The sequence below is a fragment of the Triticum urartu genome, chromosome 3A, assembly GCF_056163025.1.
Source record: "Triticum urartu cultivar PI428250 chromosome 3A, HENAU_Tu73, whole genome shotgun sequence".
Taxonomy (NCBI): domain Eukaryota; kingdom Viridiplantae; phylum Streptophyta; class Magnoliopsida; order Poales; family Poaceae; genus Triticum; species Triticum urartu.
In genome coordinates this window covers 432,175,210-432,247,298 of record NC_141875.1, presented here as the reverse complement: position 1 = coordinate 432,247,298, position 72,089 = coordinate 432,175,210, and the positions used below count along the sequence as shown (strand labels likewise).

General features: G+C 46.0%; 1 protein-coding gene and 2 pseudogenes across 1 annotated transcript; 2 read left to right on the top strand and 1 right to left on the bottom strand.

Annotated features, from left to right (window-relative positions):
* The first annotated feature begins 27,154 nt into the window (after positions 1-27,154).
* Positions 27,155-28,182, top strand: LOC147979968 (uncharacterized; annotated as a pseudogene).
* Positions 28,183-30,467: 2,285 nt separating this feature from the next.
* Positions 30,468-34,609, bottom strand: LOC147979967 (uncharacterized; annotated as a pseudogene).
* Positions 34,610-42,769: 8,160 nt separating this feature from the next.
* Positions 42,770-46,477, top strand: LOC125548441 (homeobox-leucine zipper protein HOX3-like). Its single transcript, XM_048712030.1, has 4 exons — positions 42,770-42,941; positions 43,266-43,501; positions 44,344-44,423; positions 45,914-46,477. The coding sequence occupies exons 1-4, from the start codon at positions 42,869-42,871 to the stop codon at positions 46,191-46,193; spliced, it is 669 nt and encodes a 222-aa protein (XP_048567987.1). The 5' UTR covers positions 42,770-42,868; the 3' UTR covers positions 46,194-46,477.
* The last annotated feature ends 25,612 nt before the right edge of the window (positions 46,478-72,089 follow it).

The following is a 72,089-nucleotide window of genomic DNA, read 5'->3' as shown; positions in this document are numbered from 1 at the left end:
CGAAGAAAGTTATGGTCAGCGCAAGACACGAATCCAATGGATTCGAAGATATTGGGCCGAGCAATAGTTCAAGTACAGATTCGTCACCGAGGAGTATGCTGAGAAGAATGCTATCAAGCGTCCTTGGGGAGATATTCTCTATAAAAATCTTCAACCCAAGACCAGAACTGAAGCCATTGCTCAAGGATTCTACCCTTGCATGGTCTGAGGGCCACAGCCTACTGATGCCGACCCATCGTCATTGCTATGGTGTCGAGATGACAATCTGTTCAAGCGCAACTTTTAGTTTTCCAAGAACTTGGCCAAGGAAAACAAGAAGTCTTGGGGATTAGACTTCAACCCAGGCCCCTCTGCGCCACGTGCCGATGGCACACGCGAAGCTGAACCCAATCTTGTTGGTCCCTTCTACAACTTAGAAGGTCTCATCACTCATATAATGGTTCAAGGGGTAGATGTGGATCAACCTACAGACGACGCTGACTCTGACGAAGCGCCTGCACCACCAAAGCCGAAGAAGCGGAAGAAACCTAAGGCTTCGAAGCTTTCCACTCCACCAAAAGTGTCGCACGTGAAGCCCTTGGCCACTGCTCCTCCTGCACCAAGTGTGCAGTCTGAAGATCTCTCTCGCATCTCCAAGACTGAGAAGAAAAAGAAGAAGCCCGTGCACTCCTCTAGTCATGTTCTGACTCCTCCTGCTGTTTTGAGAAACGAGAATGACGCCATTGATCTGTCGAGTGACGACGATCTTGCTGATGACGCTCTTGAGCAATTGATAAAGAGCAAGCAAGAGGCAGAAATCTTCAACGACTTGCCTCTCTTTGACGTGGCAGTATTAAACAACTTCATTGATGAGTGGTTTGACACCCCCAATCTCAGCTTTGATGATCTGCAACTTCCAATTGGCCTAAGCGTCTCCTTCCACGGCGCCATTGCTCCTGAGCTAGCTCTTGCTCAGAAAATTGTTGAGGTAAAGAACAAGATTGATTTTGAAAAGGCTCAGTTCAAGAAGCACATGGCCAGGCTCAGCGTGGCAGATGTCCGGAACTTCAAGGTCATGCTGCATGAGCTCAAGGAAGCGTTTCACAAGAAACGTGTGAAGCCAAAGGTTCTCGTGAGCGCATGAAGACTCTTGCTGCCAAGTGCGTTCAAGCTTACAATGAAGCTGAGAAGCACAAGGCTCTTGGGCGTCCTGGCATCGACCCTAGGAGGGCTGCGAAGAAGAAGAAGCCATCTGTGGACCACATTGAACCATCCAGGCGGGAAGAACCTCGCATTGTCTTCCCAGCCAGCATGACAGGCGTGAAGCCTAAGGTCCCCAAAGTGGCTTCAGAGCTTCAGAAGACCAGGGCAGCTGAAGCCAAGGCCAGAAAGCGCAAAACCAAGATCACCACTGATGAAGCTCCACCCACCAAGAAGTGCAAGACCAAGAAAAGCAATCGGGCTACTTCCACAAAGCCCCTTGTAGTCGAGTCAATCTCAGTGGCTCGTCCTGCGTCTGAACATCGTGAGCGCCAGTTGATAGTTCATGAGCCTGCTTCCACAAAGGCTCCTGAAGTTGAAGACATTCTAGCTGTTGACCCCACCGCAGCTGAAGACATTGGTCATCAAGACAATGTTGAAGATGATGAAGTCCTTCCTCAGATCGAGCACAATGTGGTATCATCGCCTGTTCTCACGAACAGCGAACTCATCAGCATTGGTCGTCCATTGACGCCAATTGCTCAGCATGACTCATGGGCTGATCACCCTCAAGAATCCCCTTGTGATGAAGAAACACCAGTTACTCCCCCAACACAGGTCACCACTCCGGTGATTGAGGATGAAGACTTTGAGGCCCAACCAACTCCATCTCCACAGGCGTCGCCAGCATTTCGCAGGCTTCGCAAAGGACCAAGGCCACAAGTCAATCTGTCCAGTGTTCCAGAAGGAGATGAGCGCCAATCTGTTTCACGCCAAGTGTTTCCTGAAGCCTCTCCAACTGTGAACAACCCTGAGTATGAAGCCAAAGCGGTTGAAGATATTCCGGCTACATCAACCGATGACCAAGAAGAAGAAACAAGAGAAGAAGAAGCACGTGTTGCCACACCCCCCCACTAACCAAGTTGTTCTCGAGGAGAACGTGTCCGACCCTCCAGGTCCTAAAGTGGAGGTTACCAATACTGAGGCGGCCACCAACATCAACACTGAAGCCAATGACGTTGTCATGGCTGAAGCTAATATGGCACCTGAAGTCAATGTGGTGCCTGAAGTGATAGCACCTGAAGCCAATGCTGCACCTGGTGCAAATCTGCAGCCTGAAGTCGCTGCGACTGCTCCTGTACCGCCTCCAAGGCCACATACCATTGAGCAAGATACAACTATGGTCAGCTGGTCACTGTCAGATGGCCCATTCTGGTTCCTCCTCCTGCTGCTGGACCCCAATTTGATTACCATATCGAGCACAGGCCTCAGGTCCAGAAGCCGAAGCCAAGACTGCCCAGGTTTCCAGGTACTGCCACTTCACCAGGGTCCTTCAATGCTAATGGCTTCAAAGCACACAACACCTTCTTCGATAGCGCCAAGAACCCCTACTCAAGGGCAAGGATCTCCTCAGATCGGTTCTGGAGCTATCAGCAGCGCAGCTATTATTCATGTGTTCTTTATGATCAAGGGCGCATCTTCCCTTATATGCGTCCTGACTATGAAGCCATTGTTGGATTGCCTTGCCTTGAAGAAGCCCTTGACTGCTTCCGTGATGCGGGTTTGCTCAACTTTGTGACTGACAAGGAGCCTTGGAATGAAGAACTTCTGCTTCAATTTTATGCTACCCTCCACATTCACGGATACAACAGGGATCCGAAGACTTGGATCCTTGAGTGGATGACGGGTGACGTACATCATGAAGCTAAAGCCCAAGACATCATTGAGCTTACAGCCCTGCCCACTCCTGGCGAAGATTATGAACCAGGTTGTCAACTACACCAGAATGCTTTGGAGAGCATATTCCGGAAGCCATAGCCTAATTTGAGCCAAATGTTGAGCATGATGAAGCCTCTGCCACGCGACGCTGAATACCCAACGGAATTCTTTGTTGAAGACCTAGAGTATCTGCCCCGCAGCATTTATCACATCATCAGGCGAACTCTATGGCCTATCAAAGGACATTCATCTGCAGCGAAGCTTGAAGGAGCAATGAAGACTTTGGTTTTCTATATCTTCAATGGCATCAGCTTCAATGCTCAAGACTTTTTCATCAGGCAGTTGGCTGCATCTGGCTCCGACATCTTTGGTCTGAAATTCTATGCTCCATGGGTAATGCGCCTTATAAAGCTTCACTCTGCAATCAACTATCATCCTTCTGCACGCAATCATCTCATATTCTTCCCAGAGGTTGATCTGTCTGTTAAAGCCATCTACCCAGAGCCTGCCAAAGAGCCTGTTACTCTTCACAATGCTGATCACCAAAGCTTCTCATAGCCCATTGAAGGAGTTCAGGCCGTTTCTCGTGTTTATCCCTTGGCTGGCAATACACGTGCCCCTCGCACCCAAACTAAAGCCACTGAAAGCACCATTGCCCAAAGGCCTTGGAAGCGATCTCGTGTTATCAATGACCAAGAGCTTCTCGTCGCTCTACATCAGGAACAGGATAAGCATCATGACTGGCTTAAGCGTCAGATGCAAAGCCTCTTGGTGGACGTCAATCGCATTTGAAATCTTGCCACCAAGAATGCCTTTGTTACACATGAAACCTGTCAGAGGTCTTGGAAGAGTTTGATGTTACTCAATGCTGAAGCTGATCTTCAAGATGATGGCTTCACAGAGAGATTCAAGTTTGACTCAACTCCTCCGAGGAATGCTCACTTGCGTCGGACTCCCTCACTTGAAGACTCTGACTACTCTTCCTCAGCTGCAACAGTAAATGCCAGAGTCATAGATGATCAAGATGATGCTACCTCTCCACCTCCAACTTCGGCGCGTATCGACACTGCACCAAGTTCGTCTGCACCACCAAACCTCAATGACGACCCTGCTTCATCGCCTACTCCACATGGGAACGAGTAGCAAGCTCTATGTCTTCGAACCTTTTTGGTCATTACTGACAAAAGGGGGAGAAGCATATGAGTTTATAGTCTTCAAGCGGGTCCATATGGGTGGTTGCTATACTTTTGCTACATTTGCCAAGTGCTTACAACTCTCGCTTTTGATACATTTGGTTCGTTTTGAGTTGTAACACTTAAACTTGATGGTCGTCCGCTACCTTTTCGACACTATGTGATGCGAAGATAAATTCCACATGTGTGATGATAAATTCCGCACGAAGTCATTTTGCAGACGTCCATTTTTTCATTATGCATGTCATTATGTTTGTTATATCCTTTCATGCATGATAAATTGTCTTCATAAGTAGAAGAGGAGCTCCGCAAGTACAACCTGCCATGTGCATTTGCATTCAAAAGCAAAATACTTATATGCACATCTTCAGGGGGGGCCTTTCTGCTACTTACGAAGACAATACCTAAATCCTTTGCAATTTCACATACTTTTATCCCCGTTGAAAACTTCAACTAGTTTGTCATCAATCACCAAAAAGGGGGAGACTGTAAGTGCATCTAGTGCCACCCCTAGTTGGTTTTGGAGTATTGACGACAAACCTGGTTGAGGGACTAATTTGTTTGTGAGAATTGTAGGATAACACAGGTAGTAGTCCCTCATTGATTCGGTTTACCTACCGGAGATGACCCCTAAAAATGTATGAAGACATTGACGACAAAGGTGGTATGTGAAGATATTCACATTAAAGACTATGACAAGAAAAGACATCGCGTGAAGATTATGGAGCGCGAAGACTTAGTTGTTTTGTTGTTTCCTTTTCTTCTGTGTTGAGTCATAGCAACCACCGCACTGTTAAGTGGGGTCCCAGTGAACAAAGTCAGAGTGACTGAAGTGATGCTTAACCAAAATCCTATGTCTTCGAGCGAAGACAATGAGAGCAAATCTTATCCAGAGCTGGATGAGTCAGCTTTACTTGTAGCCCAAGTAAAGTTGTCGCGTGTGTTTGAAATTTGACCGTTGGAACACATGTCAGTTCCTTAGTGACCCAGGGTCATTTCGGACAAATCAGGTCGGGTTGCCTAGTGGCTATAAATAGCCCACCCCCTACACCATAAATTGGTGGCTGCTCAGAGTTAGTGCACGGCTTTTGTCGTTTGAGAGCAACCCACCTCGAAGCCTTTGAGAGAGAAATCCTTGCGAGGACAAAGCCCTAAATACCCAGAGCCAAAGAGTGTTAGGCATCACTGAAGTCTTCTTGTCTGTGTAATCTGAAGACTTGTTACACTTGAGGACTGTGAATCCTCCAGCCGGTTAGGCGTCGCGTTCTGAGCATTCAAGAGTCATTGTGGATCGCCGGTGAACAAAGTCTGTGAAGGTTTGGAAGTCTACCTTGAAGAATTACCAGAGTGATTGGGAGAGGACTGGGTGTCCTTAGCTCAAGGGGAATAAGGTGAAGACACGGTCTTCTGAGTTAAATCTCAGCCTCCCTAACCAAACGTACAGTTGTCACAGCAACTGGAACTGGTCCAACAAATCATTGTCTTCTACAAGCCACTGGTTCTACCCTTCCCATCTCTTTATTTACAGTTGGTCCTTGTGAAGTCATTGCCTGTTTGCATTATCTATTTGTCTTCACTGCGTGACTGCTTGTTCTGATTGGCTTCATACTATCTTCCATCCTGATCCATACTGCCTAGTTGCTATTAGTCTTTGTGCTTTCACTTCATTGAATACTTGACTATAGCTTGCCTAGTGTAGTCTACCTTACGATGCATGTTAATAGGTTCATTTCTATCGTTTGTCTTCGAAACTTCCATGTTTTGAAGACTTTCATAAAAATCGCCTATTCACCCCCCCCCTCTAGTCCATAACTAGCACTTTCAATACCTGACTCTTTACCTTTGTCGAGTTCCCAATCTTCAGAGTTACATTTAATTCTTTCCAAAAGATCCCACCGGAATTCAATAGTCTTCTTCATAGAAGAACTAGCACAAGAAGTGTCAAGCATGGTTTGATCATTACGAGAAAGCCGAGCATAAAATTTCTGGATAATAATTTCTCTTGAGGGCTCATGAATGGGGCATCAATATAACATTGACTTAAGCCTCCCCCAAGCTAGAGCGATACTTTCTCCTTCACGAGGCCAAAAATTATATATATATATAATTCCGATCATGGTGAACTAGATGCATAGGATAATTTTTTTGGTGGAACTCCAATTTCAAACGATTCCAATTCCATGATCCGATATCATCGCATAGCCTATACCATGCTAATGTCTTTCCCTTCAAAGATAAAGGGAAAACCTTTTTCATAACTTCATCCCTGGGTAAACCTGCAACCTTGAACAATCCACAAATTTGTTCTACATATATCAAGTGCATATCATGATGTTCGGTTCCATCTCCTGCATAAGGATTAGCTAGCAGTCGTTCTATCATACCCAAAGGAATTTCATATTCAATATTTTCAGTAGGTTCAGTAGGTTGCGGGTAGCTAATTGTGGTTCCGGACGAGGTGAAGATACCACGAACAAACCCCTCAAAGGATTGTTTTCCATAGTAACAAGTGACAATAAATTTCAGCACACTATATAAATGTTTCCTTACCAAAGGCGCTTCACTCCCCGCCAACGGCGCCAGAAAATAGCCTTGATGACCCACAAGTATAGGGGATCAATTGTAGCTATTTTCTATAAGTAAGAGTGTCGAACCCAATGAGGAGCAGAAGGAAATGACAAGTAGTTTTTAGTAAGGTATTGTCTGCAAGTGCTGAAATTGTAAGTAGCGAGTAGTTTGATAGCAAGGTAATTTGTAACGGGCAAGTAATGATAAAAGTAACAAGTATGCAGCAAGGTAGACCAATCCTTTTGAGGTAAAGGACAGGCCAAAACGGTCGCTTATAATAAGCAAAGCGTTCTTGAGCATACACGGGAATTTCATCTAGTCACTTTCATCATGTTGGTTCGATTTGTGTTTGCTACTTTGATAATTTGGTATGTGGGTGGACCGGTGCTTAGGTGTTGTTCTTACTTGAACAAACCTCCTTCTTATGATTAACCCTCCCGCAAGCATCCGCAACTACGATAAAAGTATTAAGAATAAATTCTAACCATAGCATTAAACTTTTGGATCTAATCGGTCCCTTACGAAATAGCGCATAAATTGGGGTTTAAGCTTCTGTCACTCTCGCAAGCCACCATGTAATTGCTACTCCACAATGCATTCCCTTAGGCCAAAATATGGTGAAGTGTCATGTAGTCGACGTTCACATGACACCACTAAGGGAATAACAACATACATACTATCAAAATATCGAACACATATCAAGTTCACATGATTACTTGCAACATGATTTCTCCCGTGACCTCAAGAACAGAAGTAACTACTCACAAATAATGACCATGCTCAAGATCATAGGAGTATTAAATAGCATAATGGATTTGAACATATAATCTTCCACCAAATAAACCATATAGTAATCAACTACAAGATGTAATCAACACTACTAGTCACCCACAAGTACCAATCTATAGTTCCGGTAACAGGATTGAACACAAGAGAAGAACTAGGGTTTGAGAGGAGATGGTGTTGTTGAAGATGTTGATGGAGATTGCCCTCCCCAAAATGGGAGAGTTTTTGGTGATGATGATGACAATGATTTCCCCCTCCAGGAGGGAAGTTCCCCCGACGGAATCGCTCCGCCGGAGGGCAAAAGTGCTCCTGCCCAAGTTCCGCCTCGAGGCGACGGCGCTTCGTCCCGAAAGTCCTCCCCTTATTTTTACTAGGTCAAAATGACTTATAAACCAAAAGATGGGCATCGGAGGTGGGCCGAGGAGGCCACTACCCACCAGGGCGCGCCTGGGGGGCCTGGCGTCCACGTGGGTTGTGCCCACCTGGTGGCCCCCCTCTGGTGTTTATTGGCTCCAATATTTCTTAAATAATCCATAAAAATCTCCGTGAAGTTTCAGCTCATTTGGAGTTGTACAGAATAGGTGGCCTAACGTAGCTTTTCCAAGTCCAGATTTCCAGCTGCCGGAATTCTCCCTCTTAGTGTGTTCCTTGCAAATTATGAGAGAGAAGGCATCAGAATTACTCCAAAAAGCATTATTATGGATAAAAATATTATAAATAACAGCAAGAGAACATGATGCAAAATGGACGTATCAATGTACATACCTACGGAAATGTTTTTCTGGGATTCACCGTGCGGGATGTACATACCTACGAAAATGATTTGGTTTCGATGCCTTGCCCGATCGCACACGAGCTCATTTAGTGTCCCAGGAGGGCCTATCCCCGGCGATTTCTAGGTCATGTGGGAAGGACCCCCCTATCGCCCACACTCACTTGGTGATGGTTCCAAATGTCATCACGGAAAGGGGTTAAAAAATGTTTGTATGGCACCTACGCGTACTAGTGCCCCCTCACCTTGTCCCAGTTGCCCCCGCTTTATCTTCGGTGACTCGATCAATGTGATTGACATCCAGGGCCCGACACATCACATCACACCCTCCTTAGTTGTATGACACTGCAGGGTTACTATCAAGTGCTGACGATGATACCTCATATAGCACTTCTGATGAGATCTCTGTAGTGTAGTTAACCGCTCGTGGTCATCGAGGGTCATTCCTTCTTCACCACTACCCGATAACGACTCTTCCCTGCTGATACGTCTCCAACGTATCTATAATTTTTGATTGATCCATGCTATTATATTATCTATTTTGGATGTTAATGGGCTTTATTTTACACTTTTATATCATTTTTGGGACTAACCTTCTAACCGGAGGCCCGACCCAAATTGCTATTTTTGCCTATTTTAGGGTTTCGAAGAAAAGGAGTAACAAACGGAGTCCAAACGGAATGAAACCTTCAGGAACGTGATTTTCTCAACAAACGTGATCCAGGAGACTTGGAGTGGCTGTCAAGAAACAAGGGAGGAAGGCACGAGGCAGGGGGCGCGCCTAACCCCCCTCCCTGGGCACGCCCTCCACCCTCGTGGGCCGTCCATTGCTCCACCGACGTACTTCTTCCTCCTATATATATCCACGTACCCCCAAACATCCAGGAGCACCACGAAGACCTAATTCCACTACCGCAACCTTCTGTACTCGAGAGATCCCATCTTGGGGCCTTTTCCGGAGCTCCGCCGGAGGGGGCATTGATCATGGAGGGCCTCTACATCAACTCCATGGCCTCTCCGTTGATGTGTGAGTAGTTTACTTCAGACCTACGGGTCCATAGTTATTAGCTAGATGGCTTCTTCTCTCTCTCTTTGGATCTCAATACAAAGTTCTCCTCAATTTTCTTGGAGATCTATTCGATGTAATCTTCTTTTGCGATGTGTTTGTCGAGATCCGATGAATTGTGGGTTTATGATCCAGATTATCTATGAACAATATTTGATTCTCCTCTGAATTATTTTATGTATGATTGGTTTACTTTGCAAGTCTCTCGAATTATCAGTTTGGTTTGGCCTACTAGATTGATCTTTCTTGCAATGGGAGAAGTGCTTAGCTTTGGGTTCAATCTTGCGGTGTTCGAGCCCAGTGATAGAAAGGGTACCGATACGTGTTGTATTGTTGCCATCGAGGGTAAAAAGATGGGGTTTATATCATATTGCATGAGTTTATCCCTCTACATCATGTCATCTTCCTTAAAGCTTTACTCTGTTCTCTTGAACTTAATACTCTAGATGCATGCTGGATAGCAGTCGATGTGTGGAGTAATAGTAGTAGATGCAGAATCGTTTCGGTCTACTTGTCTCGGACGTGATGCCTATATACATGATCATACCTAGATATTCTCATAACTATGCTCAATTCTATCAATTGCTCGACAGTAATTCGTTTACCCACCGTAATACTTATGCTCTTGAGAGAAGCCACTAGTGAAACCTATGGCCCCCGGGTCTATCTTCTATCATATTAATCTCCCAATACTTAGTTATTTCCTTTTCCATTTATTTTACTTTGCATCTTTATTTTCTTTATCATAAAAATACCAAAAATATTATCTTATCATATCTATCAAATCTCACTCTCGTAAGTGACCGAGAAGGGCTTGACAACCCCTTTATCGCGTTGGTTGCGAGGTTCTTATTTGTTTGTGTAGGTGTGTGGGAATTGAGAGTGATCTCCTACTGGATTGATACCTTGGTTCTCAAAAACTGAGGGAAATACTTACGCTGCTTTACTGCATCACCCTTTCCTCTTAAAGGGAAAACCAACGCGGTGCTCAAGAGGTAGCACCTGCAACCCTTCAAGAGTGAACCATCGAGGGTGATTCCTCCTTAGTTCACCTTGACGGTTACATCAAATGGGAGCCCATCGAGGGTGATTCCTCGGGTTCCCCCCTTGTTTTTTTGGACACATGATTACTTTGACTTTACCCCAGAACCATGATGAAGTCGGGTCGGCCCCGAGGGGTACTCGCGAGAGAAATGTGAGGTCGGGTTGACCGCGAGTGTACCCGTGAGTTGATGTGTGGTTGGGTTGACCTGGAGGGTACCCACGAGATAATTACGTGGCACGGCCGGGCATTCCGGGCCTTTGCCGTAAGTCCACGAGATAGGGCGACGGGGTCACATGATCGTAAGTTTCTGCTCGTTACCACGCGCTCCAAGACACTAACGGTTTGGATATGTGATCCGAGTAGGCCTCCGGCCTTTTCGCACTAACCATCACGTGGAAATAAGTATGGGCACTCTACATCGTATGTATCAGCCGAAAGCTCTTCGGACATCAGCGACTGAGCGGCGCGCGCCCGGGTGGCCCATGTAAGCACCTTCCTTGTATAAGGAGGTAGCCTGGACTAACACCGGCCGCGTACACAACATGCAAGAGTACAAAGGGCGATGGGCCCAAGACCCCTGCGCGCTTAGGATGTAGACCGGCGTGCTGGCCTCTCTGTTGAGCCTAGGTAGGACTGTGGCATGTCGATCAGCCGAGGCCGGGTATGGTCTGATGGTGTGCCTGGCTAGAGTTAATCGAGTGTGTTGGGTAAGTTTGTGCACCCCTGCAGAGACGTTTAATCTATTTGAATAGTCGTGTCCACGGTAACGGACGCTCGGAGTTACATCCCGATCAATACAACTAGAACTGGATGTTGAGGCATGAAATGATTATGATGGCTCCGGGATTGCTTTCTCGCAAGGAGTCGAGAAAGGATCTTTGGGCATTAATGCTACAACATACTTTTTATAATAATATGCTATTCTGTACTCTTCTACATGTTGCAAGATGCTTGAAGATGCTAGTCTTTGATAGGCTAGGACTTTCCCTCTATTTTGGCGTTTTTGCAGTCTAGTCCACAGATACAGCCCCATTCCTTTGATATCGATGCATACTTAGCATAGTTATGATGTAAGTCTTGCGAGTACTTTGGATGAGTACTCACGATTGCTTTGCTACCCCCTTTTTCCCTGTACCCGATTGTTGCGATCAGATGACGGATCTCAGGAGCCAGACGCCACCACCAACGACTACTACTACCCTGAGGGTGCCTACTACTACGTGGAGACCGCCAATGACCAGGAGTAGTTAGGAGGCTCTTAGGTAGGAGGCCTTCCCTTTTCGATCTATGTTGCTTTTGTGCTAGCCTTATTAAGGCAAACTTGTTTAACTTATGTATGTCCTTAGATATTGTTGCTTCCGCTGACTCGTTTGTATTCAAGCCCTCGAGGCCCCTGGCTTGTAATATGAAGCTTATATGACTTTAATTTGTGTCTAGGGTTGTGTTGTGATATCTTCCCGTGAGTCCCTAATCTTGATCGTAGACATTTGCGTGTATGATTTGATGGTGTGCCCGACAATGGTTAATCGAGCGTGTTGCGTAAGTTTGTGCACCCTTGCAGAGAAGTTTAATCTATTCGAATAGTCGTGTCCACGATAACGGACGCTCGGAGTTGTATCCCGACCGATACAACTAGAACTGGATGCTGGGGCATGAAATGGATATGATGACTCCAGTATTGCTTTCCCGCATGGAGTCGAGAAAGGATCTCTGGGTGTTAATGCTACAACGTACTTTTTATAATAATATGTTATTTTGTACTCTTCTACATGCTGCAAGATGCTTGAAGATGCTAGTCTTTGAAACGCTAGGCCTTTCCCTCTATTCTGGCATTTCTGTAGTCTAGTCCACAGATACAACCCCATTCCTTTGATACTGATGCATACTTAGCATAGTTCTAATGTAAGTCTTGCGAGTACTTTGGATGAGTACTCACGGTTGCTTTGCTACCCCATTTTTCCCCATGCCCAATTGTTGCAATCAGATGATGGATCCTAGGAGCAGACGCCACCACGGACGACTACTACTACCTCGAGGGTGCCTACTACTACATGGAGACCGTGGACGACCAGGTGTACTTAGGAGGCTCCTAGGCAGGAGGCCTTGCTTTTTGATCTATGTTGCTTTTGTGCTAGCCTTCTTAAGGCAAACTTATTTAACTTATGTCTGTCCTCGGATATTGTTGCTTCCGCTGACTCGTTTGTATTCGATCCCTCGAGGCCATTGGCTTGTAATATGAAGCTTGTATGACTTTAATTTGTGTCTAGAGTTGTGTTGTGATATCTTCCCATGAGTCCCTGATCCTGATCATACACATTTGCGTGTATGATTAGTGTACGACTGAATCGGGGGCATCACACTACGGCCCCACTTGCGTGAGTTGTCCCATGCTTCACCGCCTGCACCCTGTTCCTCCACCTCTTGTCTGGTGCCCCACATCTGTCCATGTCCGGTTCCAGCAATCTGCCCATCACAGCACCACCAATTTGTCGTTTGCAGCAAAATCCATCATCGGTCGCAGCATTCTCTTCCTCTGGTTCCATGTTGGTCAAAATCCACGAGCCATGCTGCAACTGGCATTGATAAAAGCTGAAAAAAATCTGCAACCAGCATCAGCAAAAGTTGGGACATTTACGACCCCTTAGCGATCCCAGTGCTACGACCGACAATGGCATTTGCTACGGCTGAGGTCGACAAATCATGCAATTGGCGCTGACAAAAGCTGGGATCGGGCATGAGCATAATTGCATCCAGCATCGATGTGACGACAGCGACTGGGGAGAGCCCAGTGTACAATAACCAATGGCGGATGCTTGGCGACTCCGTCGGAAGAATACTAAGGCGCTCTGGATTGCCATTGAGCAGTTCAAGCACGAGGCAGCGGAGGCGGCTCTGTTGGCGAAGCTCAAGCGGCAGCTGGACAGGTCCGTCTGATGGCTCAAAGGGCTCATCATCCTCTCCGACACCTTCTCCTCCTACTCCGACGATGACGGCGGCGGCGACGACCACGGCGCCTCGTCCGACTACTCGGACGATCTTCCACCAGCCGCCAACGCCTACAGTTGTGCCGATGACCGGAATGGGAAAGGGTCAGTGGGGAAGTGGTGAAGATCGGCCTTCTCCACTTTAAATTCAAGTTTTTAGATATAGTTTAAACGTGTCCATCGTATTATGTGCATTATGTGAACTATCGCGATCTTTCGAAGATCCGATTGTTGGTGAATGGATTGTGCATTTGTATGTATGTTTCTATGTCCGCTCATGATCTCCGTAGTTTTACCGATGTTGCATGGTTTTGTATGGATATAGGGGATCGGATATTATATACGTGGATCTGGACGACACAATTTGAAGACTGACCGGACACTGTCTCCGGACGCGCCCGGGTGCGTCCATGGGCATTTAAGCTGCTAGATTTGCCATGTCTGGTTGTAGATGCTCTTAGAGCATCTCCAACGGCGACCTGCAAATTTCCTTCCGCGTCCGTCCATGGACAGGGGGGGCATTCTATAGACACTGATGCGGGAGACCACCATCCAACTGTAGCCACATACATTTCAAACTCTTTTTCAACAAACTGGACGAAATTCGAGCAAACAAGGCCGGATTTCATATAAACATGACGGATTTCATACAAACAAAGCGGATTTTCATTACATTTCTAACATTCAGAACAAAAAAATTACCCGACCCTAAACCTATCCTATGGCGGCGGCGCCTGGCGTCCAAGCCCGTGCCGTCCTCCATCTGCCATCTCCATGAGCACCAGTGATAAGACCGATGAAGTGAAGGTACAGTGTTCGGCGAGGAAGGGTAGAACACAGGAGACGGACTGTCCCACATGGGACACAGCCATGCCACCTCTAGTGCCCTACTCATCCTCAGAGGAGCCGACTGTAACGCCCTCGATGCGGCTATAGCTCCCACGTGTCCAGGCACGACTTAGAGACATAACCGCATTGAAAGCAATGTCGCAAGTTAGGCAATCTTCACAACATCCCATGTAATATAGATAATAAAAGGGGAGAAACATAGTTGGCTTACACTCGCCACATCAATCAAAGTACATAAATAGCATTACAACATTCAAACACTCATGGCCCGACTACGGCGCCAAAATAAAAGATAAACCCAACATGCGACACGGTCCCGATCACCCCAACTGGGCACCACTACTGATCATCAGGGAAAGACACATAGTATCGGCGTGAGTCCTCATCAAACTCCCACTTGAGCTCAAGCGCGTCATCTGGAACGGAATCATCAGGCCCTGCATCTGGTTTGGAAGTAATCTGTGAGCCACAGGGACTCAGCAATCTCGCACCCTCGCGATCAAGACTATTTAAGCTCATAGGTAAGGCAAGGTAAAATATGTGGAGCTGCAGCAAGCGACTAGCATATATGGTGGCTATCCTGTTCGCAAAAGAGAGCGGGAAGAGAGAGAGCAAAGCGCGAACGAGTAACTAGAGGCAACCTGCGGCAAGCATTACTCCAACACTGTGTTCACTTCCCGGACTATGCCGAGAAGAGACCATCACGGTAACTCACACAGTAGATTCATTTTAATTGATTTAAGGTTCAAGTTATCTACAACCGGACATTAACAAATTCACATCTGCCCATAACCGTGGGCACGGCTTTCGAAAGTTCAAATCCCTGCAGGGGAGTCCCAACTTAGCCCATGACAAGCTCTCACAGTTAACGAAGGAATAGACCTCCTCCCGAGACGTTCCGATCAGACTCGGTATCCCGGTTCTTCAAGACACTTCGACAAGCTAAAACAAATCTAGCAACACCGCCCGAATGTGCCGACAAATCCCGATAGGAGCTGCACATATCTCGTTCTCAGGGCACACTCAGATGAACACTACGTACAACTAAAACCAACCCTCGAGTTGTCCCGAGGTGGCGTTGCAAGTGGCTCTGTTTGGACCAACACTCAGAGGAGCACTAGCCCGGGGGGGGTATAAATAAAGATGACCCTCGGGCTCCAGAAACCCAAGGGAAAAAGAGGCTAGGTGGCAAATGGTAAAACCAAGGTTGGGCATTGCTGGAAAAGCTTTAATCAAGGTGAACTATCAAGGGGGTTCCCATTATAACCCAACCGCGTAAGGAACGCAAAATCCGGAAACATAACACCGATATGACGGAAACTAGGGCAGCAAGAGTGGAACAAAACACTAGGCGAGAGGCCGAGCCTTCCACCCTTTACCAAGTATATAGATGCATTAAGATAACAAGGCAATATAATGATATCCCAACAAGTAAATAATGTTCCAACAAGGAACGGTCTCCAATCTTCACCTGCAACTAGCAACGCTATAAGAGGGGCTGAGCAAAACGGTAACATAGCCAATCAACGGATTGCTAGGACATGGTGGGTTAGAGGTTTGACATGGCAATTTGGGAGGCATGATAAGCAAGTGGTAGGTATCGTAGCATAGGCATAGCAAAAGAGCGAGCATCTAGCAAAGCAAAGATAGTAGTGATTTCGAGGGTATGATCATCTTGCCTACAAAGTTGTCAGAGTTGAATGGATCCTCGAAAGCAAACTCAACGGGCTCCTCGTTAGCAAACTCGTCTCCCGGCTCTACCCAAATAAGACAAACAAGCAACAAGGACACAATCAACCACGTGCAAAGTCAAACAACATGATGCAAAGATGGTATGCTATGCGGGATGCGATATGTGATGCATATGCAAGATTTGACAAGGAATGAATGAGCCTGGCCTCAACTTGGTAATCCAAGTGTGCCACTGGAAAGGTGAGATTAAATCTCTTGAAAACGATATAAAGATCACCAGAATCGGAGTTACGGTTTGGAAATGGCAAGCAATTCAAATATGACCACGTTCTGCGATTTACAGCAAGTAGCCATCTAAATGCAATAAGATGAACATGCTAAAGCACTCAAACATGACAACAAAATACATGGCAGGGATCCATACATGATGCTTAACAAAAGATGAACACTGAGCTACGGCCAATTCATCCATTAACAGGTTCAAACAAGCATGGCAAAAATACATTTGGTAAACAGATCTCAGACTTAGTGAAATTAACACTTGTCTGGAATTTTAGATCAGATAGCACACTTTGGAGCATGAAAACTATATGCTACAGGACATTAACATGGCAAAGTAAAGCACGGCATGGAGCTACTCAAAGAGATTAACAAAAGTCCCTTAGTGACCTTGAGCCAAAAGGGATCAGAAAATACATTTGCAAGCATGTGAACATGGCAAAAACATAATCAGATCACAGACTTAGTGAAAAACTGGAGCATGCAAATCAGGTATCAAGTAGGCATGTTTACGAGCTCGATACACTCACTACAGAGCAAGTCATGACAATCTAAGCATACACCCATCAATAATACACATTATACAAGCTAGATATGGCAAGAACAATAACATAGCATGCACGGATCAACTACAACATCCTCGGCAAAATCGCTAACAAGTAGGCAATCTGCCCAGATTCACAAAATGGCAAAAGTGGAGCTCGATTGACTGAAGCTAGGGTGCTCCATAATTGCAAACAAAGACATGGATGGATAGAGCACTACAAGATTAACAAATCATCCTTACTGATCATCCTTAAAAGAGGCACGGATCACTAGGAAACAACATGAACATATGGCCTATTGAGGTAAACAGTTCAAGGACTTAGTGGAAATGCTAAGTCCCTGAAATCAGCATTAACGAATGCTCCACTTTGCAAGCTTGTGCTAGTCACCACACACAACACAAAAATACATGGGTTGCACCTCTAGATAGATGGCAAAACATATAACAAAACTCATGTAGAGCTCAGGGGCATATCATGCACACAATAATCATGGCAAAAATGACAAATATCTAATTGGAGCAGCAGATCTGACAAATATCTCAAATAGCACTCTTCCAATAGCATTTCGGGCATCAAGATGAACTCAAATGAAAATGATGCAATGAGATGAAATGATGTGCTCTTTGAGATGAACATTTTGATATGCTATATGCCCAAAACGGAGCTACGGATGCGGAGTTATGATGCGATGAACATAACCAAAATAATTAAGGTTAGGGATAAAAGTCAACCCGAGATCCAGATCTGGATCTGGGGGTATTGTAGCAGCATGGTTCCCGAGGATAGCCGGAATCAGCGCCGGAGTTGTCGGGCGGCCGGGGTGAGGTGGGTTCGGCGCCGGAGTTGGATCCGTGCCGGAGATGAACAGAGGCGGCGCCGGCGGTCGTCGGGCGGCGGAGAGGAAGGTCGCCGACGCGGTGCGGCGCGGCGAGGTTGCCGGCGAGCTCGCTGCGACGGCGGGGTAGCGCGGCGGCCGGCGAGGAAGGTCGGGCGGCGCTCGCCGGTGCGGCGAACGAAGGGCGGCGCGGCGAGGAGCTAGGTGGCGGCGGCTTCGGGCTCGCGGGGGCCCGATCCGGGCTTCCCGGGCCGCGGCGGAGACGGGCGCTGGGCGGGACATGTGGCGCCTTCTCAGTGGCTCCGACCGGCGGCGGCGGTTGTCCGGCCAGGGGCGGACATGTCCGGCACAACACAGGAGCGGGTTTGCTAGGGTTAGGGTAGAATGATCCGAAAATTTGGGGAAGGAGCTATATTTATAGGTAGGAGGGGCTAGGAGAGTCCAAATAAGGTGCGGTTTTCGGCCACGCGATCGTGATCGAACGCTCTATATGATGGAGAGGGTTTTGGTGGGTTTTGGGCCAAATTGGAGGGGTGTTGGGCTGCAACACACACGAGGCCTTTTCGGTCCCTTGGTTAACCGTTGGAGCATCAAACGAAGTCCAAATGGTACGAAACTTGACAGGCGGTCTACCGGTATTAAACCAAGGCCGCTTGGCAAGTCTCGGTCCAATCCGGAAATGTTTAATCCCCACACATGAATGAAAGGTAGAAATGACCACCGGAGGAGAACGAAGCGCCGGAATGCAAAACGGACAACGGGGAAAATGCTCGGATGCATGAGAAGAACACGTATGCAAATGCAATGCACATGATGACATGATATGAGATGCATGACAACGATAACAACACACGGAGACAAAAACCCAAACCCGAGAAAATAAAATAACTTAACGCCGGAAACGGCAAGAGTTGGATTACATATTGGGAAAAACATATCCGGGGTGTTACACCCACGACCTATCTATCGCCAGTGGACGTGAGGTCCATGCTAGAAATGGTGGTGCCGTCGCTGTCGTCGTCCCACCGGGCCGCCTGATGGTTCGCCAGCGAGGCGTAGGAACGCGCAGCTGGCGTCGTTCTCCTCCGCGATCGCGTGCAACTGTGCCCCCGCGACGGACGCTTCTTGGCAAGCGGCGGCTTGAGCACGGACGGCATCGTAGATGGCACGCTGCTCCGCGATGAAGTTGGGTTTCACCGCGACCATGGCCGCCACGGCCTCCTCACTCGCTCGGTCGTCGTAGATCTGGCCCTTCGCCAACCAGTGCTGCTCCAGGAGGAACATGTTGTACCGCTGTTCATCTTGCGCCTGCTATAACACCGACAAAGGCGCCGACCCAGACTGCACCTTCACCATGGCGACGTTGTAGTGCGCATGCGCCTCCTTAATGGTGAAGACGGCGTGCATAGGAGGCGTGGGGGCCGAGGCGGTGTCGTCGGATTCCGTCTCCATCATGGTGTCGTCCTCGTTGTCAAAGAACTCGGGCGAGCTGGCCGGCATGTCAGCCTCGATCCGCCTGGCACGGTGGCTCTACCAAGCGGCGGCAAGGGTGGCCACGACGTGCTTCATCTTCGTGGAAAGGCTCTCCCAAAGAACTTCGCCGCCTGTAGTCATGGCGGATGCAATGCAAGGAAGGAGGATTGGGAGCGGCTTGTGTTGTGGTGTGGAATTAGCCAGGTGCGGCCGCCTTTAAATAGCATATTCTGGTGAGGCGAGGTGTCCGGGTGCGTCAATGTGTGGCGCCAGAGTGTGTTTCTTGGCCGGCGGGTCTGCTTAATGGTGGCATATGGACGGACGGGCATTGAACGGACGTGCTAGATAACCGCCCCGCCCCGTCCAGTGATGCGTCTCCGGCACTGAATAGGTGCGGACACAGGATACGCGTTGCGGGCGGCGCCCTCGGCCGGCGCGCCACTTCAATGCGGAGCCAGTGAGAGGTTGCGTTTGCCATGAGCCGTCTTCAATGTTGAGCGGCGCGCTCTACAGCGGCATGAATGCGGGCAGCTGATGCTGGACGGGAACACGCGCGGGCAAGGCTGGAGGGGTTTTGGAGGGCCAGGGCGGTCAGAAACGAGTGTGGGGTCGGTCTAGACTCCCGCAAAGCCCTCCACATTTGTCTCCAGTTTGTGGAAGAAATCGCGCTGAACCATGTCGCGAACCCCATACAGACCCTTGTTGGATGACTTTCACTGTTCAGACATCACGGTCCAGACGCATGCGGGGAGTTTACAGGTCAGCTTGGAGACGTGGTTCAATTCATGCGCAAGCAAAAGTTCCACCAACATTTTGTCTCTTTTTTTAATGAACATTTCTTTTGTCTTTTTATTTTCGCGGGAACCGCCAACATTTTGTCTATCCAACTATATTTAGTAGCGTATATATACCTGGGCTAAAACCAAACATACCCTAATTACACGGACGAAAAAAATCCGTTGGGGGGGATACTGAGACGTCAGGCCAACTCCACCGCGTGACCCCAAACGGACGTCCGTTTTGTCCGGATTCTGTCCGTTTGGGTAGCGATTTGGGGTCGTGTCCGGGCGTGTCATGGGATGCGGTGGTCGTGCGCCCAGCGCGCGACCGCATCCATTTGCCCCATCCTGTCCGTCAGGGCCAAAAATTCCCATATTCTCATCAAAACTAGTTTGCACGTCCAAATATTTTTCTAAAAATTAAAATAGTTTTACAACCCAATTGAAATTGTCCTTAATAAAAAAGTTTTACAACCAAATCGAAATTGTCTTGACTGAACATAAAATGAACCAATACGTCTACTGGTTGCCAATGTGATCCCACACGTGCTCAACCAAGTCATTTTGAAGATTCAAATGGCTGTGACAATCACGCATCTCACGGTGGAATTGCACAAATTGTTCAAATGTGGCCGGGTCTTGGTGCAGGGGCTCAATATTTTCACCTTCATAATCAAATCCTTGGTCGAAGATACTCTCATCACGCTCGTCCTCGATGATCATATTGTGCATGATCACACAAGCAGTCATCACCTCCCAAAGCTTCCTTTCATCCCATGATAGTGCAGGGTTTCGAACGATACCCCACCGGGATTGAAGCACACCAAAAGCACGTTCCACATCCTTTCTAACACTCTCTTGCATTTGGGCAAATCTCTTTCTCTTCTCACCTTGGGGTTTCGAGATTGTCTTCACAAAAGTTGACCACTGAGGATATATACCATCAGCTAGATAGTATCCCTTGTTGTACCGGTGGCCGTTGATCTCAAAGTTGACAGGTGGAGAGTGGCCTTCTGCAAGCCTTGCGAAGACTGGAGAACGATGCAGCACGTTGATATCATTGTGAGAACCTGCCATGCCGAAGATAGAATGCCATATCCAAAGATCCTGCGAAGCCACCGCTTCTAATATGACAGTGCACGCGTTGACATGCCCCTTGTACTGGCCCTGCCAAGCAAATGAACAGTTCTTCCACTCCCAGTGCATACAATCTATGCTGCCAAGCATGCCTGCAAAGCCTCTAGCTGCATTGGTCGCCAACAATCTCTCTGTATCAGCTGCAGTTGGCTGCCTCAAGTACTCTGGGCCAAACACCTCGATCACAGCCTGGCAAAACTTGTACATTGACATCAGACATGTTGTCTCACTCATACGCACATACTCATCCACCAGATCGCCTGGAATTCCATATGCAAGCATGCGGATGGCCGCGGTGCATTTCTGGTAAGAGAAGAATCCAAGCTTGCCAAGGGCATCTGTCTTGCACTCGAAGTATGGGTCATGAGCAACCACTCCCTCTCGGATACGACTGAACACATGCCTTGCCATTCGAAAACGGCGACGGAATTTATCCGGCTTAAAGAGCGGGGTGTTGGAAAAGTAATCGGCATAGAGCAGGGCGTGGTCTCTCTCCCTGTTACGGTTCAGGTTGGGAGCACGGCCAGGGACCGACCCCCTGTACCGAGGAAGCTGCCGTTGAATATGGTCGTGAACGACCAGTGTAGCCACCACAAGATCGTCATCATCCGACGACGAATTGTCCGATGAACAAAGTAAGTGATGGAAGAAAAACTCGTCTCCATTGTCCATACCTTTGTTGGCAAAATGTCGAACACCTTGCGGTCGTGGTGGCGAAGAGGCCGCGATGATCACCTCGACGCAGCAGGGGTGGTTGCCGGTCGGCTACTGGCCGCTCTAGAGCTCTCGTCGGAATCTGCCGCGGCCGCCGTGGTACGTCGCCGACGTCGTGTCCCCTCTGCCACCGGCAAAGACGGCGATGGCCAAACCTCCTCCGATCGCCGGCCAAAACTACGGCGAAGACGTGGTTTGGTATAGACGGCCGGGGGCTGCGCGGTGAGGAGGCGGCCGGAGAATAGCGGCGGCACCGGCGGCGGGGCGGGACGGAGAGAGAGGGTGGAAGTGCTGGGAGCGGAGAGACTGCTGGTGTCCCCGACAGGCGGGCCACGGGGGGACAAGGGCGTGCGTCAAGGCCGTCCGCGCGCGTCCGTTTCACCCCAAACCGAGCGCAAGTTTGGGCCGGGGATGGATCGAAAACGGACGGAATTCGGACATTTGTCCGTTTAAGGTCGCGCGTTGGGCCGCGCTATTCGTCCATTTACCTCAAATGAACATACCCGGACAAGATAGGATCGGGTGGTGGAGTTGGACTCAGGGTTCTGCAGCGGCAAGAGGGCATGGTACAAGGAGGGAGGGACCGACGGATGTACCCGGCCAGTGATGTGATGCTGATGGCGTGCCGGGAAATCTCGGGACACAGGGGTCGATCGGACGGTACTGTACTGCCGTGGCCGAGATACGTACTACACACGCAATGGCGTCTGCCGCAGCGCAGTTGGCACTTTGGCACGGCAGCAATAGTAGTACTACCCCGGAGTATCGTTTGTCGAGCCGCTCCGTTCGTGCGTACGTACGTACTACGGTTAATGCGCGTACAGGGGCGTGACATTACGCATCACGAGTCAGAGCTGCATGGTTGGACATATGGTCGCTAGCTAGGGCACGTACACGCACAATTATTTCGTCGTCCTCCGACCTCTGGCCAATAATTAGATACCGGTGCACCTCTTTATCCGTTGTGTAAGGCGCTGCTGTCACTTTGGACACCATCATCCACGTGGTTCCCCCAACTTAACACATGACCAGTGAAGAAAGGTTGAGTAGACGGTCAATTCATCGACGTACGGTTCGTGCGCGTCACATCCTTCTCTGAAAGTTAGACATTGTGATTAATTTCTTGGAATGCAAGCATTCAGTAACAAGAAAGTTAACGAGACATGACTCCAACCACTCCATTTCAAATCGATGGCACATCTGCTGATTGGTCACTATTGCTTTGATAGGTAATTTTATTCGGACTAGGACTTGGGGTTGGCTAGGCACGAAGTAGTAGAAGCCTCCAGTGATGCATCGAAAGCGAGATGAGTACATATCCGATTACATGACTAGTTTTGCGTACTAGTATATTTGTTTGTTCGATCATCTTTATGCACCGTATTCTCTTTTTTTTGAGGAAATTATGCACCGTATTCTCAATTAAAGTATATGGAAAATGTATACCTAAAGATCCTGAATCCTCGAGTTGAAGATCCCTGAACAAAACCCTTTTTTGTCGGTAGTAGTAAGTTGCATGCGTGTCTTAGCATTTCCGGCGAAACGATGGCCAATCATGTGCGCATGATTTGGTTTCTTCGCCGGCAATTAATGCACCCTCCGCTAGATCCTCTCCGTCTCCGGGGAGCGATGCAGTTGATAAACTGGAGATGGAACGCGCGGGTCGAAATTAAGCCCGCGCGGGACCAAAAAATGAAAACTCCCGAGCGGTCCGCGAGGGTCGACGGAGGCGGGGCGTAGGTAGGGAGTGGCGCGCAATGATTACGGCGGCGATCTGCGGCCCGACAGGCCGACTCGTCTACCCCCGAACTGGGGGACCTGCCGGCTATTCTCCTGCACCCCGCCCATGCGCCGGGCCACGTGGTGGAGCGCCGGGCCCCGGCTCCTTTCCTGCTGCGTGGGCCACTCCACCCAGCAAGATACTACAACCGACGAAGTAGTTTTTGACATGACGAGTCGGGTCAAACACATTGCACTCTCTTCTCTCTGCACCTCTGGCCTCCGCTATGGCCACAACCAAGTGCGTACAGTACTGTACATCATATGGATGGATAGTTCAGTTTCACGCGGATAATCATGCTGGCACGGTGGCACCGTGAGAAGGATAAATCTCAACGAATGGATTATAAAAGAAAGATCGACAAAAGTTGGATTTTATGAACTCAAGATGAAGCATTAGGTGGATACAAACACAATAAACACGCACCGGCATCTGCATAATTAGGATGCACATAACCAACGCCCACCCACCCACATACATACACACAAAAACACACCGGCAATAGCAAAATCATATAAGACGAAAGTTATGTCTAAACGAGGAAAAAAATACCCAAAAGCGATATAATGTTGTATCGACAAACTATAACCGCGCCAGACAAGGACAACGGGGTTCTTCACCAACAACGCCTTCAGCAAGGGAGCGGTACTCAAGCATCGTCGTCACCGGATCCAACCACCAAAGGCGGATTCTACGTTTTCACCCTAAAGAACCATCTGACCATATCTGAGCATTGTCTTCAACAAGGTAACAACGCAAAACATTGCCATTGCCAGGTATGACCCACTTGGGTTAGACCTAAGTTTTCACCCCAAAACTCGTCGAAGTCAATCATGTGTTGCCGCTGCCATTTTTGGCGATCCAAGCGACCACATGCTGATTTAGAGAACCGATCGCCACTGTTGCACGACCATACCTTTGCGTCAAGTCGTGCGCGTAGATTGCATTTCACTGCCGAGGGCAACTACCAGATCTGGAGAGAGGAACCCTCGCGGAGATCTTTTGATGGCCACCGCAATCTGCAGCAAGGTTGCCGTCGAAGTCCAGAGCGGTCACATGTTGCCTCCATAGCCGCCGGGGATGAAGAAGTCGGACCGACAAATCAACCAGTCCGGGATGCCATCTGCACAAACACAACCACCGTAGCACAACCATGAAACCTACGAGCTTCACCACAGTGTTGTTTCGCCGGCCGCGACCAAAGCCCTAGCTACAAGTGTAGCCCCCGTCTGTGGGCGGCCACCCAAGTTTGGCAACACCCAACCATGCCGGAAGTAGGCACCACTTCCACACGACTGGACATCGAGGCCGGACTCTACTTAGCAAAGCTAAGAGCTGCATGGAGGCCTAACCAGGCTGCCCGTGGCTCGAGCAACACATGGGCAACGAGATCCAATCGAGGCAGACGACCACGAGGGAGAGATCCCGCTGTCGCCGACCACGGCGAGGAGCTTTGCCCAGCGGCATTGGCCGACGACAGAGGAGAAAGGAGGTAGAGAATGGACTAGGGCGGCGGTGCTGAATCTGCCGCCCGAGTCGCCCACAGGATGATGCATGGCCGTTACATTTCTGTTTCCGGTTCACTCTCCCCGAATCGTGAATGGATTATCAAATGGGCTTGGGTGTCAAAATGTTACTCTGACGGTTCTTCTCGTGGATGAATATAGGCGATTTGATTCTGTCATGGCTGTAGATAAATCTGTAGTCACAAATGAAAGAATGACAATCAACTAATAATAATACGGTGTAAGGGAAACTCCAACCGGGATCATCAGATCAACATTATCAAACGTCCGAACATGGACATCCAACCAGAGTTACCTGATGTCTAGCCCCATTCGTTTTTCTTTTGTACTCTGAACATTGAAAATAATCAAAGATAAAATACCACAATATGGTTTCTGGAAGCGAATTTTTTTTCTTAGAGACGGGTAAGTATCATTATGAGGTGTGTATCAACTATTAAATTCTCTGTTCGGTTTAACAATGGTGTTTCAGATATTTTCACCCCTTCTGGAGGTCTGAGGCAAGGAGACCCTCCATCGCCCTATTTATTTTTGTTATGTGTTGAGGGTTTCTCTACATTGCTCAGCAAGGCCCAACAGGACAAAAAAACAGAGTATAGTTTGGGAGGGACGACCCTCACATAACTCACTTGCTTTTCGCGGATGATAGTATTGTGTTTCTTGAAGCGGAAATGACTAGTATGGTGGAAACATATCCTCTCGGTTTATGAGGAAGCCTCGGGTCAAAAGGTTAATCTTTAGAAGTCATCTAGCGGAGCTAGGTTTGATCATTGACAAGGGTTGTGAGGACAATCATAAGAAGCTATGAAGGGTAGAGTGGTTATTCAGTCATAAGCCTTAACTAAAATGTATTTGGGCCTACCAACAGTGGGTGGATGATCAAAAGAGGGGTGCTTCAAATATGTCAGGGAAGGATCAACGCAAAATTGTTTGGATGAAAGTCTCATGGTTTGTCAAAGAAGGGAGAGAGGTGTTGGTCAAATCTGTTCTTCAGACCACATCGACATTTGTTATGAGTTGTTTCCGTTTCACCAAAATTTTGTGCCAGAACCTAAAAAAAATCTTGTCAAAGTTTTGGTGCGGAGCAGAAAACACTAAGCGCCAAGTTCATTGGATTTCTTGGGATAAGATGTGCAAATGCAAATGGCTGGGAGGTATGGAGTTCAAAGATTTAGAAGCCTTCAACAAAGCCCTTTTAGCAAAGTAGGTGTGGTGAATTCTTACAGTCCTGGATTCTTTGTGCACTAGAGTTTTGAAAGCTAGGTATTTTCATCAAGAAGAGTTCATGAATGCCACAAGACCCAAGAGTGTATCATGAACTTGGAAGAGCACCATACATGGGTGAAGCCTGCTGAAGGGACTTCAACTGAATTCCAAGAGATGTTGCAAATAAACCTATTAGGGCGAAACATAACAAAATATTCACATATCTGATGATCTGCTCAATTACTTGGGTAAGGAGTGGAACGTCGAAACCTTACAATGGGTTTCCGTGATAGTGATGTGCATGATGGTAGGCAAACTGCAATTAGGGGGGCCGGAAGATAGGTTACTTAACATGGAAGTATGCCAAAAATTGCACATTCTCAGTACGCTCAACTTATCACTTAGAGGTCAGCCTTAAGGATCATGAAAAAGCTACACTGCAAGGTTCATTATCGGCTGCGGACCAACAAGGGTGGAAAGAGTTGTGGAGTACGGGGCAAAGCCAAAATCCATGTTTGGAGACTGTGGAAGAATGGGTTTGTTGTAGAGGTGATGGAGTTGCATAGGCATAGAATTAATTGGGGGGGGGGGTTGTGTCGTGTGCGAAGAGACAACTTTTCACCGGTTTTTGGAGGTGTCCATATGTTGAACAATGTTGAAAGCTGATTCAATAGGACCCGATGTGGTTTAGGGTTAGGGTTTTTATTCATGTTTTCCGCTGCGAAATAAATAAAAGTGCTCTTTTTAAAAGGTCAATAGAACTAAAGTGAGAGTTAATTTTTAAGAGCATGTTAAAGTAATTATTGAAACAATTATGATTCTGTTACTTTATGACCAACGTTGTTAATAACATAATCGTGATTTATTGTTGTTATATGTGCATTTATTCCTATTTCCCGCCCAATGGTGATATAGTTTCAATTGCACAAACAGTTGTATGTTTTAATTTTGACCAACGTTGGATTAATGCATGCAATTGTTGTTATGATCTCACTTCATTGTGGTTTTCGGAGGGTACTACTTGATGATCTGCATCAAGAATGTTCCAACCCTCAGAAGTGACAACTACACTAAATGGAGAAAGAAGGTCGACTTGGCTTTTGATTGTGCTGAGGTGGACTGGGTTGTGGACACCCCACAACCGGTCAAAGCAATAGAGCCGGTCAGAGATGCAAATGATGATGATGCTACTTGGGACAAAAATAAGAGGGATCATGCTCTAGTGCAGATGTCATATACCCTCGACAACCAAAACCGGCTCACCGCCAATAAAAAGTGCATGGCTTTCATAAAGAACACAATTGAGAACACTATTGTGCGCTCAATTGCAGAGTGTACTTTCGTAGGGGGTTTATTGAAAAGATAAAGAGACAGTTCACTGGCTCTTCAAAGACATATGCTACCCAGTTGCTAAAGTAGCTGGTGACAGAAAAGTACACAGGCGGTGGACATGGCATAAGAGAGCACATCCTGAGGATGAGCAACATGGCAGCTAAGCTTATACCCATGGATTCGGATTTGGAGCTCAAGCCTGCACTCCTTGTTCACCTGGTTATGGCTTCACTGCCAAAAGAGTTCGACACTTTTGTTGTCAACTACAACATGTCGCCTGAAAAATGGGACATTGAAAAGACCATAGCCATGTGTGTGCAAGAAGAGGACAGACTTAGAACCTCACATGGTGGTTCTCTGAACTATGTGAAGGATAATAATAAAAAATAACTACAGTCAAAGTAGCAATGGTTCACCTTCAAAGTCACATGGAAAAACTCCCACACAATATCAGCATCGACAAAAGTCTCTTCCAGTGGACAAAGATACATGTCTCCATTGTAAGCAGACTAGGTATTACAAGAAAGATTGCCCTGTTTGGCTAAAGTCAATAATGGCAAAGAGAGGTAACAACATTGTTTCCTTTGTAGATGAATCCTTGTATACACAATTTTCGAAATCTACTTGATGGATTGACTCAGGTGCAACTGTTCATGTTGCAAATTCATCACGGGGATTCCATTCGACGCGGACTACACAAAGAAGCGAAAGAAGCATTGAAGTTGCAAATGGAGTTCAAGCAGAAGTTGAAGCTGCCAGTGACATCTCCCTGGAGTTAGCTGATGGATTCAAGCTTCGGCTTACAGATGTTTTATATGTTCCTTCATTACATAGAAAATTGATCAGTGTTTCATGTTTGGATAAAGATCATTATGAATGTCATTCTGGACATGGCAAGTGTGCCATATGGTTTCATAATACTCATGTGGGTGTTGCTTTCCTTCACAATGCGGTTTATTTATTATCACTACATGAAAAACTGTATTCAGTGTGTAATGGGAATGAGCATGTTTCCGCGTCGGATAAAGAACAAAAGAAAAGAAAGAGAACTCATGACTAATCGAAATTATGGCACTGTCGCTTGGGCCATATTTCGAAGGGGAGAATAGAAAGACTGGTTAAAACTGAAATTCTTCCTCCATTAGAGTTCTCAGACTTAGAACAATGCATAGATTGCATTAAAGGAAAGTATGTAAAACATATAAAAAAGGTGCAAACCGTAGCACAAGAACACTAGAAATCATTCACACTGACATTTGTGGACCATTTCTTGTGAAAAGTGTGGATGGCTATGACTCGTTCATAACATTCACAGATGATTACTCCCGATATGGTTATATTTATCCAATCAAAGAAAGATATGAAGCGTTGGATAAATTTAAGATATTCAAAGCTGAAGTTGAAAATCAGCATGATAAAGGAAAAAAGATAGTAAGATCTGACCGTGGGGGGAGTACTACGGTCGGCACACTCCATATGGCCAAGTCCCTGGACCCTTTGCAAGGTTCTTGCAGTAGACTGACATAGTGGCCCAGTATTCAATGTCAGGCGAGCCTCGGCAAAATGGAGTAGCTGAAAGGCGTAACCGTACACTAATGAATATGGTGCGCGACGTGATGAGTTACTCCACCTTGCCATTGGGATTATGGATGGAGGCGCTTAAAACCACCATTCACATTCTCAATAGAGTACCAAGCAAGTCGGTGCCCAAAACACCGTACGAGTTGTGGACAAGAAGAGTGCCCTCCCTACAACACTTCAGTGTGTGGGGGAGCCCAACTAAGGCCAAAGTGTTTAATCCAAATATTGTAAAGTTAGATCCCAAAACAGACAGTTGCCACTTCATTGGCTATCCTGATGGAGACATGTATCTCTCTGGGCAGTAGAAACGAAACCCTTTTGATCTATCAGGATAGCCAATTAGGTGGCAAGTGATTGTTTTGGGATCTAACTTTGCAATATTTGAATTAAACACTTTGGTCTCAGCTGGGCTCCCCCACACCTTGAAGTGTTGTAGGGAGGGCACTCTTCCTCTCCAAAACTCGTACAGTGTTTTGGGCACCGACTTGCTTTGTACTCTATTGAGAATGTGAATAGCAGTTTTAAGCGCATTCGTTCATAATCCCAATGGCAAGGTGGAGTGACTCATCTTGCTGCACACCATATCCATTAGTGTATGGTTACGCCTTTCAGCTACTCCACTTTGTTGAGGCTCGCCCGACATTGAATACTGGGCCACTATGTCAGTCTCCTGTAAGAACCTTGCAAAGGGTCCGGGGACTTGGCCATATGGAGTGTGCCGACCATAGTACCCACCCCCCCCCCCACACACACACACACGATCAGACCTTACTATCTTTTTTCTTTTATCATGCTGCTTTTCAACTTCGGCTTTGAATATCTTAAATTTATCCAACGCTTCAGATCTTTCCTTGATTGGATAAATATAACCATATCGGGAGTAATCATCTGTGAATGTTATGAAAGAGTCATAGCCATCCACACATTTCACAGGAAATGGTCCACAAATATCAGTGTGAATGATTTCTAGTGTTCCTGTGCTACGGCTTGCACCCTTTTTGATATGTTTTACATACTTTCTTTTAATGCAATCTATGCATTGTTCTAAGTCTGAGAACTCTAATGGAGGACGAATTTCATTTTGAATTGTCTTTCTATTCTCCCCTTCGAAATATGGCCCAAGCGACAATGCCATAATTTCGATGAGTCATGAGTTCTCTATCTTTTCTTTTGTTCTTTATCCGACGTGGAAACATGCTCATTTGCATTACTCACAGAATACACTTTTGCACGTAGTGATAATGAATAAAGCTCATTGCGAAGGAAAGCAACACCCACATGAGTATTATTAAACCATATGGCACATTTGCCATGTCAAAAATAACATTCATAATGATCTTTATCCGAACATGAAACACTAATCAAGTTTCTGTGTAATGAAGAAACATATAAAACATCTATAAGAAGAAGCTTGAATCCATGAGCTAACTCCAGGGGATGTAGCAGGCAGCTTCAACTTCTGCTTGAACTCGATTTGCAACTTCAATGCTTCTTTTGCTTCTTTGCGTAGTCCGCGTCGAATGGAATCCCTGTAATGAATTTGCAACAAGAACTGTTGCACCTGAGTCAAAGGAAACAATATTGTTATCTCTCTTTGCCATTATTGACTTTAGCGAAACAGGGCAATATTTCTTGTAATGCCCAGTCTGCTTACAATGGAGACATGTATCTTTGTGCACTGGAAGAGACTTTTGCTGATGTTGATATTGCATGGGAGCTTTTCCATGTGACTTTGAAGGGGAACCATTGCTACTTTGATTGTAGTTCTTTTTCTTATTATCCTTCACATAGTTCAGAGAACCACCATGTGAGGTTCTAAGTCTTTCCTCTTCTTGCACACACATGGCTATAGTCTTTTCAATGTCCCATTTTCTAGGTGACATGTTGTAGTTGACAACAAAAGTGTCAAACTCTTTTGGCAGTGAAGCCATAACCAGGTGAACAAGGATTGCGGGCTTGAGCTCCAAATCCGAATCCATGGGTTTAAGCTTAGCTGCCATGTTGCTCATCCTGAGGATGTGCTCTCTTATGCCATGTCCACCACCTGTGTACTTTTTTGTCACCGGCTACTTTAGCAACTGGGTAGCATATATATTTGAAGAACCAGTGAACTGGCTATTTATCTTTTCAAAAAACTCCCCTCCGAAAGTACACTCTGCAATCGAGCCCACAATAGCATTCTCAATTGTGTTCTTTATGAAAGCCATGCACTTTTTATTGGCGGTGAGCCACTTGTAGTTGTCGAGGGTATATGACATCTCCACTGGAGCATGAACAATCTTCTTTTTTGTCCCAATCATCATCATCATCATTTGCATCTCTGACTGGCTCTGTTGGTTTGACCGGCCGTGGGGTGTCCACAACCCAGTCCACCTCGGCACAAACAAAAGCCAAGTCGACCTTCTTTCTCCATTCAGTGTAGTTGTCACCTCTGAGGGTTGGAACATCCTTGATGCAGCTCATCAAGTAGTACCCTCGTGAAAACCACAATGAAGTGAGATCATAACAACAATTGCGTGCATTAATCCAACGTTGGTCAAAATTAAAACATACAACTGTTTGTGCAATTGAAACTATATCACCGTTGGGCAGGAAATAGAAATAAATGCACATATAACAACAATAAATCATGATTATGTTATTAACAATGTTGGTCATAAAATAACAGAATCATAATTGTTTCAATAATCACTTTAACATCCTCTTAAAAATTAACTCTCACTTTAGTTCTATTGACCTTTTAAAAAGAGCACTTTTATTTATTTTGCAGCGGAAAACATGAATAAAAAATCAATGAACTTTATGCTTTTCAGAAGCATTTTTTTACTTTTCTATTTTCTAAAACAAACACTTCGTTGGATTAGTTTGAATAGTAAAATTCTGAGCAATGTTCTCTAAAAACTTTACATAATTCAATCGAAAACATGCTTCTGAAGACAAAAATAACAGACAAAACGCTGACGGGCCACTTTGCTTGCGTGGCCGGTCCCATGGCATGCGACACGCGCACCGCTCGCAGCCCATGGCCCGCTGGGCGTGCGCCGCTCTGCAGACTAGACAACGCTACCCATGGCCCGCTGGGCGAGCGCCGCACGAGATCATGGGAATCCAACGGTCCAGTGCGCTCTTCGCTGGGTCAAAACCAGCCCCCGGTCATCCTCCCGAAAACCCTAACCAGTTCCTTTCTGCTCGCCTCTACGTCTCTGTCTGTAGCAGCGGGTTAGGGCAACGCGGGCCACCGGTGACTGCGTCGAACCACCGCGCCGCGCGAGCCCCCTTCCCTTTCCCCTTCTTCCTCCATCCTCACCCTCCACCTATGGCAGAGAGAGATGCGGTTGTGCCGCCTCTTCGACAGCGTTCTTTCCGATGGAGTGGTGGCGCGCCTGTTGTCACCTTGCCGGCGTCGCGAGCTCCCGAGGAGAGCGCGCTGCTGTCAAGCGGCGCAACGGCAGTGCCCTTTGCCCCCTCGGGGTACTGCTCCTTTCGAAATCCAATCGATCCGAACACGATAAAAGGGAAAAGGCTGTTCTTTTACTGTAATTAATCTAGAAGGTGTCGATCTCATTTGCTTTTCTTTCTACCTGAAAAATCTAAGCCTAGCACTGCTCTGACACCAATGTTAAGTTCTCTAGGAACATCTAAGCTAGAGATTATTGGTAGGACTATCTATATATCGAATATGTCTAATCATTTGAGAAGGGGGGACAGATGGATGGGGAAGAAGAGGAGTAATTTCTCCTTGGCTCGATGAGCCCGTGGTGTCGGACATGGTGAGGGCGACGGTGATGGCAGGGTGTGGTCAAGGCGGCGACGGCGGAGCTTCCCGTCGCTATTGTGCTAACCTAGATCAGTAGGTGTATCAGCGACGGTACGGTTTGCGATGAACCTCGTGTTGCGTGCCGCTGGCCCCCACCTCTTTATATCTAGCGCATGTGACAGGGGCCCGTCAACCATAGTGGGTTGAGCGCCCCCGAACAGGGCGCGGATCTAAGGGCCCGATGGGCCGTTGGGCCCACACGGGAGGAGATCAACCTAACATATTCTTTCACACCTCCGGAGTTTGTTGAGTCGCAACACATGTTATCATCTTGGTTACTTGATTGGATGGGCATGAAGAAAGAAGCAGAGAAGGCAATTATGATCATGATGCTTTGTCACATGTGGCTCATGTGGGAGAGAATTCCTTGTTTGGCCCTTTTTTTAAATTCGCTTCTCTTTTTGGCCCAATTTTTTTATTTTTCCTTTTTTGACACTCAAATTTCATTTTGTTCCCCATATGACACTTTCGTCAGTTTTGACATGTAACGATGTTAAGTTTAACCCGAAAGGACTATTTTACCCCTAGTGTTGTATGTGACCAAATTATTTACATGCACACATTTAAAAAAAGGAGGATGACCCTCGGCCTCTGCATCTGGGCGATGCATACGACCATTATTAATTATTCGCACAAGACCTTACAAAGTCATACAACAGTAAGACTAAAGCCGCCGTCTAAGCAACAAACTGACGCTACATCTATCCAGTTGATGAAGGGACGCAGACAGCCTGGGCCTAATACCAAACAGACATCGCAGCCAAACCTAAACATTTAAGACCTGAGGTCCCAACCAAGACGCCTGTCGGGTATGGGGAACCTACCAGTCCGGCGAACTCCTCAACTAGGACGCCTGCGGGGGGTGAGGTCGCCGCAGCCACCTGCCACCAATCCATCTTCAGAGCTGTACTGTTGCATCAACCGTGTCAGGTCTCTCTGCCATCAACGCCACCACGACGCTAGACAGTGTCTTCCTCCTACGCGAGACCATCCTCGCACATCGAACTCCGAATCTGCACTGCGCAATGCCGTCGAGATCCGTCGCCATCAATGGTAGGATGAAGCACCGCTCCACCAAAGATGCCGTCCGCTGGTCCCGCAAGCCGAGTGCACCTCCAAGAATGCCGCCCCAAGGGGTGACGACACATACTTGCCGCCAGCATCCGATCAGCCGATCTAGAGTTTCCCTCGGAGGTATTGAGTGGAGTTAGGAGCTTCACCTCGGTGATGCCTTCATGAAGGAAACGATGATAAGGACATCGTCATCACCGGTTCCCGCCATCGACCGAAAACCAGGTTTTCACCCGGATCCGTCCCAAGAAATCCACCCGACAACATGTGCACTGTCTCGACCGCCTTCAAAGCACTAGATCCAGCTGCCTAGATCCGGCGACCACCCGCAGCAACAGTGCCACCGTAGGAGCCCTGGCGCACCAGCCACAACCTGAGTGTGCCACCACTGGAGCCTAGGAGGAGGGCTCCCACCCCGCCTCACCAAGCAGCGAGAGCCGCCGAGATGAATCCTGCGAACTCGTCACCGTCTCTGATCTGAACAAATCCAAAGCAGATCGCCGTCACAGATCCGCCTTGGACAGGGACTGCACCACGCCATGCCGCTGCGGGAAGCCCTAGCTTCACGAGCCGCCACCCTCCAGGGCCGCCGCCCCGGGATCCAGGCAATACATCGCCGCTGCCATCGGCCATGTTCCACCGCCGCCGACTGGCCAAGCCGCCGGCCACTGCGACCATGCCGCCATGACCAAGCATGCCCGTCGAGCAGCCGACACCACCAGATCTTCCACAAAGCCCGCTGCTCCGCCGCCTCCTCCCATCACCACACCGCCAAAGCGCTGCCGGCGGTCAGATCGGCCGCACCGCCGCGACGACAGCTCAGATCGGGGAGGAGGGCCCCTACCCCCATCACCTGCCTCATCCAAAGGAAGGCGGGAGGGAAGGGAGCCTCCACCGCCGCTGTCCGCTGCCTGAGGCTTTGCCCGGTGGCCTCCGCCAACGGCGGCGGAGGGGAGGGGAGGGAGGGGTTGGGAGCCCGGCGGTGGAGGGGCTAGGGTTCCGCCCGAGCCGCCCTAGCGGGGGGCGACACAGGGGACGGGGTTCTGGACAGATTCTGTTTCCATTTACATGCACTAGATATAAAGAGGTGGGGGCCCGCTGCTTATGTGTGCTAGCTTGCACGTACGTATTGTTTTTGGAGGATACGAGCTACAGTTGTAATACGATGTACAAACACGACTGACAGCCTCGGAGCCGCCGTGCATGAGAGGTGCCAGCGGCCTCGGCGCACCCATGCACGGGAGGAGGATACAACGCCGGCCGCTTGTCGGGCACAGCTGCACGAGGAACCTCGGCCCCAACATGGATACATGGAAGAGCAAGAAACCTATACGCACAGGTACAGGAGGTTATGTTGTGTTTTAACTCCCAACACAGAGTGCTGGTTCGAAGTGTTCTCAGCGCCATGCCAACTTTTGCGCTCACCGTACTAAAAGTTCCAAAGAAGCTACTGAAAGAAATTGACAAGTGCAGACGCCGGTTCCTATGGAAACATGATGATGAGTTGATGGGGGCCAGCTGCAAAGTAAGCTGGCCCGTGGTGTGTGCGCCAACCTCCAGGGGAGGCCTGGGCATCCCGGACCTGGATCGCTTCAGCCGTGCCTTGCGGCTGCGATGGCTCTAAATCTCCTGGGCCGATCCGGACCACCCATGGGTGGGCACGACGCCACCATGCAACGAGGAAGACAAAGCTCTGTTTGCAGCTGCGACGACGGTATCAATTGGGGATGGTTCAACAGCCCTGTTCTGGCACTCCTCTTGGATTGGCCCAATCACGCTGGCCACTGCCTACCCAGCCCTCCTCAACCACTCCAAGCACAAAAATAGGACAGTTTGAGATGCTCTTAGAAACGACACTTGGATTGAAGACCTGAGACATGGAGACACGCAGCCGCTGCTGCAGCAGTTCGTCCAGCTCAACCGCTTGATCATCGCTGGTGCCCCGGACCTCCGGGAGGGAGAGAGGGACACAATTCGATGGAACCACGAGGCAACAGGCAAATACACATCAAAGTCATCCTATGCCATGCAGTTCCAGGGACGGATCCTCTCAGTTTTGGATGAGCTCATTTGGAAAACATGGGCACCTGGGAACATCAAATTCTTCGCTTGGCTGTTACTGAAAGATCGCCTCTAGACAAATGATCGTCTCCAGCGGCGCGGTTGGCCAAACAACTATTTCTGCCAGTTTTGTGTCTGCAACCTGGAATCGACCCACCACTTGCTCTGGACATGCCAAACAACGCTTGAGGTCTGGGGGTTGGTGGGTTCAAGAGAAGGATGCCGACAGCTAGCTCCACATCACTCATGGCAAAATTCCAACTCTCCGGTGATCATGCAACGGATGATCAACAAGACCCCGCCGTCCCAGCGGAAGGGCGCCAGCATGATCATGCTTTTGACATGCTGGGAGATATGGAAAGAGCGGAACAGCTGCACTTTCAGAGGCAAGCAGCCGGCAGCAAGGGACATTACAAAGGCCATCGAAAATTCAGTGCAACCTTGGCGGCAAGCGAGCGCAACATGCTTGGAGAGACCCTTCTGGGATCCGCCATGAGATATAGGCCATTGTATTTTTCCTTCGGTCAGCAAAGCCTAGGCCGAAGCTAAGTTGATGTAATCTTTTCCTGTACTGGTCTTAGGACCCTCCAACGCACCTTTGTATTTCCCACTGCTTTCTGCTAATGATATGAAAAGCCAGCGATTGCTGGATCTTTCAAAAAAAACTCCCAACACAGATTTTCCCTAAAAAATTAAGAAAACTCCCAACACAGATCCCTCCCTCTCCTCCCCTTTTTTCTGTCCGTTCATGCCCCCTCTCTTCTCTTTTCTGGTGACATACTACCATTAAGGACAAAATTATCATTGCATGTGCCAATTAACACCATTGGACGGAAAAATGGATGAAAGGGTCACATAGAGCACAAAATGAAGTTGTCAAAATGGGAAGAAAATAATTTAAAGGTCCAAAAAGGAAAGCAAATTTTAAGAAAAGGCCAAATAAGGAATTCTCTCCTCATGTGGAGTGACGCTAGGGATGGCAAATTGATCGGTTTTTAGAGCTTGTGGGAGCAGTGGATAATCGTCCATGCAATGAAGGAAAATAGCCAACGAGGATCATTGAAAATACCATGATCACCACTCAAGGTGGACTCATTGAAGATCAACGTTGATGGAGCCATGGCAAAGCAAGGTTGATGGACGATGGAGGGGCGGTCTGTTCACGATCACCATGGATTGTTTTGATTAGGAGCATGACATTTTTTCCCTAATGCAACTGTCCGTGAGCATGCAGAGCCATTGGCATGTAGAAGAGGAGTACAACCTGGCGTTGAATCGGGAGCCAAAAAGATCATACTCAAAACCTATAGTCAAGCATCGACCATAACGCTCAACGCAGGGGAGCTAGACTAGTCCAGGTTTGGTCTCCCCATCCAGCAGATTAAAAATTTTCTTGCAGGTGTGGATGAACATCAAGTAATTTGGTCCAGAACATGGCCACTCACAAGATTGCTAGGGAAGGCTGCACTATAATAATTTATGTAAGACGTGGTTTAATATTTCACCTTTGTGTATTGGTGACATTATCTCGATGGAGTTGGTCGCGAACTAAGGAACAATATGCAGCATTTACCTTAAAAAAATCAAATATAAATATTCTAATGCAATAATGATATTAATAAAAATATTACACTCCGAAATAATTTTTTAAAATAAACTAGTTTAAATTTGGGTTCAATTTATACAGGCACATATTCTATGTTGGAGATATGCCCTAGAGGCAATCATGTACGATAATATTTCCTATGTGTTTATCAATAAAGATAGTCCTTGTACATTGGCAATGATGTGTATCAGTAAGTACATGACTTGTTTGTGGGACTATGCATTGTATGATGACTATTCTAAAAGGTCCCTAGTCGAAAGGGCTGTGTGGACGCACAGCCGATTAGAGTAGCATATGACACGGTGGATGGCTCGATCTCATTGGCCGCGAAGCATTGGATGCTAACCAGATAATATGGACTTGGAAGGATCTGGTCGGATTCGACATAGTTGAATCCGAGTCGAGATAAGGTCCGAGTCAGACAAACCCGACTATGAGACGCAGCAATAGGTCATCTGTGAGTCTCTAGTACAACATATGTTCTATGTCGTAAGACCTGAGCTGGCACATGTATTCGGGATGGTGACAGTCCTGCTTTGGGCCGACCAAACGCTACTTCGAGACTGGGTAGTTACAAAGATAGGCTTCAGGCTTGCCCCGACCCATGCTGCAAGACATGGTCGAGCAAGATGGGATTTGCCCCTCCGATCAGGAGAGATATACTCTGGGCCCCTTGTGTGATCCGGCCAAGATAAGAATGGCAATGCGACAAGGATTATGAGATAATCCGGTTTGTGGTCAGCATCACTAGAACGAGAAAGAGGTCAGGCTAGCACAAGGATGACAGACTCGCCTTGAGCCCGACAACATATATCGTGTGGTAAAGGGAACAAAAGTGTGACATGTTGTATAGGTTCTCCAACCGGCTTCATTGCCTACTTGGTGATTGGCATGCCTTGCTAGAGGCCGCTACGAACCGAGCAGGTCGGAGGTCATCCGACTTGGGACCAAGCCGACTTGAACCTAAGGGGCCACATGCTTAAGGGAAGGAACCTATGAGGCCGGACCGGACTCCACGAGTCAGATGTGATCCTACTCGGACTCGAATCCAGGTCGAACAGAATTTGGGCTTTAGGATCCGTGTTAGGCCCAAGTGTTGAACCCACGACGGATGCCTATATATAGTGGAGGTGCAGCACACTTATTCAGTTGATCGCTTCAGCGCCGTCACTACGGCTCTGCATGTGTTGCAAGTAGCCACCTGCACTTGTAGTCGACTGTGTGATCGGGCCTAGCAGTCCGCCGCACGGTGTTCCTCCTGCATGTGCGAATACCGTTAGAGACGGTGCACTTGCGCCGCTCCGTCAAACCTATATGTGGGATCTGACAATTGATTGTTCGAGGGAGATCGGACGAGGAGGAGACAACTCTGGACGCGCTGCCCCAACTCTACTTCCACTACATGACACTACGTATCTAGTGGTGACGATCCTTAATCCATTCCCGTAGCATGTTCCTGGTTGTTCTGCGCGTAAGAAAACTTTATTTTGCAGTCAGCACACCCTACCATGGAACCCAACATTCTAATTGTCCATATGAAACATCCAGAAATACACAACTAGATCATTTTGAAGCTCGAGTTTGTGGATTGTGAATCTGATGATGTAGTTCGAGAAATCTCGCAAGTCGTCGGATTCTGCTCTAGAAGTTGTATAGGATCAGCCTTTTTGTTTTGAATTAAGACCATGGCGAACTCCCTCACCCTCATTCTCACAATCATGATTTGCATGACACATAAACTTTCATCACCTCACACAATGTCTCTGAATCTCATTGTTTAGCAGGTCCGGGAACAAATGCAAAATGAGCTTGGAGTACTCCAAATGCCCTCTCCACATTCTTTCTAGCATCGTCTTGTCTTGCAGCAAAGTGGCATTCTTTGTTACCTCTTGGCTTGGAGATGGTCTTGACAAAGGTCGCCCATGGAGGTAGATACCAACACAAAGATAGTACCTCATTTTGTACCCATGCACGTTGATGGTATAGTTGCATGAGCAAGCTTTGTCCGCACACAACCTTGCAAACAACGAAGACCGCTCAACACGTGATGTCATTGTGAGACCCTGACATATCGAAGAAAGAGTGCCAATTCCGTAAGTCTTGTGATGCAGCTGCTTCTTCATGAATTTTGGCTGGCTTTTTATGATGACCCATGTATTGATTTTGTTGAGCATATGAACAGTTATTCAATTTTAAGTGCACACCTTGACTACTACAATTACAAATCTGACCATGGCGTCGAGGCATGTGCTTTCAGACGTCTGGAGGTACTCGTCCCAGGATTACGTGGTCATGCCATAAGCAAGCATCGTCATAGTAGTTGTCCACTTCTCGAGACCCGAGAACTTGACGCGGCCAAAGACATGCTTCTCCGGCTTGAAATAATCATCATATGCCCTGACACATGCGTAGAGGCGCATGAACAAGGGTTGCTCCATCTGGAATCAACGCCGAAAATAGATTTTGAATAACACATCGAGGGTAAAGTAGACATAGTACCGAGCCATATGCCACTATACACTATTCTAGTTTAACACTCGGTGTCCCTTTTGTGAATCTTTGTAGTTAAGAACATAGTCCTCAGCATGCTACGTTTCTTGAAGAATTGCCACCATCATCACCGTTTCATCCTCATCTTCTAAAACGAAACCATAAACTCGATTTAGAAGTATTCGTCTGTATCCATCGTGCTTGATTCAAAGTGAGTGACTAGAACATAAACTTTTTGCACCATGGAATTTTTTTTGGACACTTTCCGGGCGTTTGTCCTCCATGGACGGCATCAGCAGGGGTGGAGGGTATCGGGGCGGTGACCAAAGAGAGTACGGCGTCGGTGTCCGGCAAGGCTTGGGCGGCGTTGACCGGGGTTCGACAAGGCCCGCGCGACGTCCTAGGGGCTACGATGGTCTTGGAGCAGTAGATAGAGAGCGGCGGAGGAGGGCAGGATTGTGAAAATATGTGGGTTCTGAATAGAGTTTTGGGTGGGACATGGGTGTCGGAGTCCGACATGGCGGACATCCGGACTCCTCGAGAGCTCTCCTCGATTTGGGTCCGGGCTGCGGGGTTTCAACATATAGGCCCTATTTGGATCCCTAAGGCCAACTCCACCGCACGACCCCAAACGGACGTCCGTTTTGTCCGGATTCTATCCGTTTGGGTAGGGATTTGGGGTCGTGTTCGGGCGTGTCCTGGGATGCGGTGGCCGTGCGCCCACCGCGCGAACGCATCCCAGTCGCATCCTGTCCGCGTATTATTTCTTTGCAAGTCCTTAACTTTATTTCATCATTCATTTTTGGTACATGGAAAATGCATCTTCACATTTTGACTAGTAAAGCAAGGCCAAAGAAAACAAGAACCATAAGAATACATTTTAGAAGATACCCAATTTCCATAACTGCTCCCTTGAGTTGGGTTAGGGCCTTCTTGATGCACTCGTTGTTGATCTGTGGAGGAGGGTCAATCTGGCATCCTCCTTTCTTCTTCAAGCCGGAAGTCGATGTTGCTTCCTCCTCGCACCTAGTCTCGTGTCTAGCCTCTAATCTAGCAACGAGTGCACTTGTCTCATTTACAGCCTCTATGCTAGCTAAAGGTGCACGAACATGGACTAAATTTCGCTCTATCAATATATCGATGTACTCTTCTTCCCAATACCAAAACTTGCATCCATTCTACACAACAAAATTTGAGGTTAGCACAACTAGTCAAATCTAGAGCACAAACCGAAGCTAAAAAAAGCGCATACCCCATCGTTTAAGCACTTGATGAACACCCATCCGGGATGTTCCGGCGTTGTAGACACGCGGCGCACGACCATCCTTGGGCAGTGGTCGCACTTAATGAGTGGCAACGGTGCGCCGGCGAGCTTTTGGGCAAGCACCGAGCCCGGCCGACCGCCATTCGTGTATCTGTCGACGGACCACCGACGGTGCAGATCCGAGCGGCTAGAGGAGGAGCCACTGCCTGCATGTGGCCTTGCGGCCCTACCAGGGCCTTCCGGCGAGGTGCCCGGCCAGTCCATGGCGCGACCCGGCCTCCCACAGCCGGCCGAGCTCAAGACCGACCGGATCCGCCCCAAAACCGGCCGGCGGGTGCGCAAACCAGGTGGCCGTGGTTGGGTAGCTCGGCGGCGCCGAGGGGAAGGGGTTGGGCGAGCTCGCGTCCGAACTGCACGGCTGCAATGGCAGCGGCGGCGGCAACGAGGGGAAGAGTGGGGAAGAGTGGAGGGGGTGCGGCCGGAGGGAGGGAGGGGGGCGGATAGAAAAAGGCCCGTCTTGTGCCACCGACGGGCGGGCCAGGGGAGGACATGCGCAGACGACCCGCGCGTCCGCGTGGTGTCCGTTTCACCCCAAAAGCGGCGCAAACTTGGGCCGCCGATGGGTCGAAAGCGGACACAAAGCGGACAAAAGTCCGTTTGCTCCCGCGCGCTGGGCCGGACAGGATAGGGTCGCGCGGTGGAGTTGGCCTAAGTTAGAGTTAGTTTTAGTTAGTTGGGGCTCAAATAACCCAAAAGTATCCAAACATGATGGGTTAGTTTGAGTTAGTTGGATCTAACCCACCCAAAAAACTAGCCCACACTAGAGGAGCTTATTTGGGTTAGTTCTCCTGGGCCCACTAGAAAAAATAGTAAAAAAGTTACCCCTCCCATCCAAATAGGGTCCAAAGTAGTCAAATGATTAAAAAAAAATATTTATTGTCAATCTAATCCTACCATTTAAACAACTTTTTTATTAGAGTTAATTCAAGATTAGTTCAGAGTTAGAATCTAACTCTAACCTCTAACTTAACTGAGTTAGAGTATTCAAACAGGGTCAAGACCAGTTTGGACCGATTTGCTGATCCACCTTAGATGACTAAAAGCATCGGAACGGATTGGTCCAGAAATATGCGGGTGTTTTGATTGTTCAGGTTGGAAATGCCTAATCCCGGTCAAAGCAGAAAACCTCATGATGTCTCCAACAGTGTGAACCTAATAATTTCTTGCCAGACAAAGTACATCACACCCTGCTACCAGTGTTGCTCGCTCATAATAGAGTGGTTTCATTTCATATATTTTTTTCCTCCATCCAATCGTAGTACTGCCACTGTTAAAAGTTCCAACGTAGTACGAGTAGTGGTGGTATCGCTCTACTACCCTGCCCCCTTTATATAAAGCCTCCCCAGGCTTCTACTCCTTTTCAATCTGTCTTTGTCTTGGCCTTTGCCTCCTCCTCCTCTCCCCATCCTCATCACCCTTTCCTTGCTCTTGTTTCCGCATTGGCTTGTCGCCTGTGATGGGGGCCACTTCTCCTTCAGGCCTGGAGCTCACCATGGCTGTCCCCGGCCTCAGCTCCTCCTCTGGCTCAGGTAAGCTCGGAAGACCACCTACCAGCTGTTTTCCTTCCCCGTCTCCCTCCTACAACTGCAAGTATAGCTTCCGCTGGAAAAGTTGGATCGTCTTCTCCGTTCATGGCTTCAAATCTTGTCGGTGAATATCGCGTTTCTACACGCATGCACAAACTTTTTTGGGTGCTTCGGGAAGAAACGCACATCACAGTAGCTAGCATTTTTCTCTCTCTTTCAGTCGCATACACGCATGTTAAATGTTTGAGTTTGTTCAAGTAACCAGCTGGCTGTTGATGGTGTAACATCGTCGAGAACTAACTAACTGTAACGTGCTGTCCTTGGCAGAGGGGTTTGTTTGCAACAACAATATCAGCAACAACGGTGGCGGGAACATGAGGGACCTGGACATGAACCAGCCGGCGAGCGGCGGCGAGGAGGAGGATTTCCTGATGGGCGGCGTGGAAGAGGACGAGGAGGAGCGGGGCGCCGGCGGACCGCACCGCCCAAAGAAGCTCCGCCTCTCCAAGGAGCAGTCCCGCCTCCTCGAGGAGAGCTTCCGCCTCAACCACACCCTCTCACCGGTCAGCAACACACGTCTTCTACCCAATGCTTGTCGACTCCTTCAGTTTCCTGTACACTAATAGCTTGCTTAAGATCGCCGGCATGCAGGTGTAGTACACGTACTTTACGTAATAATAGTAGTAGTATAACATACGTACGTGACGTCCACCAGAAATCTCGTCCACGGACGAGAGCATTATTGCGAAGTTGATCCGTTGGTAGTACGGATGAATCTTGAACTGGATTCGTTTCCGTGGCGCTACTCTGATGGACATTGAAGAGCACGATGAGAACCCTGCCATGGGGTCGGACAACCACTGATCCATTATATGTCCCATTCATGGGAAATCAAGATAAGTGGTACCCTCCGGCACATTACTCGTTATTAGTGGCATTAGAGGTCGGTACTACTCGGCAGTGGTACATTACCGAAACGGTGCACAACTTGTAGTAGCAGCTTGGAGAGATCTAGTCTAGTACGTAGTAGGCAAGTAAAGAGTGGGGGCGCGCCTCTGATTGTTTGGCGCGGTACATGGTGCATCAAAGTCTAGCAGAGACTGACTGTAGAGCACAACGTTGGTCTTATGCAGTGGGGTGGTATTCATGTCGTCGTGGTACAGTGCGGCTGCGGCGAGTAATGAACCTATCTAGCCACAGCTGCCTCAGAGGGTAACGCAGTTACTCCTCCACATACAGCAGTAGTACGTAATAGGTTTTGTTTGACTGGCGGGATCGGTGTTACTCCATATGTATTCACGCCTCTTTGTACTACATATGGACGGTGAAGGCCTGTGTGAACCGTCATGGGCGTGCAGCGACTTTTATTTATTTAACGCCTTGGAAATGGAATTCTTGCATGCAGAAGCAAAAGGAGGCCTTGGCGATCAAACTGAAGCTGCGGCCCAGGCAGGTGGAGGTCTGGTTTCAGAACCGCAGGGCAAGGTAAAAATAGCAAGGAATCCCTTTTTTAACTTGTTGGTCTTCACATACACAGTGTACCTCTTTATACATGTTCACGAGCACACATTGACATGGCCAAGCCTCACGTTCACTTGGAACTTCACCGTTAAGGGACCACCACTCGTCTACCCCACAAAATCGTACTAGTCCATTCGGCGGTCAGTATTAAGATAATCAAGTTAGTTGGCTTAATTTAGTAACTTTTTTAGGAAACGGGCAGGGGGTACTGCCAATGCATTCAAGTAGGGGAAGACGGTGACGTGCAATTGGTTCGTTAGTTAATGATGAAACCGAGGCAAATGGGACAAACTTGGAGGACCTGCTTGTTCCTTATGTTACTCATTCTCCGTTGAAAGGTCAAGTAGCTCAAGGCAATGCTTGTCTGGTCCTTAATAGAGTAACTTACAATCAGTAGATAATAAGGTGTTTATCACTATATATGGAACATCAGCCCAGTAATTGACGTTTGAAGCTACTGGCGTAACGTTGCAACTTCATTGAGCAAATCCTACACGTCCATGGTACGCACGCGCTGCTTAACTTGCAGGCTAGCTTGGCTGTGCATGCATGCTACTTTGAACTCGCGTAGAGATTAAGCTGAGTCGTTTCTGATCCGCCGTTGTTCAGTCCAAAGAAACTTGCATAGAGGATTAGTTTCTATCGTAATGTAGTGATAACGCCAATCAAACTAGTAGTGATAATATGCTTGTCCAGCACTACTCCAGTATGTACCTAGTAATGATAGCCTATTCTCGTCCCAACATAATTATGGACCCTTCCCTCAATTAAGGTGGCATAGATCACTGGCTATCTACCTTGAAACTTGTACTGCATCTGAGATGCGGGACAACATCAACTAGGTAGATTCTCTAGCTTGATAGAGTAAGGCGGCTTCACCACCTTTTATAATTATTACTCCATGATACACGTACTACTAGATTAGGATTCTCTAGATTAAACAACTGAGCTAATCGCTGGCATCAGCACGTGGACTAATCAGCACGTGCAAGCCTGGGAACGGCTACAACTTGACCCTGGCTCAGCGAGTCTCGTGAAGTCGAAAGTGGAGCAAGTCGAAGGTACGGTCCATCTTATCCTGGCAAAGTCATTGGCCTTCCTTCACTCTACGTCGAGATGACAATGCTCTTGGAATGGGGGCCTATGGTCAAATTAAGTTGCGTATAGTGCTCCAGCTCATGCTAGTTTAAGCTCCCACGGTGAGATTCTATGCATTTGGTTGCCTTCTGCTCCGTGTACTCTGTCATCTTGTATACAACTGACCATGTTGTCAAGTTACAATTATATGTGCACCGTTCACTTGTGCAAGTGTAGGTTCCGAGGTTCAATGTTCCATTATGAGATCGATCGAGCAACTTGTGTTGTTTACTTACTATTCCTGGATCATTTTCTTTAGCTAGTGGTACTGGTTGAGTTGCTGTAATCTGAATGAATTGAACTACGTACGTGTGCAGGACTAAGCTGAAGCACACGGAGATGGAGTGCGAGTACCTGAAACGCTGCTTCGGCTCGCTGACGGAGGAGAACCGCCGCCTGCAGCGGGAGGTGGAGGAGCTGAGGGCGATGCGCATGGCGCCGCCCACGGTGCTCTCGCCGCACACACGCCAGCCACTCCCGGCGTCCGCGCTCACCATGTGCCCCCGCTGCGAGCGCGTCACCGCTGCCACCTGCCCGCGGATCACCCGCCCGGCCGCCTCGCCGTTCCACCCTCGCCGCCCCTCAGCGGCGTTTTAGGGTTTAGTTATGGTAGGGCTTAAGAGAAAAGGTCGAGGTAGATTTGCTAGTGGTAATGTAGGACGCACGATCGATAAGTCTTTGTGTAAATTGATGATGGAGGAGAAAAGAACATGGAAAAGGCGTAGTGGGGTCGTGTGGGGTTTGGAGGCGCCCCCATGGACCATTTGGGCCTGTGCCTCATGCCATGGACAACAAAAAATCTAGTTTCATTTGCTCATTTGGTCTTCTATAGGGTCGCGCGTTCTCTTCTTATTAAATGAAAAATGTCATGTTTGTCTTCACTTTTGATCCCTTGTACCAGGCGGGACATCCAGTATGATGCATTTTGCATGCGTCATATAGGAGCGGGACGACCACAGGATCCAGGTGACTAGGCTGACCCACAGGGTACAACGCAAAGCGAGTTTTTTAACACGTGACGCGAAAATACCAAGAAAAGGAGGTTCCTTGCGACCTCGCACTCTAGTAACATGTTGCTAGCCCGTCGAGAATTGATTTTGTTTTGTTTTTTATATAAGTGTGAATACTTTTCAAAAATTCTGAACCTTATTTTTTCCAAAACACGAACATATTTTTGAAAACGATGAACAATTTTTATAAACTCGAACATGAACATTTCTTGACAATGGGATCCAAATTGGAAAGCGGGATTTTTTTTAAATTCCATATATTCTTGAATTTTCGTACATTTATTGAAAATCGTAGAACAAATAAACTTTCGAACATTTTTTGAAAAACATGAACAACAATTTGAAATATGAAATAATTTTTTCAATTTTTATTTTTTTGGTCAAATTCTGAAATATTTTTGAAACTTTTGAATTTATGGAAACCAAAAAATAAAAAGAAAAAAGGAACAAAAAAAAAGAAGATGAATCAAAACAAAAAATGGATGCCCTCGCACGTATGACAAGTTGGGCGGCCCACTCTGTCGCCTCTATGCATTCGGCCGACTACTACTTGCCATCAAGAGCGGCAAATAGGGTTTTCCGTTCCAGGTGGCGATGGCATGCACTGTCATGAGTCGGCCTTTTTCTAGCGTTGGAAAATAGGTCGGCCTATTCATCATATTGTGTTTGCGCCAAGCATGTCGTATGTATCAATAGATATGGCCCCTGCTGCATGCGCTGGCGAGCCATGTTTTGTAGTTTTCCTAGACAAAAAGACCCAAAATCGATGTGCCCTGAGAATTGGTAGACCAGATGTTGTTATTGCATGCCTCAAACAAAAGGTGTTGTTACTGCACCCACCAAAAACAGTCTACCCATGTTCCCGTAAATGGGATTGTCCAGCCCATGCACCTCTTCTACCTCTCATATTTAAAAAGAACATAGTTCTTTTCATTTCCCGTTTCGCTCTTCTCCTTCGTTTGGCCCTCCCTCCCACTTCCTTTTTTCCCATACGTATCTCTCCTACTTGAAGACAACGCAATATTCCTCATTCCTCGTTTCGCTCTCCTCCTTAGTCCGACCTTCCGTCTAACCTCCTTTTTTTGCATGTTATCCTTCCCTCGTTGTGTATGTACATCTATCCATGTAGCATAAAAAAATGGCTAGAGAACTGCCAGTGGAAACCCTATGCACGCACGTTCCCACATGTGTTTTCTCCTTAATAACCTTATATACCAGCACATAACGACCAATGAGGCCCATCTAGCTGTTAAAATGTTTAATAATGATTAGATCATTTCCCATACGTTGCAAGGGGCACGAACAAATCTTAGTATATTAGGCCTGATTTACTTGTTCATGTTAATGTTGTTGTGTAAAAAATGATTTTATTTGATAGACACTAATTTGATAAGGACTTATTCGCTTATCAAAGAAAACAAAATTTTATTTGGAAAGTCAATAAGAGGTGGGACAGTTGAGGTGGTTTTTAGGAAGAAAAAAAGTAGTGAAAAGGAGAGATGGGGGCAAAAGGTAAAAAAAAAATAGGAGAGGGAAGGGGAACATACATACATTGGACGAAGGACAAGCAGACTGACATAAAATTACCTAATTCTTAGGTACGAGACACTGGTAGGTTAGTCCATGATTTACCTGCTCATATTAAAGTGATTGGGTCAAAAGGATTTTTTTGGTAAACAATAAATGGTAAGCACTCGTTGGCTTACCCAAAAACGAGTTTTATTTCATAAATCACTAAGATGTGTAGGGAAAAAAATGAAAGCAGGAGAGGGGGGGGGGGGGGGGGGGGTGCAAGGTTCAAAAAGGGTGAGCGGAGCATAATTTAGCTTGTTTTCTGATTTTGCTCGGGCTTTTCGTTGTTTTCAGCGGTTTTCTGTTTCTTTCCCATTTTCTTTTGGTTTTTTGCTGGTTTTCAATTACCCTTTTCTTTTCTTTCTCCCTTTTCAAATTCCTTCTTTCTACGATTATCATCTTTTATACTTGTACACTCTGTAAATATATGACAAAGATTTTCTAAATATGTGATGAATCGTTTTTCAAATACGAGATGAGTATTTTATTTAGATATGCGATTGATATTTTTCAAATACACGAATGAACATTTTTAATATGTGCATTCTTTAAATACATGATGCATTTTTTGAAATATGTGGTGAATATTTTTTAATCATGGGATGAAAAAATTTCAAATACATGGAATTTTTTAATACACGATCAATATTTTGCAAATACGTAACAAACATTTAACAAAACTAATATCTAAATAGTAGGAGGCGCTCCTATTTAGTATATTAAAAATATTATATGCTCATAAGATGGAGGGAGAAAATTCCACTAGAAAGAGTTGGATACTAGAGCAAAAAATTCAATAAATATAGCACTAAAGTTTTAAAGAAAGAGAACAAAATATGCGATATAATCACTTAGATATGATGAGACCCTACATATAAGCCAAGTTAGGTCATCCTTTGCCCTTTCTAACCATGTTCTATTTGAAGGCCTAGCCTAGTTGAAAATAAAATTATTTCTCTCTTTCTAAATGTTCCAAGTTGTAATTGTGTAGCATTCAAAAAAATCCAGTGAATTTTGGCTTTCACTCTAAACAGCCTCAGGTCGAGAGCACTTCAGACTCCAACGAATATCCATCATGGTCTAAAACATCCATGAAATTTAAAACCTTGTGGCGATTATCAATAAGAAACAGTAGCTTGCAAATAGAGTTACTCCATCTTCATAACGCACGTTGAAGATTTTTTTTATGGAACAAACGTGAATTTGTAGATAATTTACTGTATTTTGAAAGCCTAGATGCAAAATCCTATAGTTCTCGAATATAAGAACCTTTCTTTATTTAGTATGTGTCACATTAGATAACGACAATTCGACCAAACATTGAGCCTCGATAACGTCATTAAAAGTGATCGTATCGTTAATATTACCTGACGCATGATTCCTATTCTATGGCGGTCGAATGAAATTATAATCACCTAATAGCAACCATTTTTCATCTACTGCAATATCAAGCCCATATAACCAACTAAAAGAATCATCTCTCACTGCACCATCACATCGGCCATAAATATTTACTATCATCCACTGTTCAGAAGACAGAGAAGTTTTAAATTTTAGAACTTGAGCCCACTGATGAATCATTAACCATAGCAGAAAAAAACTCTATTCAAAATTACTAATAAACCTCCCGAGCTACCGACCGATGGAACGACGGCAAACTTGTGAAAATGATGCGGGCATAACTTATGTATGTATGAGTGGTCAAAATGATAACGCTCCACCTCCAAAATACGAATGATGGAGCAGCCACAGTTACCGGTTGTAGAGCGCAAAGCAACATACTTATCATCAAAATTCAGACCGTGATTATTCTAGCGTAATATGTTTCAAGAGCTTAAAGAGGAATTCATTAAACTAACCACAGGAAACAACTAGCCAACACTAGTAGAAAACAGGGTTTTGGTTCGAGCCTAGCAAGCCCATTAGTCCCGGTTCAGTCACGAACCGGGACCCATGGGGGGCATACGCCCCGGTTCATGTGCCCAGGGGCCTAGCCGGGCCTCGGGAGGCATTTGTCCCAATTTATGTGGACCCATTTATCTCGGTTCTAGGCACGAACCGGGACCAATGAGCCTCGCTCCTGGCCCACAGTCATTGGTCCCGATTCGTGCCTAGAACCAATACAAAGGGGGCCTTTAGTCCCGGTTCCTGTCACAAACCGGGACAAATATATATACCCCCTCGCCGGCGAGCAGAGCAGTCCACACTGCTCTGTTTTTTGGCCAGCAAGGGGAGGGCATTTGGGTGCTCTAGCTCACCTCCTATGCACATGAGATGTTCGATGAAATGCCCGGGCCACGCTAGTTAAGTTTTGTTCTCTCGAAGCTCGACCTCCGAGCTCATTTTTTCCCGAGATTTGTCTAGGTTTAGCGGTCCGTCGCCCCGTCCTCGTCTTCATCGCCGTCGATCACCCGCGTCGATCTCGTCGCCGGCACCACCATGGTGAGCCTCTTGTTCTTATCTTTTTTTTGAAAGAAAAAAAATTCTTACTTTAGATAGATACTTGTCTGATTTTCTTACTTTTTACACATATAATTATATATAATGCACGCAGATGAACCGACAATGGATATACAGTGACAGACACACCTCCGAGTACATTAAGGGTGTGCATGAATTTCTCGAAGTGGTTGAGGCAAATAAGAAGAATGGTTTTATGTGTTGTCCATGCCTAAATGTGGGAATGCGATGTCTTACTCTAACCGGAAAATCCTGCACACCCACCTGCTTTACAACGGTTTCATGCCACACTATAATGTTTGGAAAAGGCATGGAGAAATAGGGGTTATGATGGAAGACGACGAAGAAGAAGAGGACGATGACAACTATGTGCCCCCTAAATACGGTGATGCTGCAACGGGGGGAGCTGCTGAAGATCAAGAGGAACCAGACGATGTGCCCGATGATGCTGCAATGGGGGAAGCTGCTGAAGATTAAGAGGAACCAGACGATGTGCCCGATGATGATGATCTCCGTCGGGTCATTGTCGATGCAAGGACGCAATGCGAAAGTCAAAAGGAGAAGCTGAAGTTCGATCGCATGTTAGAGGATCACAAAAAAGGGTTGTACCCCAATTACGAAGATGGCAACACAAAGCTCGGTACCGTACTGGAATTGCTGCAGTGAAAGGCAGAGAATGTTGTGCCTGACAAAGGATTTGAGAAGCTACTGAAAATATTGAAGAAGAAACTTCCAAAGAATAACGAATTGCCCGACAGTACGTACGCAGCAAAGAAGGTCGTATGCCCTCTAGGATTGGAGGTGCAGAAGATACATGCATGCCCTAATGACTGCATCCTCTACCGCGGTGCGTACAAGGATTTGAACGCATGCCCGGTATGTGGTGCATTGCGGTATAAGATCAGACGAGATGACCCTGTTGATGTTGACGACGAGCCCCGCAGGAAGAGGGTTCCTGCGAAGGTGATGTGGTATGCTCCTATAATACCACGGTTGAAACGACTGTTCAGAAACAAAGAGCATGCCAAGTTGATGCGATGGCACAGTGAGGACCGTAAGAAAGACGGGAAGTTGAGAGCACCCACTGACGGGTCGCAGTGAAAAAAAATCGAGAGAAAGTACTGGGTTGAGTTTGCAGGTGACCCAAGGAACGTATGGTTTGCTTTAAGCACGGATGGCATTAATCCTTTCGGGGAAAAGAGCAGCAATTACAGCACCTGGCCCGTGACTCTATGTATGTATAACCTTTCTCCTTGGATATGCATGAAGCGGAAGTTCATTATGATGTCAGTTCTCATCCAAGGCCCTAAGCAACCCGGCAACGACATTGATGTGTACCTAAGACCATTAGTTGAAGAACTTTTACAGCTATGGAATGGAAACGGTGCACGTGCGTGGGATGAGCACAAACAGCGGGAATTTAACATGCACGCGTTGTTGTTTGTAACCATCAATGATTGGCCCGCTCTCAGTAACCTTTCAGGACAGACAAACAAGGGATACCACGCATGCACACACTGTTTAGCTGACACCGAAAGTATATACCTGAACAAATGCAGGAAGAATGTGTACCTGGGCCATCGTCGATTTCTTCCGACCAACCATCAATGTCTAAACAAAGGCAAGCATTTCAAAGGCGAGACAGATCACCGGAAGAAGCCCGCCATGCGTACCGGTGATCACGTACTTGCTATGGTCAATGATTTACACGTAATCTTTGGAAAGGGTCCCGACAGACTAGCTGTTCCGAATGACGCTGAGGGACGCACACCCATGTGGAAGAAGAAATCTATATTTTGGGACCTACCCTACTAGAAAGACCTAGAGGTCCACTCTTCGATCGACGTGATGCACGTGACGAAGAACCTTTGCGTGAACCTGCTAGGCTTCTTGGGCGTGTATGGGAAGACAAAAGATACAGCTGAGGCACGGGAGGACCTGCAACGTTTGCACGAAAAAGACGACATGTCTCCAAAGCAGTATGAAGATCCTGCCAGCTATGCTCTTACCAAAGAAGAGAAGGAAATCTTTGAATGCCTGCTTAGTATGAAGGTCCCGACCGGCTTCTCGTCGAATATAAAGAAAATAATAAATATGCCAGAGAAAAGGTTCCAGAACCTAAAGTCTCATGACTTTTGTAGCAACTAGACCTCAAACGGTCCAATCTCTATGCTCAGGTGTCATCCCTGGATCAGTAATGCTAACACCACACAGTACTTTAAGGATTTATAACAGAGTAGCAATCACACACTTATTACATCGAGTGTCTGAAAAGAGAACTTATTACAATAAGTATGGCTTAAGGCCATCTAATAACGATAACAGCGGAAGGCTTGGAAGATAAGTGAGTCCATCAACTCCAGCGGTATCACTGAGTATAGAACCACGACCTAAAGGCACCTTAGTCGTCGTCTGAAAAGTCTACAACATTAACGTTGCAGCCTGAAACGGGTCAGCACATGGAATATGCTGGTAATGTAACACATAGAGAGTAATGGAAGAATAAGGCTATACTACATGCATATTTGGCTGGTGGAAAGCTCTATGGTTACAGTTTTGCGTAAAGCCAATTTTTCCCTACTGTAAAGGAATAAATTTTATTTAACTATCATGGTAGTTGTTAAACATTGAGAATGGTTAACAGCATTCTCAATCCCAATTAAGCATCATCATTAAACAAAACCCAACAAATTAATTTTAAAGTAACATGATGAGATTCACATGATAATCTAGGTACTAGATACTCAAGATGTCCATAACCGGGGACACGGCTAACCATGATTAATTTATACACTCTGCAGAGATTTGCGCACTTTCCCCGCAAGACTCGATCTCCTCCGTTGGATTTCTTGCACTGCATGGTGTTTGAGAAACGGATGACCGAGACATAGTCTTTCAGAAGCGCTAGCACCTTACGATGGGTAGACCGTACCACCTACATCCCCTACATCTGCTAGTCTACCACTGTAAGAGTTCGCATGACTTAGTCAACTATGCTAGAGCCCATAGTAGCTTGTGGCTGCACACGGAAGTTTCTAGCATGAATAATCTCATGATCCCTTTGAGCCTGGGTGGCGGTCCAAAAGAAAACAGGCAATCGGTGGAATACCCAGGTGCCTCAATCCACCTAGATGTGTATTTAAGTTGCCACCTTAGATAAACCATTAATTTAACAATCTCACACCTGTCATGGATACACTCACCCAATCCACGTCTACTAGCATAGCATAGCATAATAAGCAACGTAGAAGTAACTCCCAAAGGTTTGATAATAAACAGGTAATAGGTTCTACCTCAACTACTCCCCAAACCCACAATTTAATTAGCTCCTAATCATGCAATGTGTGAGGATTGATCTAATGCAATAAAAACTGGGTAGTAGGAGGTATGATCAAAGTGTTACTTGCCTTGCTGATGATCCGCAAAACCTAGCGATTCGAAGTAGCAAGCGGCGCACTCCGAGTACTCTATCGCAAACAAACAAGCATACAATAAGTACTCATCTAATGCACAGGTAAAACTCAAATAAGAGATCTAACCAGAAACTTCAACTTAAGAATTCCGGTTGGCAAAAAGAATCAAATCGAACGAAGCAACGAAAGACAAACGGCAAAAGAAACAAGCTTCATTTACTATTCTAGATCTAAGGCAATTTTTTACAGTGGCAAAAACTTGTTTGAGTTGGTTAACGGAAAGAGGGTTTCGAGACGAAACTCCAGGCGCTTGAATCGCTTGATTCCGACAAACGAGCGAAAAGTTAAACTAAAACGAAAATCGGATCAGAAATCGCGATCAGAAAAATCGCGGATTTAATCCGAGAAAAAGAAAACGATGAACAGGTTAACGAACATTCTTAACTGGATCTAAACGAAGAACGCGTTCATTAAAACGAACGAACGGGCGAACGCTCGCTAAATAAATAAACCGGAAAAACCGATCTATTTTAAAAAACAAACTAAAAAAACCGAACGAATCGACGGAAAACCGAACGGTTTTTATAAAAAACCGGCGGCGAGATCTACCTCCGGCGGTGGATCCGGCGGCGGCGGCGGGCTAGGGGCGGCTAGGATTTCGGTGGGGGGGTGGCGGCTGGGCCTCCCGGCTATTTAAAGCCGATCGGGCCGGGTGTCCAGGTTGGACACGACCCGGTAAGTCGGCTGCGCGTTTTTTTAAATAGTTACGCTCAGGAAAAAACAAAAGGAATACTAAACGGACTTCAAATATCCCGAAATAAATTTTCCCCGACTTCAAAAATCAAGCCGCACAGGATGAACATTTATTTGGGGCCAAAATACAATTTTGAAAAACGCGCATTTTTTCTAAATTCAAATAAAATAGCAAATAAAACCAAAATAAAATCTTATTTGATTTTTTTATTAAATACTCAATATTTCTTTATTTTTGGGAAAGTCATTTTATTCACTCTCATATTTTGATAATAGAAATAATTGAAGATAAAATAAATAAAATCAAATGATCCTATTTTCAAAATTTGAGAAACTCAAATATGAAAATAACGAAATCCCCAACTCTCTCCGAGAGTCCTTGAGTTGCGTAGAATTTTCTAGGATCGACAAAAATGCAATAAAATATGATATGCAATGATGATCTAGTGTATAACATTCCAAATTGAAAATTTGGGATGTTACAAACCTACCCCCTTAAGATGAATCTCGCCCTCGAGATTCAGGTTAGTTAAAAAATAGGTGAGGGTGGTCCTTCAGCAATTCTTCCTCTCTCTCCCAGGTGGCTTCATCCTCCATGTGGTGGCTCCACTGAACTTTGCAAAACTTGATAACCTTGCTGCGGGTGACTCGACTGGCATACTCTAGAATCTTAACTGGTTTCTCCTCATAGGTCAAATCACTGTCCAACTGAATCGCTTCCAGTGGCACTGTGTCTCCTAGCGGTATATCAGTCATCTCTGCGTGGCACTTCTTCAACTGGGAAACGTGGAACACGTCGTGAACTCCTGACAATCCTTTAGGCAACTCCAACTTGTAAGCAACTTCTCCCATATGCTCCAAAACTTTGTATAGTCCCACAAAATGTGGCGCTAACTTTCCCTTAACTCCAAAGCGCTTAACTCCTCGAAGTGGAGATACTCGAAGATAAACTCGGTCTCCGACTTCATAAACTGTCTCCTTGCGTTTAGAATTTGCGTAGCTCTTCTGCCTGGATTGAGCTACCTTGAGCCTATCGCGAATGAATTTCACTTTCTGTTCAGACTCCTTAATCAGATCCGGTCCAAACAAGTGGCGGTCTCCAACTTCATCCCACGATAATGGGGTCCTGCACCTCCTTCCGTACAAGGCTTTGAAAGGGGCCATCTTCAAACTAGATTGATAACTGTTGTTGTAAGAGAACTCTGCATATGGCAAATTCTCGTCCCAACTAGATCCATAATCTAGCGCACAAGCTCTCAGCATATCCTCCAAAATCTGGTTGACTCTCTCGGTCTGTCCATCTGTCTGCGGATGGAAAGCTGTACTAAACTCCAGTCTGGTACCTAAAGTTTCATGCAACTGATTCCAGAACTTTGAGGTAAATTGGGTTCCTCTATCTGATACAATGCTCCTTGGAACTCCATGCAGACATACGATTCTGGTCATGTATATCTTTTCCAACTTTGCACTAGTATAGGTAGTCTTTACTGGAATGAAATGAGCTACCTTTGTCAAACGATCGACTACAACCCAAATCGAATCATAGCCTAAACGAGTTCTGGGTAAACCTGTAATAAAATCCATGCCTAACTTATCCCACTTCCATTCAGGTATCGGCAATGGCTGTAGCAATCCTGCTGGCTTCTAATGCTTTACCTTTACTCTCTGACATACATCACAAATGGCTACATACTCCGCAATATCCTTCTTCATTCCGGTCCACCAGAAAATATCCTTCAAATCCAAATACATCTTGGTATTTCCTGGGTGAATCGAATATGGTGAATCATGGGCCTCTTGCAGAATTAACTTCCTGATCTCCGAATCATTTGGCACATAAACACGGTCTTCAAACCATAAGGTATCGTGCTCATCTTCACGAAATCCCTTAGCTTTTCCTTTGCTCATTTTCTCCTTTACAGAGGCAATCTCCTTGTCAATCTTCTGGGCTTCTCTGATCTTATCCATCAAAGTAGACTGAATCTCCAATGCTGCTACATAGCCTCTCGGTACTATTTTCAAACATAGCTCACGAAGGTTTTCTGCTAACTCCCTTGGTAAATCTCCTGTCATTAGTGTGTTGACATGGCTTTTACGGCTCAATGCGTCAGCTACTACGTTAGCCTTTCCGGGGTGATAATGCAATCTCATATCATAATCCTTGATGAGCTCCAACCATCTCCTTTGCCTGAGATTCAACTCCTTCTGCGTGAAAATATACTTCAAACTCTTGTGATCCGTGTACACCTCACAATGGTTTCCAATGAGAAAGTGTCTCCAGGTTTTCAATGCATGCACTACGGCTGCTAACTCCAAAACATGCGTAGCATAATTTAACTCATGAGTCTTAAGCTGTCGTGAGGCATATGGAACAACTCTTCCTTCCTGTATAAGCACTGCTCCTAGTCCTCGACGTGAAGCGTCGCAATACACCTCATAATCCTTGGTCTGATCTGGCAAAATCAGCACTGGTGAGGTAACCAAACGTTTCTTCAACTCTTGGAAACTAGCCTCACATTCCTCAGTCCATATAAACTTGGTATCCTTCTTCAACAACTCTGTCATAGGTTTCGCAATCCTCGGGAAATTCTCAATGAATCTCCGGTAGTATCCTGCGAGTCCAAGAAAACTCCGGATCTCTCCAACTATTGTTGGCGCTTCCCAATTTATCACGGTATCAACCTTAGTGGGATCTACTGCTATACCTTCTCCGGATATAACATGTCCGAGAAATCCAACTTCCTTCAACCAAAACTCACATTTACTAAACTTGGCATATAATTGATGTTCTCTGAGTTTTCCAAGAACCAAACACAAATGCTCCTTATGCTCCTCTTCATTCTTCGAGTAAACCAGGATATCATCAATGAACACTACGACAAACTTATCCAAAAACTCCATAAACACTTTGTTCATCATGTTCATAAAATATGCAGGTGCGTTAGTCAGACCAAATGACATAACGGTATACTCGTACAGCCCATACCTGGTGGTAAAAGCCGTCTTAGGTATATCCTGTTCTCGAATCTTCAACTGGTGGTATCCAGATCGCAGATCGATCTTGGAAAATACCTTAGCTCCTTGCAATCGATCAAACAGATCATTGATCATCGGTAGTGGGTACTTGTTCTTGATGGTTACTTCATTCAATCCTCGATAATCAACAACCATCCTTAACGATCCATCCTTCTTCTCCACTAGAAGTACTGGCGATCCCCAAGGTGAAGAACTTGGGCGAATATATCCTTTATCCAGTAACTCCTTAATCTGCTTCTTAATCTCCACCAAATCCTTTGCGGGCATCCTATATGGTCTCTTAGATATTGGCCCTGTGCCTGGCAAAAGCTCAATCAAAAACTCAATATCTCTATCTGGTGGCATGCCTGGCAATTCTTCTGGAAATACATCAGGGAAATCCTTCACCACTGGTACTTCCTCCTGCACAACTCCTGTTAAACAATTTACTTGAGTCCTTTTCGGCACATGCCGGGATACATACTTGATCCTTCTCCCTTCTGGCGTTGTAAGCAAAACTGACTTACTGGTACATTCAATATTTCCTTCGTACTTTAATAACCAATCCATGCCTAATATCACATCCAATCCTTGAGATTCCAATACTATTAGGTCCGAGGGAAATACGTAGTTACCAATCCTTAATGGTAACCGATCACACCATAGACTGACCATATACTCTGCTACAGGCGAGGTTACTAACATGGGTGATCTAAGGGCTTGGGTTGGTAGTTTATACTTATCCACAAATCCCCTGGATATGTATGAATGCGATGCACCAGTATCAAAAAGAACGAGTGCAGTAAATGACTTAACCAAAAATTTACCCATTACGGCATCCGGCTGCTCTTCAACCTCCTCCACATTAACGTGGTTCACCTGTCCCCTCTTGAAAGGGTTCGGCTTCCTCCCAGAGCTACCATTGCCATTTCCATTCTGGGATTCAGGACATTCATTGGCATAATGTCCGGTCTTCTGGCACTTAAAGCAAGTGACTTGGCTCAGGTCTCTCTTGGCTGGGGTCGATGGGTTGGTGCGGTTCTGGCCGTTGCTTCCTCCATTCCCATTACCATTCTTGGTGCCATTGTGATTGTGCGAGCTACCTCCTCCATGGGTATGCTGAAAATGTCCTCCCGGTCTAGGGGTAAAACATGGCTTTTGCTGAGCTCCTGAATTGTACTTTCCTTGTCCATACTTCCTCTTGCGATTCTCAATCTGCTACTACTTCCCTTCAATCATGAGAGCACGATCTACCAACTCCTGGTAGTTGTTGAAGGTTGCTACCATCAACTACATGCTCAACTCATCATTCAGTCCTTCCAGAAACTTCTCCTGCTTAGCTGCATCCGTAGCAACATCATCTGGGGCATAACGTGCTAGCTTACTAAAGTCCTCCACATACTGGCCAACTGTCCGTCCTCCTTGGCGCAAGTTGCGAAACTCTCGCTTCTTCATGGCCATAGCTCCTGTTGAAACATGGGCAGTACGAAAAGCCTACTGAAACTGATCCCACGTGATAGTGTCGACAGGGAAAGTGGCTGTGAAATTCTCCCACCATGATGCTGCGGGTCCTTCCAGCTGATGTGCGGCAAACTTCACCTTTTCCGCATCTGTGCATCCTTCCGTGGTCAACTCTCTAGCTGTCTTACGGAGCCAATCATCTGCTACTATCAGCTCGGTGCTACTGGAAAACACCGGTAGATTCAGGCTAAGAAAACGGGCTAAGTGATCAACAGGTGGTGGTGGTGGTGGGTTGTTGTTGTTGTTCCCCTGATTCTGATTCTGGACTAGCAACTGCATCAATGTGTTCTGCTGCTGGATCAACTGGGTGAGCTCCGGTGGGAAGGTAAACCCGGGGTCATATCTCGGAGGCATCTGAGGGTTTAGAAAAGATGAGATTTAAAAATAGAGGGGGTCTAAAGAGAAAACACTACCCATATGCACATGAGGCAAAAGCAAACAATTCACTTCATTCTATCAATCAAACAAGGGCATACAATCGATCTAACTATTGCAAAAGTGTTCGGACTACTATATTTACATGGTGGACTACTACTACTGTTGGGGTGGTCTGCTAGAAATATTCTTTGGTTGCAGACTCCATGATATCTGCTCCAGCTTCATCAACATAGTCATCATCGCTGTGATCTGGATCCGAGTCGGTGTTGTCGATGATGATGTAGTCTTCCAGGGTAAATTTCCTTGGGTTCTTCGTCTTCTCCTACTGGTGTAGGGCCTCCCATAAATATTCTGATCTTGTTGATCAGATCGTCATTCTTCTCCACTAATACTTCGATTTCCTCTTCATAATCTTCACGTGTAGCCTTGAGTTCTTCCTCCAGTTCCTTGATTCTTGTTCTTGCCTTCTTCAGATCTATCATGTCGGCGCACATCTGGTTCTCCTGACGTCGAATGTGCTGGTTTAACTCCTGGATAAAAGCTGCAATTGATCTATCCTTCCTGGTGCTGATCATCTCCCAGTGCTCATCTCGGCGCCCATAAATCTGGTAGATAGTATCCTTGAGATCATTGCGGTAAACTTGTCCAATGCGTCCCATGGCAATGTGAACTGCCATGCTCTTTCCTAGACTCCAGGTTGGTGCATCAAAGGAAAACTCTATGGGCTCAGTGACTGGCATGAACGTCCTTTCTGGAACTTGAACTTGAATCATCCAGCGCTCTTCTTCAGGTAGAGTGGTGTTGTAGGTTCCGGTGAAGCTTGGTACTCCTATGTTCAGGTATCTAGTGACTTCCTTCAAGTGATGTCCAAAGGGTGTATCTTCATCCGGCTGTGTGAACTTGTTCCTTGCATCCGCCATCCTAAAAGAGTAGAAAAGATGAGAAGTCAGAATGAGAAGAGTGAGTAGTGATCTAGGGCTTTTGCTTAGTGGTCGTGTCCTACAGTCAGCTGTGCTCTGATACCATCTTGTAGCGACCAGACCTCAAACGGTCCAATCTCTGTGCTCAGGTGTCATCCCTGGATCAGTAATGCTGACACCACACAGTACTTGAAGGATTTATAGCAGAGTAGCAATCACACACTTATTACATCAAGTGTCTTAAAAGAAAACTTATTACAATAAGTATGGCTTAAGGCCATCTAATAACGATAACAGCGGAAGGCTTGGAAGATAAGTGAGTCCATCAACTCCAACGGCATCACTGAGTATGGAACCACGACCTAAAGGCACCTTAATCATCGTCTGAAAAGTCTGCAACATTAACGTTGCAGCCCAAAACGGGTCAACACATGGAATATGCTGGCAATGTAACACATAGAGAGTAATGGAAGAATAAGGTTATACTACATGCATATTTCGCTGGTGGAAAGCTCTATGGTTATAGTTTTGCGTAAAGCCAATTTTTCCCTGCTGCAAAGGAATAAATTTTATTTAACTATCATGGTAGTTGTTAAACATTGAGAATGGTTGACAACATTCTGAATCCCAATTAAGCATCATCATTAAACAAAACCCGAAAAATTAATTTTAAAGTAACATGATGAGATTCACATGATAATCCAGGTATTAGATACTCAAGATGTCCATAATCGGGGACACGGCTAACCATGATTAGTTTATACACTCTGCAGAGGTTTGCACACTTTTCCCCATAAGACTCGATCTCCTCCGTTGGATTTCTCGCACTGCATGGTGTTTGAGAAACGGATGACCGAAACATAGTCTTTCAGAAGCGCTAGCACCTTACGATGGGTAGACCGTACCACCTACATCCCCTACATTTGCTAGTCTACCACTGTAAGAGTTCGCACGACTTAGTCAACTATGCTAGAGCCCATAGTAGCTTGTGGCTACACACGGAAGTTTCTAGCATGAATAATCTCATGATCCCTTTGAGCCTGGGTGGCGGTCCAAAAGAAAATAGGCAACCGCTGGAATACCCAGGTGCCTCAATCCACCCAGATGTGTATTTAAGTTGCCACCTTAGATAAACCATTAATTTAACAATCTCACATCTGTCATGGATACACTCACCCAATCCACGTCTACTAGCATAGCATAGCATAATAAGCAACGTAGAAGTAACTCCCAAAGGTTTGATAATAAACAGGTAATAGGTTCTACCTCAACTACTCCCCAAACCCACAATTTAATTAGGTCCTAATCATGCAATGTGTGAGGATTGATCTAATGCAATAAAAACTGGGTAGTTCAAAGTGTTACTTGCCTTGCTGATGATCCACAAAACCTAGCAATTCGAAGTAGCAAGCGGCGCACTCCGGGTACTCTATCGCAAACAAACAAGCATACAATAAGTACTCATCTAATGTACAGGTAAAAATCAAATAAGAGATCTAACCAGAAAGTTCAACTTAAGAACTCCGGTTGGCAAAAAGGATCAAATCGAACGAAGCAACGAAAGACAAACGGCAAAAGAAACAAGCTTCGTTTACTATTCTGGATCTAAAGCAATTTTTTACAGTGGCAAAAACTTGTTTGAGTTGGTTAAACGGAAAGAGAGTTTCGAGACGAAACTCCAGGCGCTTGAATCGCCTGATTCCGACAAACGAGCGAAAAGTTAAACTAAAACGAAAATCGGATCAGAAATCGCGATCAGAAAAATCGCGGATTTAATCCGAGAAAAAGAAAACGACGAACAGGTTAACGAACGAACGTTCGTTAACTGGATCTAAACGAAGAACGCGTTCGGATAAACAAATGAACGGGCGAACGCTCGCTAAATAAATAAACCGGAAAAACTGATCTATTTAAAAAAACGAACTAAAAAAACCGAACGAACCGACGGAAAACCGATCGGTTTTTAAAAAAACCGGCGGCGAGATCTACCTCCGGCGGCGGCGGCGGGCTAGGGGCGGCTAGGGTTTCAGTGGGGGGTGGCGGCTGGGCCTCCCGGCTATTTAAAGCCGGCCGGGCCGGGTGTCCAGGTCGGACACGGTCCGGTAAGTCGGTTGCGCGTTTTTTTTAAATAGTTACGCTCAGGAAAAAACAAAAGGAATACTAAACGGACTTCAAAAATCCCGAAATAAATTTTCCCCGACTTCAAGATTCAAGCCGCACAGGATGAACATTTATTTGGGGCCAAAATACAATTTTGAAAAACGCGCATTTTTTCTAAATTCAAATAAAATAGCAAATAAAACCAAAATAAAATCTTATTTGATTTTTTTATTAAATCCTCAATATTTCTTTATTTTTGGGAAAGTCATTTTATTCCCTCTCTCATATTTTGATAATAGAAATAATTGAAGAGAAAATAAATAAAATCAAATGATCCTATTTTCAAAATTTGAGAAACTCAAATATGAAAATAACGAAATCCCCAACTCTCTCCGAGGGTCCTTGAGTTGCGTAGAATTTTCTAGGATCGACAAAAATACAATAAAATTTGATATGCAATGATGATCTAGTGTATAACATTCCAAATTGAAAATTTAGGATGTTACAACTTTCACGTGATTATGACGCAACTGCTTCCGGTTGCATTGAGGGGGCTTCTACCGGAAAACGTCCGATTAGCCATTGTGAAGCTATGTGCATTCCTCAATGCAATCTCTCAGAAGGTGATCGATCCAGAAATCATACCAAGGCTAAGGAGTTATGTGGCACGGTGTCTTGTCAGTTTCGAGCTGGTGTTCCCACCATCCTTCTTCAATATCATGACGCACGTCCTAGTTCATCTAGTTGACGAGATTGTCATTCTGGGCCCCGTATTTCTACACAATATGTACCCCTTTGAGAGGTTCATGGGAGTCCTAAAGAAATATGTCCATAACCGCGCTAGGCCAGAAGGAAGCCTCTCCATGGGCCATCAAACAGAGGGTGTCATTGGGTTTTGTGTTGACTTCATTCCTGGCCTTAAGAAGATATGTCTCCCTAAATCGCGGTATGAGGGGAGACTGACTGGAAAAGGCACGCTTGGAGGGGACTCAATAATATGCAGGGACGGTCATTCTTGGTCTCAAGCACACTACACAGTTCTACAAAACTCTACCTTGGTGACCCCGTATGTCGATGAACACAAGAACAGTGTGCGCTCCAAACACCCGGAGTAGTGCGACAACTGGATTACATGTGAACACATCAGTACTTTCAGCAGTTGGTTGGAAACACATCTCAGAGGTGACAACACTGTTTGTGATGAGTTGTACTCGTTGTCCAGGGGACCATCTTCGACTGTATTGACTTACAAAGGATACGAGATAAATGGGAATATATTTTACACGATCGCCCAAGATCAAAAGAGTACCAACCAAAACAGTGGTGCCCTCTTTGATGCAGCAACCGAGAGGGGAAATGACACATATTATGGTTACACAGTGGACATATGGGAACTTGACTACGGACATGATTTTAAGGTCCCTTTGTTTAAGTGCAAATGGGTCAATCTGTCAGGAGGTGGGGTACAGGTAGACCCACGGTACGGAATGACAACAGTGGATCTGAACAATCTTGGGTACACTGACGAACCGCTCGTCCCAGCCAATGATGTGACACAGGTTATCTATGTGAAGGACATATCTACCAAACCGAGAAAAAAAAGATAAGGAAGCGAATACATCATACGATGAGTCAAAGTGCCACATAGTTCTTTCAGGAAAGAGGGACATCGTGGGAGTGGAGGGCACGATAGACATGTCCGAAGATTATGAAAATTTTCATGAAATTCCTCCCTTCAAAGTCAAGGCTGACCCAAGCATCCTAATAAACGATGAAGATTATCCATGGTTACGGCGCAATAAGCAAACGACACAAGCAAAGGAAAAGTGAAGACTTTCTCTCCACAACTATTATGATGATACCATGCCAACTTTCAACCTTTTCGTAGTTCATTTGAAATGCATGTTGTAACAAACAAATTTCCGTATGAAATCCTGATACTTCAAAAGAGATTGTCCGTTTTGTACACGAAGTGCATCCAGTTTTTGCCGTAACCCTCTCAACTTTCTTGCACATGCTATGTGGATGAAATGATGATACCATGCCCACTTTTAACCTTTTCATAGTTCATTTGAAATGCTTTTCAATTTCAGGGTCTTATAGCTCAAAATAACCAGTAAATGCATGAAAAATAACAAATGAAGTCAGAAAGGGTTGAAAATTGATGATGTGGCTTTGAATGGTGCATTTTGAACACACAAAAAGTCAGGAGTTCACAGAATTTTTATAAAGAACTTTTTTGTTACAAACTTTAATAGCAAAAACAATTATCATAAAATAAATTAAATAAGTAATTAGAAACAAATAATATAAACTTTAATAAAATATATAAGTAGAAACAAAATAATGTAAAATAAAATAAACTTTAATAACATAAATAAATTTACGAAACTAAAATTATCAAAGTATTTTCTGTTCAAAACATTATAAGCAACCTCTAGTATTTTTGAAACTAAAATTACATATAAAATGATGCAACTAAAATTATCAAAGTATTTTCTGCTCAAAATCATTAAAAGCAAAAAGAATTTTCATAAAGAACTTTTTTTTGTTAGAAACTTAATAGCAAAAAGAATTATCATAAAGTAAAATAAGTAAGTAATTAGAAACAAAATAAAATAAATAAGTTTTTTGTTGTAAGTAGAAACAAAACAAAATAAATAAAGCAAAAAAGAAAACAGAAAAAGGGAAAAAATAAAAAATGTGCCACCTACTGGGCCTCCACGGCCTGAATACGACTAGAAACCCATCCATGGGCCATGATTCAGGCCCGCAGAAGGCCCAGTAGGCCCATCAGGCATACCAGTGACAATTAGGCCCGAAAGCCTGCAATGGAGAGGAGCTCGAGAGGGGTGCGGCAATGGGGCTTATAAACCACTCCGCCCCTCTCAGCTAGCGAGGTGGGACTAAACATTTAGGCACGGGCAGCACGAGGCCTTTGGTCCCAGTTGGTGCCACCAATCGGGACTAAAGGGGGGCATTGGAACTGGTTTGTGGCACCAACCGGTACGAATGCCCCCCTTTGGTACCGGTTGGTGCCGCCAACCAGAACCAAAGGCCGTCGTTTCCCGCCCTTTGGGCTGCAGAAAACTGACCTTTGGTCCCGGTTCGTGGCACCAACCGGTACTAAAAGGGGCATTGGTCCCGGTTGTTGCGACGAACCGGAACCAATGCTCTGGGTATATAAGCTGGACTTGTGAAAATTTCACAATTTCATCGTCAGTTGCCCCCCGCCCTCCGCCGCCCCAGAGCCGCCCCCCCGTCGCCGTCGCTCTCCGCCGCCCCCGAGCCGCCCCCGTCGCCGTCGTCGTCGCCCTCCGCCCCCGCCGCCATCGCTGCCGCCCTCCGCCGCCCCCGCCATCGCTCGCCGCCCCCGCCGTCGCCCTCCGCCCCCCGCCGTCGCCCTCCGCCGCCCCCACCGTCGCCCTCCGCCCCCCGTCGCCGTCGTCGTCGCCCTCCGCCGCCCCCGCCGTCGCCCTCGCTGGCCGCCCCCGATGTGAGCCCCCATTTTTGAAGGAAATATGCCCTAGAGGCATTAATAAAGTTATTATTTATTTCCTTATAATCATGATAAATGTTTATTATTCATGCTAGAATTGTATTAACCGGAAACATAATACATGTGTGAATACATAGACAAACAAAGTGTCACTAGTATGCCTCTACTTGACTAGATCGTTAATCAAAGATGGTTATGTTTCCTAACCATGAACAATGAGTTGTTATTTGATTAACGGGATCACATCATTAAGAGAATGATCTGATTGACATGACCCATTCCATTAGCTTAGCACCCGATCATTTAGTATGTTGCTATTGCTTTCTTCATGACTTATACATGTTCCCATAACTATGAGATTATGCAACTCCCGTTTGCCGGAGGAACACTTTGGGTGCTACCAAACGTCACAACGTAACTGGGTGATTATAAAGGAGCATTACAGGTGTCTCCAAAGGTAGATGTTGGGTTGGCGTATTTCGAGATTAGGATTTGTCACTCCGATTGTCGGAGAAGGTATCTCTGGGCCCTCTCGGTAATGCACATCACATAAGCCTTGCAAGCATTGCAACTAATGAGTTAGTTGCGGGATGATGTATTACAGAACGAGTAAAGAGACTTGCCGGTAACGAGATTGAACTAGGTATTGGATACCGACGATCGAATCTCGGGCAAGTAACATACCGATGACAAAGGGAACAATGTATGTTGTTATGCGGTCTGACCGATAAAGATCTTCGTAGAATATGTAGGAGCCAATATGGGCATCCAGGTCCCGCTATTGGTTATTGACCGGAGACGTGTCTCGGTCATGTCTACATTGTTCTCGAACCCGTAGGGTCCGCACGCTTAAGGTTACGATGACAGTTATATTATGAGTTTATGCATTTTGATGTACCGAAGGTTGTTCGGAGTCCCGGATGTGATCATGGACATGACGAGGAGTCTCTAAATGGTCGAGACGTAAAGATAGATATATTGGAAGCCTATGTTTGGATATCAGAAGTGTTCCGGGTGAAATCGGGATTTTACCGGAGTACTGGGAGGTTACCGGAACCCCCGAGGAACCATATGGGCCTAGATGGGCTTTAGTGGAAAGGAGAAAGGGGCAGCCCAAGGTGGCCGCGCGCCTTCCCCCTCCTCCTAGTCCTATTAGGACTAGGAGAGGTGGCCGGCCCCCCTTCTCTCTCTTTCCCCCTCGGGGAATCCTAGTCCAACTAGGATTGGGGGGGAGTCCTACTCCCGGAAGGAGTAGGACTCCTCCTGCACCCTCCTCCTAGCCGGCGCCCCCCTCCCCCTTGGCTCCTTTATATACTGAGACAGAGGCATCCCAGAAACACACAAGTTGATCCACGTGATCTATTCCTTAGCCGTGTGTGGTGCCCCCTGCCACCATATTCCTCGATAATACTGTAGAGGAGTTTAGGCGAAGCCCTGCTGCTGTAGTGCATCAAGATCGTCACCACGCCGTCGTGCTGACGAAACTCTTCCCCGACACTTTGCTGGATCGGAGTCCGGGATCGTCATCGAGCTGAACGTGTGCTCGAACTCGGAGGTGCCGTAGTTTCGGTGCTTGATCGGTTGGATCGTGAAGACGTACGACTACTTCCTCTACGTTGTGTCATCGCTTCCGCAGTCGGTCTGCGTGGGTACGTAGACAACACCCTCCCATCTCGTTGCTATGCATCACATGATCTTGCGTGTGCGTAGGAATTTTTTTGAAATTACTACGAAACCCAACAGTGGTATCAGAGCCTAGGTTATTTATGTTGATGTTATATGCACGAGTAGAACACAAGTGAGTTGTGGGCGATATAAGTCATACTGCCTACCAGCATGTCATACTTTGGTTCGGCGGCATTGTTGGACGAGACGACCCAGACCAACCTTACGCGTACGCTTACGCGAGACCGGTTTCCCCGACGTGCTTTGCACATAGGTGGCTTGCGGGCGACTGTCTCTCCAACTTTAGTTGAACCAAGTATGGCTACGCCCGGTCCTTGCGAAGGTTAAAACAGAGTCTATTTGACAAACTATCATTGTGGTTTTGATGCGTAGGTGAGATTGGTTCTTGCTTAAGCCCGCAGCAGCCACGTAAAACTTGCAACAACAAAGTAGAGGACGTCTAACTTGTTTTTGCAGGGCATGTTGTGATGTGATATGGTCAAGACATGATGCTGAATTTTATTGTATGAGATGATCATGTTTTGTAACCGAGTTATCGGCAACTGGCAGGAGCCTTATGGTTGTCGTTTTATTGTATGCAATGAAATCGCCATGTAATGCTTTACTTTATTACTAAGCAGTAGTGATAGTCGTGGAAGCATAAGCTTGGCGAGACGACAACGATGCTACGATGGAGATCAAGGTGTCACGCCGGTGACGATGGTGATCACGACGGTGCTTCGGAGATGGAGATCACAAGCACAAGATGATGATGGCCATATCATATCACTTATATTGATTGCATGTGATGTTTACCCTATTATGCATCTTATCTTGCTTTGATTAACGGTAGCATTATAAGATGATCTCTCACTAAATTATCAAGAAGTGTTCTCCCTGAGTATGCACCGTTGCGAAAGTTCTTCGTGCTGAGACACCACGTGATGATCGGGTGTGATAGGTTCTACGTTCAAATACAACAGGTGCAAAACAGCTGCACACGCGGAATACTCAGGTTATACTTGACGAGCCAAGCATATACAGATATGGCCTCGGAACACGGAGACCGAAAGGTCGAGCATGAATCATATAGTAGATATGATCAACATAACGATGTTCACCATTGAAAACTACTCCATCTCACGTGATGATCGGTTATGGTTTAGTTGATTTGGATCACGTGATCACTTAGAGGATTAGAGGGATGTCTATCTAAGCGGGAGTTCTTAAGTAATATGATTAAATTGAACTTAAATTTATCATGAACTTAGTCCTGGCAGTATTTTGCAAATCATCTTGTAGATCAATAGCTCGCGTTGTTGCTTCCCTGTGTTTATTTTGATATGTTCCTAGAGAAAATTGTGTTGAAAGATGTTAGTAGCAAAGATGCAGATTCGATCCGTGATCTGAGGTTAATCCTCATTGCTGCACAGAAGAATTATGTCCTTGATGCACCGCTAGGTGACGGGCCTATTGCAGGAGCAGATGCAGACGTTATGAACGTTTGGCTAGCTCAATATGATGACTACTTGATAGTTTAGTGCACCATGCTTAATAGCTTAGAATCGGGACTTCAAAGACGTTTTGAACGTCATGGAGCATATGAGATGTTCCAGGAGTTGAAGTTAATATTTCAAGCAAATACCCGAGTTGAGAGATATGAAGTCTCCAACAAGTTCTATAGCTAAAAGATGGAGGAGAATCTCTCAACTAGTGAGCATGTGCTCAGATTGTCTGGGTACTACAATCGCTTGAATCAAGTGGGAGTTAATCTTCCAGATAAGATAGTGATTGACAGAATTCTCTAGTCACCATTACCAAGTTAGTAGAACTTCATGATGAACTATGACATGCAAGGGATAACGGAAACGAATCCCGAGCTTTTCATGATGATGAAATCGATGAAGGTAGAAATCAAGAAAGAGCATCAAGTGTTGATGGTTGACAAGATCACTAGTTTCAAGAAAAGGGCAAAGGGAAGAAGGGGAACTTCAAGAAGAACGGCAAGCAAGTTGCTGCTCAAGTGAAGAAGCCCAAGTCTGGTCCTAAGCCTGAGACTAAGTGTTTCTACTGCAAAGGGACTGGTCACTGGAAGCGGAACTACCCCAAGTGATTGGCAGATAAGAAGGATGGCAAAGTGAACATAAGTATATTTGATATACATGTTATTGATGTGTACTTTACTAGTGTTTATAGCAACCCCTCAGTATTTGATACTAGTTCAGTTGCTAAGATTAGTAACTCGAAACGGGAGTTGCAGAATAAACAGAGACTAGTTAAGGGTGAAGTGACGATGTGTGTTGGAAGTGGTTCCAAGATTGATATGATCATCATCACACACTCCCTGTACTTTCGGGATTAGTGTTGAACCTGAATAAGTGTTATTTGGTGTTTGCGTTAAGCATAAATATGATTTGATCATGTTTATTGTAATACGGTTATTCATTTAAGTAAGAGAATAAATTGTTGTTCTGTTTACATGAATAAAACCTTATATGGTTACACACCCAATGAAAAAAGGTTCGCTGGATCTCGATCGTAGTGATACACATAATCATAATATTGAAACCAAAAGATGCAAAGTTAATAATGATAGTGCAACTTATTTGTAGCACTGCCGTTTAGGTCATATTGGTGTAAAGCGCATGAAGAAACTCCATGCTGATGGGATTTTGGAATCACTTGATTACGAATCACTTGATGCTTGTGAACCATGCCTCATGGGCAAGATGACTAAGACTCCGTTCTCCGGAGCGAGCAACTGACTTGTTGGAAATAATACATACTGATGTATGCGGTCCGATGAGTGTTAAGGCTCACGGCAAGTATCGTTATTTTCTGAACTTCACAGATGATTTGAGCAGATATGGGTATATCTACTTGATGAAACATAAGTCTGAAACATTTGAAAAGTTCAAAGAATTTCAGAGTGAAGTGGAAAATCATCGTGACAAGAAAATAAAGTTTCTACGATCTGATCGCGGAGACAAATATTTGAGTTACGAGTTTGGTCTTCAATTAAAACAATGTGGAATAGTTTCACAAATTCATGCCACATGGAACACCACAGCATAATGGTGTGTCCGAACGTCATAACCGTACTTTATTGGATATAGTGCAATCTATGATGTCTCTTACCGATCTACCACTATCGTTTTGGGGTTATGCATTAGAGACAGCTGCATTCACGTTAAATAGGGCACCATCTAAATCCGTTGAGACGACACCTTATGAACTATGGTTTGGCAAGAAACCAAAGTTGTCGTTTCTGAAAGTTTGGGGCTGCGATGCTTATGTGAAAAAGCTTCAACCTGATAAGCTCGAACCCAAATCGGAGAAATGTGTCTTCATAGGATATCCAAAGGAAACTATTGGATACACCTTCTATCACAGATCCGAAGGCAAGACTTTTGTTGCTAAATTCGGAAATTTTCTAGAGAAGGAGTTTCTCTCGAAAGAAGTTAGTGGGAGGAAAGTAGAACTTGATGAGGTAACTGTACCTGCTCCCTTATTGGAAAGTAGTTCATCACAAAAATCTGTACCTGTGACTACTACACCAATTAGTGAGGAAGCTAATGATGATGATCATGTAAACTTCAGATCAAGTTACTACCAAATCTCGTAGGTAAACCAGAATGAGATCCGCACCAGAGTGGTACAGTAATCCTGTTCTGGAAGTCATGTTACTAGACCATGACGAACTTGCGAACTATGAGGAAGCGATGATGAGCCCAGATTCCGCGAAATGGTTTGAGGCCATGAAATCTGAGACATGATCCATGTATGAGAACAAAGTATGGACTTTGGTTGACTTGCCCGATGATCGGCAAGCCATAGAAAATAAATGGATCTTCAAGAGGAAGACGGACGCTGATAGTAGTGTTACTATCTACAAAACTAGAATTGTCGCAAAAGGTTTTCGATAAAGTTCAAGGTGTTGACTACGATGAGAGTTTCTCACTCGTGTCTATGCTTAAGTCTGTTCGAATCATGTTAGCAATTGTCGCATTTTATGAAATATGGCAAATGGATAAACAAAACTGCATTCCTTAATAAATTTATTAAAGAAGGGTTGTATATGATACAACCAGAAGGTTTTGTCAATCCTAAAGGTGCTAACAAAATATGCAAGCTCCAGCGATCCATCTGTGGACTGGTGCAAGCATCTCGGAGTCGGAATATACGCT

Coding starts and splice junctions, on each gene's coding strand:
- LOC125548441 (XM_048712030.1), top strand. CDS start 42,869: ATGGGGGCCACTTCTCCTTCAGGCCTGGAGCTCACCATGGCTGTCCCC. Junction 42,942..43,265: donor CAGCTCCTCCTCTGGCTCAG/GTAAGCTCGGAA, acceptor TGTCCTTGGCAG/AGGGGTTTGTTTGCAACAAC. Junction 44,424..45,913: donor TTTCAGAACCGCAGGGCAAG/GTAAAAATAGCA, acceptor GTACGTGTGCAG/GACTAAGCTGAAGCACACGG.